The sequence below is a fragment of the Amblyomma mixtum genome, chromosome 1 (genome assembly GCF_055824585.1).
Source record: "Amblyomma mixtum isolate Tamu chromosome 1, ASM5582458v1, whole genome shotgun sequence".
NCBI lineage: Eukaryota > Metazoa > Arthropoda > Arachnida > Ixodida > Ixodidae > Amblyomma > Amblyomma mixtum.
In genome coordinates this window covers 309,293,995-309,351,026 of record NC_143012.1, presented here as the reverse complement: position 1 = coordinate 309,351,026, position 57,032 = coordinate 309,293,995, and the positions used below count along the sequence as shown (strand labels likewise).

The window sequence follows — 57,032 nt, the reverse complement described above, 5'->3', positions numbered from 1 at the left end:
GATCCAAGTATTCAATAGCCACGCGCCCTGTGTAGAACCATACAATCAGCAACTTGATGCAACAAGTGAAGCCAGGACAGACAAGAGGGTCAACCACTGGAAGTACAGTGAGAAGTGCCCTTCCTGTTGTGTTCATTATTCTGACTGCTCTAAGTTCTCTCTCCAGTGGATAGACAACTTGGTCGAAATGAAACAGCCTAATACATCTTGCCACCAGAAAACAAAGTTAGGCAAGTTGATTACTAAGAGGCTTATTATACTTAGCTAGTACAAGCTAAGCGCCCTAATCCAATGTTTACACAAAAACTCAGTGGCTTAGGCACTTAGCTGACGAGCACCACACCACGGTTTCAATGCTCATATGCATTTAGCTAGGGACAAAAACCTGATGGAGCATTTAAGCCCCGCCTTCAGGGTATGATGTGATAGCGTAAATGGTCCCTTCAGTGGCCTAGGGTTTTCTTGGCATATCACTTCACAGCCATGGAAACTATTCGTTCCTTCGCCATCATGTAAAGCTTAACCTACACTTAAGAATTCCTACGCCATCATGTAACGCTTAACCTGAACTTAAGAATTACTTCGCCATCACGTAACGCATAACCCACACTTAAGTGCAATAGCATTACTGATACCTCTCGCACAAGTAGTCCTTCTCTGTCGCCTAGGTTCTACCTACATGCCCAAGTATGCAATATTGGCCATTCCCTACTTTACATTTATTGAACGGAGGAAGTCCTCCTACCGATCCTGGCACAGTGGAGTAGCGGTTAAGTGATGTGCCACTGCCACAGAAGGTGGCTATGTTTGGAACAGCGGCTGTTTCAAACACAGCCACTGGTGGGGTTTCTGAGATCCAGGTTGTGATAACGTCACAAGGTCACGTGACTTAGTGACAGGAGGGCCACCGGAATTTTTTCTCTTAATGCCGACTACACTGACAGCAGCATTTATGCATTTTAACAATATTTTGTTAAAATGCATGAATGCCAGTACACATTACAAAACTGCCGGTGGTCAAAAGTAACCTGGACCCCGCAGCAGGGCATCCTTCAATGTCCTCTGTCTAGCTTTGGAGCATTAATTGGCAAGTATTATGTACTTTCCCACGACTTTTCTTTGAATAACAAATAAGGAGATCTGGTGCAAAGCCCACAGTTTGCATTTGTAACGCCTTGATGGATGCACAGTCTTTCTTTCTACTGTGTCAAGCTACAAATTTGCAAAGGACGTCGCCCGACAGTGAAGCAAGAGCATTACGTTTTGCCCCAAAAAATAATTCATTAGTACAAGAAAATGATAGCAGACTGCCAATAAATTTCGACCACCTGGGGTTCTTTAACGTGCACTGACATCGCACAGTACACGGGCCTCTAGAATTTCGCCTCCATCGAAATTCGACCGCCGTGGCCGGGATCGAATCCGCATCTTTCGGGTCAGCAGCCGAGCGCCATGACCACTGATTCACCGCGGCAGCAAAAAAAAAAAACAAAAAGAGGTGCCGTTTTGGAGCTCTCGGGAATAATTTCGACCACCTGGGGATCTTTAACGTGCTCTGAAATTGCACAGCATATGGGCGCATTTTTGCATTTCGCCTCCATCAAAACGCGGCCGCCGTGCGGCTGGATTTGAACCCGGATACTCGGCTCAGCGCCGAGCACGCTCACCACTCATCCAGTACTTTAATTCTGCTATTCAAATGCGCCTCGTGAGGGCAGTAGTAAACGTTCATCGTGTAGTGAAATTAATTTTAACAACTTTTAATATTACCCTCTCGGGGCACTAATTAACGAGTGTTTCTATTTCGTAGTCGCTGCCGAAGCACCCAGCTCGACTGTAGGAAGCTAGCTCAGCCTGCTTTTCTTTAATGCGTTAGCATTAAAACATGTTATGTTATGTTATGTTAGGTTTAATGGCACATAGGCAGCTAAGGCCATCATGCGCCAAACACAAGGTATAATAATTTCTGTGCGATTTAATAAAAATGTGAAAAGGTGACCAGTGGTGTAAAGGGCCTAAAAATTTACCTATCTACTAATAACAGAGAAAAAGAGATTTAAGAATTGCTAAAGGTAAAAGCTTTAAAAAGGTCAGGTAGCCTCAGCAGCCATCCTTGGCTGGGCGAGGATGTCGAGGAACCCGACCAATCAAATAAAAGCCTCAGCCCCTTCTTCACGAGTGAGGAAATGGCTGAGGGACATCATGTGAAGCTGTGGGTCATGATTTATATTTTGTTGAGAAAACCTGCTTCAGTTAAAAACTTAAAAACACAAGATATGTCCACAATTGCATTATCGCCTATGAGTAGCGCTGGGTGGAAAGGAATGGTTTGCGTGTAAAACAGAGAAAAGCACTTCTTCCTTAGTTCTTCGAGTTTAGAACATGAAAATAAAATGTGGTTAACTGTAAGTTCACCTCCACATGCACAAATTGGTTTATCTTGTTTCGTGAGCAGAAAGTTGTGTGTAAGGTGCGTGTGACCTATACGGAGACGGCAGATAATCACTTCTTTGAAACGTTCTTGGTGTACACATGACTTCCATTCTCCTAAAACAGGTTTTACCAAATGTAGTTTATTGTTTATTTCACTATTCCAAGCAGATTGCCATTTTTGCCTTGCTTTAAGATTTACTAAGTTTATGCAGTCTCGATGCGGCACATTTACATTTTTTGTTTGCTTGTCACGTGCTTGGGCAGCGCATAAATCTGCTCTCTCATTGCCTTCTATTCCTACATGACTCGGGACCCAACATAGTTTTATGTTGTGTCCTTTAGCTGTGGATGTTACTATGTTGTGTATGATGTCACCGAGTAGAGGAGTGATAGCATTTCGAGAGTGGAGAGCTGTAAGCACACTTAAGGAGTCTGTATAAATGATACCGTTCTTGACATTCTCGTTTACTATTTTTTCTATGGCAACATATACGGCGTAACATTCGGCAGTGAAAACAGATGCACACTGCGGAAGTCTTACTGTTTCCTCCCAATTCCCTCGTACTACCGCGCTTCCTACATATTTATCTGTTTTTGAACCATCAGTATAAAATTCTGAAAAGCTACTGTATTTTTCTTTCAGTGCAAGAAATTCTTGTATGATATGCTGTTGTGGAGTTTTCTTTTTACGGAACTGTGTAAGTGTGAAGTCGCAGATTACAGGAAAATTGTACCATGGAGGTAGTGGGTCTCGTCTTCGGGCAACGTCAGGTAGTGTGTCCTGCATATCGAGATTTTGGCACATCTCTTCAAAACGCAAGAGCAGTGGCCTGGTAGCTTGAGGTTTGTTTGCAAATATTATTCTAGAAGGACATTTTGTTACAACCGGATAGCAGATGTGTTTTGGTAGTGACCGTACTTTAAGGACATATGCACACGTTAGAGTGGTTCTTCTAATTTCTAGTGAGGGTTCATTTGTTTCTACATAGAGGCTTACTATGGGGGATGTCCTGTATGCACCGCATGAGAGGCGCAAGCCTGAGTTATGTACTGAATCTAATTTTTTTAGGTAAGATGGTCTTGCTGAGCCGTACACAATGCACCCATAATCCAAGGATGAACGTACCAACGAGCGATATATGTGCAGAAGACATGTTCTATCAGACCCCCAATGTTTCCTTGAGAGTACTTTGAGTATGTTTAAAGATTGCGAGGCTTTCTTTTTTAGTGTGTTTATGTGCGGTAGGAATGTAAGTCTTTTGTCGAATGTTATGCCTAAAAATTTATGTTCTCCTTTTACTGGCAGTATAGTTCTGTTCAAATTTAGGGTAGGGTCATTCTGCAAGCCTCTTTTTAGTGAGAAAAGAATTGCTACTGTTTTCTGTGGGGAAAACTTAAAACCATTTCTATCTGCCCATATCACTAGTCTGTTTAATGTTAGTTGTATTTGCCTCTCACAGGTTGATAAGCTGGAGGATGTACATGCAATCTGAAGGTCATCGACATAGACTGAATACATAATGGACTTTGGAATGAAGTTTGCTAGCGAATTCATTTTTATGACGAAGAGTGTAGTGCTTAGAATGCATCCTTGCGGTACTCCATTTTCTTGAATGAAGTTCCTCGAAAGTGTTGAACCCAGGCGTACCTGAAATGAACGGTCGGACAGAAAATCTTTCAGGCAGTTCAGCATCCTTCCACGGATACCTAGATCTGCTAGGTCGCGGAGAATGCCAAACCTCCAGGTAGTGTCGTAAGCTTTTTCCATATCAAAGAAGACTGCCAAACAGTGTTGTTTATGAATGAAAGCTTCTCGTACTGTGTTTTCAAGGCGGACAAGATGGTCAGTTGTTGAGTGCGCTTTTTTAAATCCACATTGGTGGACGTCCAGAAGTTCACGGGATTCGAGGATGAACATTAATCTAGTATTCAATACGCTTTCAAAACATTTTGCAAGACAACTTGTGAGTGCTATAGGCCTGTAACTATCAGGGGAGGTTGATGGTTTTCCATGTTTCAGGAGAGGGACAATTATTGCTTTTTTCCAGGTGTCCGGTATTTTTCCTGATACCCATATTTTATTAAAAAATCTTAAAAGTGCCTCTATGGCAGGTTCCGAGAGATGAGCTAGCATTTCATAATGTATTTCGTCTGGGCCGGGTGCAGTCATTTTACCGGCGGACAGTACTTTATGGATTTCCTGAAGAGTAATTGGGTTATTGTAAGGCTCCTTGGTACTGCTGTTAGTTGGGAGTCTTTGTTTTTCGGCTGTGTTCTTATACTTTAAGAATGACTGTGTATAATGCGAGGAACTGGAAATTGTAGAGAAATGTTCTCCTAGTATGTCTGCTTGTTCACCGATGCTTGTTTGGGTACCAGGGGGTGTCAGAAAAGGAATTGTGAATGGGGAGAAGCTGCCATTTAGTTTACGAACTTGCTCCCACATTTTTTTGGAAGTGATTGTACTATTTATGGATGATATATAATTCTGCCAGGAAGTTTTCTCAGCAGCGCGACGTACGTGACGTGATTTTGCTCTCGCCTTTTTAAAATTGATAAGGTTTTCTTGTGTTGGGTACCGTCGAAAAATTCCCCAGGCTTTATTTTGTTTCTTTTTAGCTTCTTTACATTCTTTTGTATACCAGAACTTGTGGTTTTGTCTTACCACTCCCGAGGACTGAGGAATCGCTAGGCGCGCAGCAGCTATGATACAGGTTGTGAAGATTTCATTCAGTTCGTCAACGCTAAGGCTATTGGAGTATATATTATCCAGGCTGGCCTTTTCTCGAAAGAGTGACCAGTCGGCTAAGTGTAGTTTCCAACGGCGAGGTTTACTTTGGATGATTAAAGGTGACGATGGTATGCTGATAATTACTGGCAAATGGTCACTTCCATAAGGGTTGTCCAGGACTTCCCATTTAAAAACTGTAAAAACTGATGGTGAACTAAAAGATAAATCTAAGGGGCTAGTTTTTCCAGTACTTGGAGAGCAATAGGTGTGCTTTCCTGTATTGAGTAGGCACACATTGTTGCACAGTATAAAATCTTCTAAAATGCGACCTCTAGTATCAGTTTGATCACTTCCCCAGAAGGAGGAGTGGGCATTAAAATCTCCGACTAAAAGATATGGCTCTGGTAGTTGTTTTAAAAGTTCTTCCATGTCCTCAAGTGTTACTGTTATATGTGGTTCAAGATAGATGGAACATATTGTGATCGTTTTAAAATGAAGAACGGTGACTGCAACAGCTTCATATTTAGTCTGAAGTTTGACTTCGCGAGCTGGAACACCACTCTGAACAACGATAGCAGCACCTCCAGAGAGCCGACATGCTTGCTGTCGGTCGCAACGAAACACTTGATATTTTTTCAGAATGTTTTTGTGTTGCGGGCCTAAATTGGTCTCTTGTAAACAAAAAATGACTGGGGAAAGTGAAATTAAAAGATCTGTTACATCACTGTAGTTTTTTATAAGTCCTCTACAGTTCCATTGGATTAAAAAAGCCATTTTTGTTGTTTTTCTTGTTTTTTTTTTTGGAAAGATTGAGCTGAAACCTAAGTTTCTGGCTTTTCGGGTCCCGTTATTCTGGCCCGTCCTTTGCGACGCTCGAGTGAGCTGTGCCGCCCGAGCGGGACGGACGTGCCAGGGGTGACATCCATCACCTCGGAGGAGGTGCTGGAAGCCCGCGAGGAAACCGTGCGTGTGCGGGTTTCAGGCCTCCCACGGCGGGGAGTAGCCTGGTTGTCCGCCGACTCAAGGGACGGCTGGACCTTTTTGGGAGACGACAGGGCAGCTTTCGCTGTCCCTGCCTGGGGCATTGATGGCGCTGCCTGTGTCCCGGTAAACGAGACTTGGGCAGGCGCCTGATTGCGGTGTGATGCACTGCCCCTGCGCACCACATCCGCGAAGTTTGTCCTAGCTGTGAAGGCGAATGGATTAGACTGTGAAAATCGTTTACGTGCTTCTTTGAATGAAATGTTTTCTTTTGTTTTCAATGTTATGATTTCCTTTTCCATCTTCCATGATGGGCAAGACCTAGAATACGCTGGGTGTTCGCCTTCGCAGTTTGTGCAGTGTGGTGATGCTTGACAGTTCTCGGATTTATGTTCTCTTGATGCACATTTTGCACATGTTTGATGGCCACGGCAACTCTGGGAGCCATGACCAAACCTCTGGCAATTAAAACACCGACGGGGGTTTGGAATGTAGGCACGAACTCGGATTTTTTCATAGCCAACTTGAATAGATTCAGGGAGTGTGCTACAGGCAAAAGTGAGTACTAAGTGTTTGGTTGCTATTTCCTTGTCATCTTTTCTGATTTTTATTCGGTGCACATTTACAACATCTTGGTCACTAAGACCTTCCAACATTTCCTTTTCGGTGAGCAAAAGAAGATCATTTTCAGAAATTACACCTCTGACAGTGTTCAGGGATCGGTGTGCAGTGACAGAGACTGCAACCTCCCCAAAAGACACAATGTTTGGCAGTTTTTCATGTTGCGTGTTATCTTTGATTTCGAGCAATAGGTCACCACTTGCTAGTTTTGTTACCCTGTAGCCGGGGCCCAAGGCATCTGACAGACTCTTAGTAACTATGAATGGGGATATCTTTCTGGCTGGTTGCTCTGTTATTTCGCTATGAATAACATGATACTTTGGGAACGTTTCTTTTCTGGTGAGGAACTGAGCTGTTGCATCGGTCCGCCCTCTTTTGAGAGGGCGATCAGGTTTTGAAAGGGGGGGAGCCATAAAAATTTGATGTTTTTCGGTCATGGTGCCAGCCACCCACCATGGAGTCCAACAAGGGGACGCGACAGGAACTTGAAAGCAAGTCCTGCCTACGCCAGCTGTACACCTTAACTATAACCTAATATGACTCAACCCAGGGTAGTTGGTCACACACGGTTAACCCTCGCCGCCAGGAAAAAGAGGAAAAAACCAAGAAGGGAGGAGGATACAGGAGAGTTGTAAGAAAGGAGATAGGAAAGTGAAAGATGGAGAGGAGAAAAGGAAAAGGCGACTGCCGATTTCCCCCGGTCGGGTCAGGCCGGAGGTGCCGTCTACAGGAAGCTGGGGCCAAAGTGGTGTGTTGCCTCCGCCGAGGGGCCTTAAGGGTCCAAACGCTCGGCATCGGCTCAACCACCAGGATCCCCTTTTCCCCGGACACGGCGATGCCACGCACGGCTAAGCGCGGATGCTCGGGTCCGTGGTGACGCATTGTTCACCATCATCCCCCTGCGGGAATGTCCCTGCGGATGCTCGGGTTAACCCCGTGGTGTCGCCACTCACCAACGTCTGCATGCTGCAGACGCCTCCCTGCGGGGAGCATTAAAACAGTGCTGCGAACAAAAACCTGTCTGTCGGCTTGTGCACGGTGTCAGTGAAAAAGGAGAGTAGGCGGCGCACGCAGCGCGCTGCAATTTAGCTGCAATGCAGCCTCGCATGATGTCGGTCGGCTCACGCGGCTCTTCCGTGGCGTTCGGCGCTCGGGCACCGACGGACACGCGTCGCGCGTTCCAAGAGTCCCGTAGTGTTTTGTGCGCAAAACTAATGCTACTGCGTTACTGTTACACGAATCCCATTGATCGCACTTCGTTCATTTTAATTAGGTGGAATTACAATGAAACATGGGATACATTCCAGTAGTAGTTTGGTTTATGGGGATTTAACGTCCCAAAGCGACTCAGGCTATGAGAGACGCCGTAGTGAAGGGCTCCGGAAATTTCGACCACCGGGGTTCTTTAACGTGCACTGACATCGCACAGTACACGAGTCTCTAGAATTTCTCCCACAAAGAAATTCAACCGCCGCGGCCGGGATCGAACCGGCGTCTTTCGGGGCAGCAGCCGAGCGCCATAACCACTGAGCCACCGCGGCGGCTCGAGTAGTGCAGCAGGGGACACGGGGATCAGTGGAGGAAAAGGGAGAGGGGGCCTAGATGCGCATTAGCCCAGGGCCCCCACTTTTCTTAATCCGGCCCTGCCCGGTGTTCACCAACGAGTATCAAGATCTGACAGCTCTAAGGAGTGCTTGAATTTGCTCTTGACCTACTCCCGCGGGGCTCTAACAGCGCATCGAGAACATGGAGCTTACCAGTCCGCGGGTGCCGATGTATGTAGGAAGCCAGAGGATGAGCACCGTCATGAGGATCTCAATCTACACCTGCAGGGTGGGCGGGCTCGCCGAGAACACCAGCAGGTCCACCGCGGTGGCCACCAGGGCACCGATCACGCCTGCGTCATTCACGGCACCGTGAAGGATAATTTTACCCGGCTCCCCACGAGTAAGCCTGGAGTGTTATTGCGATGGCAATAAAAGTGTCATCGGGGAAAAAAAAATTGTGCCATCGGTCATAAAATTATACCGCTGGCCGCAGGAAAACGACGTCACCAGAGCGAATAATTCCCGTTGGCTGGGGGAAATGACGTCACCAGACCTGGTCATTCTCGTTAGCTGGTGGTAAGAGACCTCACCAGACCGGGTCATTGGCTGAAGGAAGGTGACGTCACCACACCGGATAATTCCCATTGGCTGGAGGGCAGGGACATCACTAGACCGGAAGTGACGTCACATCCCTAAATATATCAACAGCTTGGTTTGGTTTATTGGGGTTTAACGTCCCAAAGCAACTCAGGCTGTGAGGGAGGCCGTAGTGAAGGGCTCCGGAAATTTCGACCACCTGGGGTTCTTTAACGTGCACTGACATCGCACAGCACACGGGCCTCTGGTATTTAGCCTCCATCGAAATTCAATCCCCGCGGCCGGAATCGAACAAGCGTCTTGGGTCAGCAGCCGAACACCATAACCGCTGAGCCACCGCGGCGGCCCTCAACAGCTTCTAATGCTATCGAATTAAAAGTCAATGTAATTAGGTGTTCCTGTGCATTTTTTGCCTTCGTGACAACATCTGACTGTGCGAGTATATAAACGGAAGTGCGGGGTGTCGAGTGCTATCACTTCACCGTAACGGACCACCCACATTACTTTTGCGGCGAATACTGCAAACTTATTATTCTATACCTCAAAGTCTTGCTAATGATTTCGCCGTTAGATTATTTCGCACACACTAAATTTCGCAAACCGAAAATGCAGGTCTCTATAAGGCAGGTCTCTCTATAAGAGGAAGGAGCGCACAGAAGGGCACGTAAACCCCAAGTACATGGACTGTAGTAGGTGCCCGTGGTGTCCATGCGCCCACCTCGCATGGACACCACGGGCTGTGGTGTCCATGCGTTACCGTTTTAATGTAGAGTTGTCAACCGAGTACCGTGATCTAAGGGTATACCTCCATTCTTAATCAACTTAAACGTTGGAATTTATTTCTCAGCAGGCTACAATAGGAAAGAAATGGTCGCAGTACTGTGGCCATCTCCTACGTGCACAACGCTCTCGCCATCTATTTAGAGCTGAGGAATGCCGGTAAGGTTTCTTCGAAGTTGAGCCTTTGGATGATGAGCTTTATAATGTATACTTTCAGCCAACGTTTGGGGATGGAACTAGGCCGTTAATTCTGCCCAGAAATTCTCCCCTACAAAAGTAGGATTTTCATGGGCCTGCCTATGGGTAAGAACTATCCTGCCTATGGGTGAGAACTATTCAGCAGCCTATAAACTTCTCTCTGGAGCACCGGCCAATGGCAATTACCCGTGCATTTACGGAAGAGCTATAACAAACCGCCGTCCTGAAGATCGCTAGCCTAACCACCAGCGTCCATCCTGCACCGCGATTAGAAAGGTTATAAAGCTGGGCAAGTTGGTCAATTCACTGTGATATACAACGAGACAAGTCAGGAATAGAAAGGAAAAAAAAAGGACCTTATGGTACTTCCGCTGTGACGTTTCCTATTCACTGCACCTGTGGTTTATCGCACCGCATCTCATATGAACGGCGGTCCTTGCGCAAGATTTCATCAACGTTGATAAACCCAGCTGCACATTACCCGTCACGGACGGTTTCCCCAAGGCGGGACCGAGAGTTGAAAGCGGTTTGAATGCGTGCGCACTTCGTAGTCCAGCTCCAGATTTAGGTCAATTACGGCCGCTCAGTGCAGATCGACCTGAGTTATACCCCCGTGACGTACAGTGCTTCCAGCCCGAATGCAAATAAGGCAAGAGGTTGAAAACAAGAGCAAGAAGTGGGCTTGGGCAGGGCATGTAATGCGAAGGGAAGACAACCGCTGGTCCTTAAGGGTAACGGAGTGGATTCCAAGAGAAGGCAAACGTAGCAGGGGGCGGCAGAAAGTTAGGTGGGTCGGTGAGATAAAAAAGTTTGCGGGAATATGGTGGCCGTGGCTAGCGCAGGACAGGGTTACTGGAGAGACATGGGAGAGGCCTTTGCCCTGCAGTGGGCGTAGTCAGGCTGATGATGATGATGGTGGTGATGCTGTACACTTAGAGCAACGCCCAGTTAGTCCAGATCCGAGAAAGATGGCTGCTAGGGAAAGCGACCAGTCTTGTAGATGGCGACGTGGACTGCTGGCTCGTGCGGCATGGAACCATGAGTTGGTTGGACGGCCTCAAACAAAATGGCACATACCCACTACGGGGGAGTGGCCAAGGCACAGAAAAAAAATGAGCGCAGCCGCGAGCATGGCTTCTCGTCTTCCTCTTCTTAATGCAGAAGTAGGGGGCCAATCTACAGAAAAACAGCAATCTTTGTTTGTCTCTAACCACCTCTTTAATTTACGACAGTAGAATTTTTTTCCCTCTGCGCAAACATCATTGGGGCCGCATTTGGTCGAGGCATTATGTCGCGACAGAAAACTTATTCCACTGCAGCGAAAACAATCACGGATGCGGCAAGCGCGAGCTTTCGTCTTCACGGTCTGTCCTCCTTGGTGTTCGGTCCACAATCTGGAAGGGGTCGAAGATGCAGGACCGTAACTTGGTGAGCGTGAAAAATTAACGTGCTTTTTAGCCCCTCGCATAGCTGCCGTGATTAAACAGGACAAAAGAAGAGACGCGTTTCGACCCCTTTCCCAAACGTGAACCCCAGAGATATCCGCTCCGCGAACTCCACCGAACGAGCGGGGCTGACTTCTCGACATCTGCAACCATCGAAATACCAGACCCCTTACAGCGGCGCTTAGCTACAACCAGTCGCTGTGCGATCTTATTGCGGAAGTTCCCGCGCATTTTCTTTTCTCAGGAGTCTAACCTTACATTCGATTAGCTATCCCAAAACGAGTGGGGTTCTTTAACGTGCACTGACATTACCGCAGGTGGTCGAAATTTCCGGAGCCCTTCACTACGGCGTCCCTAATAGCCTGAGTCGCTTTGGGACGTTAAACGCCATAAACCAAACCAAACCAAAACGAGTGGTTCCGCAGCGGCTCCAAAAGTGGTCCCTCAAAGAAGCTCCCTGCGGAATACCATACACAGCAGCTACCCTAGAGCGTCAAACGAATTCCCCAGTATCGCTTCAGAGCATCCCACGTGTCCCGTAGTGGGTCCCTAATTTTAACGCGATAGCTTTAAGGCTCCCGTTCCCCAGATAATTCGCCGCCGTCGTCGGCGTTATGAGCGAAGAATCCCAAGAGAAGCAGCCTAGGTGGGCCGACTAGGTCACGTGACCGTGTGTCGTCATCCCAATCTGCCCACCGGATTATGAGCAGGCGGACCACAGTGGCAGGTGGCAGTTAAATTAATGATAGTTTGCGAGAGGTTGCTCGGGAAGAGCAACCTGGGTCGCACAAGACCCACCGGTGGCAGCACATGCCATGGCAGGGCAGTGAAATAAAAGGTAGTGGAAACGTAGTAACGGCTGCTGTTGCAGCCTTTTTTTTAACCCTTACTACCTGTGTACTATGTTCCTAAGACCTTGTTCCTACCTCAAAAGAAAAGTAGTAACAAGGTAGAGACTTCTGCTGTTACTACGTTTTTTGGCAGTCATTACACTTGTACTACCTCATTATAACCCTGGTAGTATCCATTACTACGTTGATCTGGAAATAGATGATAGGAATATGCACACGTATGTACACTAACATTCCTGGTTACATTGCTACTCAGTGCCCCATGTTTTTATATAATGAAAAGGGTTTCCTGAATGGCAGCAAATCTAACAATCTAGCAAATGTTACTGCAGGTAGTTACTGTTGCTACCTCTCCAGAGGTAGTAAATGTTACTACCTTCCAGTTACTACGCACAGTTACTACATAGGTAGTCATATATGTGACGGTTGTTGCTAGCCCAAAATGTAGTAACCTCAACTACCTTTTTTTTTTTAGAGTGTGGCGCATCGCTTAACCGTTGCACCACTGCACCAGGAGTGGTGAAAATCCAGAGTGACCAATTCCGCATATACGGGCATTCACTCATTAACGCTGTCGCATCATACCCTTAAAGGGATACTGAGGCGGTTTTCGAATCGGCTAACCTTCCAGGGTTTTGAAGTAGTGTCATTGCTGATCACGTCTGTGAAATTATTTTTTCGATTTTGGCTAAAACAGTGGCGCAATCACCAATTAAAACGCGATGTTTAAATTTCCCGCGCCCCGCGCGAGCGCAGGAGAGGGGAACAGCGGAGAGGGAAACCTCGTCCATGTCGGCCTGCGTGACGTCATGTTGAGGAGCCGGGGATGCTTCGGCGCACCCGAGCGCGCTTTCAGCGCGCGTTGTTTCTCGTGCTGCATGCGTTGTTCCTCGTACTACGTGCGTTGCGACGTACAAAGCGTGTCAGCCGACCTTGAGAATCAGATTCAACAGGTGCTACTCTGCGTTCGTGTCCACGAACAACTACGACCGCGACTGTGTCGTCTTCCACTGTTTTCCGCAAGACCACAAGCTCGCAGCGCAACCGCTCGCTGCTGTGACGAAGAGTTCAAGCCCACTAAAGCAAGCTTACTCTGCTCGAAACACTTTCGTAAGAGCGGCTACAGGCAGAGCTTGTCCTAGTGTGATCTCTGGAGATTTCTGTCGAAAAGGCGCGGCTGAACCATGACACAGTTCCATCGATTTCCTCGCGCATAAGAGGCGTGTCACCATTCTGAAGAAGCGCCTCTTTTAAAAGTAGAAACCTGCTCACTTAGCCCCTGAAGAAACCTTATAGAGGCTTAAGCATGTGTCGCTCTCCTCAGCTTAGGTGCGGCCAGACCACCTGAGACGTGCTCAGCAAGGCTCGGTTAGTGATTTTATACTCGGTTGGACGTTTCCAAGCAAGCAAGCAAGCAAGCAAGCAAGCAAGCAAGCAAGCAAGAAAGCAAGCAAGCAAGCAAGCAAGAAAGCAGATCAAATCACAATAAAGCAAAGCAAGCAAGCATCGAAGCTCTTCATATGCGGCATCTCGTTTAATCCTAGCTAAGCAATTAAAATGAAAGCGTTCGACGTTGATTTCGGATGCAAATTTATGAGAGAAATGAATGCCAACCGAGTTTTTGCAAAAAAACACCGCAACCTTACTCGGTTTCTTCATCAAGTTGTGGCAGCGGTCGAGTTGCAGCTAGCTTGGCTTTTAAACACACATATAGTTGGCAACTACTTCACTGAACCTAAACTGCAAATCTAGGAAGGGCGAACGTTTCCGAGGCAGCGATTAATATTTTCTGGCATCTGCTGAACGCGCCAGGAGTGAAGCGTATTTGTGCGCGTTTCCAGCGCACCATGATTGCGTCACTATCTTGTGGTCGCATGCCTCGCAGTGCTTGGCCACTGCGCTTCGCTAATTTTGACACGAACTTTGTGCTCCTTCATCGTTCACTTGAAATACTTTCTTGCCCCAACCTGCAACGCCGGGTACTGAGAACAGGATTTACACAGTGCTTTGGGCCTTTTCTTTAGGATGACGCTCTTCCGGGCGAGCCAGGAGGCGTCCGGTGGTGGTAATTGACTTGAGTATTGTTCGCACCCCTTCCTTTCCAAGAGAGAGAGAGAGAGATAACTTTTATTTTTCAGCTCAAGTCCGAGCCTTCTTATCTGCCCGTTTGGTGGGCGTTATTTATCGGCGGTGGCGGAGTGGGGCCACGTGTCCCTTGGATGCGTCGGATGTGGGCGGCGAGGAGCGGCCAGAGGGTGGGCTGCAGAGAGGTTGGTGGAGCGGTCCATCGGGCCCACGTGAGGTGAAAGGGGGGAGGCAAGGTATGCGAGGAAGGTATGGTGGGAGAGTTAGTGGCGCGGGGGCATAACCAATATGTATGAATGTTTGAGGGGTGCTCTCCGCACACGAGACAGGCGGGTTTGCCCGGTTTATGAAGGATGTAGTGGGAATACAGTTCGCAGGGAAGGGAGTTAGTCTGTGCCTGTCGAATTAGAGTGGCGTCAGCACGGCAAAGGAAATGGGAGGGTGACGGAAGGGTTCGTCGCATGTGGCGCAAATTGCGAAGGTGTTCGCGGCGGTCCTGTCGGTGTGTAGCGCGGTCTGCCTTGGGATTATAATGGGCTGGCCAGGCAGTTGGAGGGCCCGGTGGTATTTTTTCACGGGCCAGAGCATGAGCAAGCTCATTCTCCGGTATACCTTGATGACCAGGAATCCAGTCAAGGCGGACATGGAGCGTAGGGTGGGCTGTTAGGTATTGCAGCAAAGTGTCTAGGATATGGGGAGGGAGTTTTTGAGATTCGAATGAGCGTATGGCAGCCTGAGAGTCTGCACGTATGGTGATGGTGGAGGAAAGGTGGTCGTGAAGCGTAATCGCCTCTGCTATGGCCAGCGTTTCTGCGTCGGTTGAGGAGGGCACTCCTGTGTGGAGATGCGTGGAGGTGCTTCGAGGGCCGACTACTGCAGTAACTACTTGGTGCTCGAGGATATGGGCATCGGTATAGTAAGTGTCGTGGCCCAGTGCGGGTAAATGGTTCGCCAGTGCTTCACGCCGCCCGGGATTTATCGTTGGAGACATGTGGCGTGGAATGGGTTTTACAGTAAGACGCGGGAGGCTTTTCCACGGGGGAGCAGATGGTTGAAGCGAGGGTAGTTGGGAAATGGTGTGTCCGAAAAGGCTGAGGAGGTCTCTGCCTTGCTCGGAGGTAGAGAGACGGTGTATCTGGGCTCGGTGGTGTGCTGCTGCGCGTTCTTCGAGGGAGTTGAAAATGGTGGCGTCTGCGATCAGAGCATTTGCGGCGTAGATGGGAACTCCCATGGCTAATCGAGTGAAGCGACGCAGAGACGCTTCCAGTTTGCTTACTTGAGAGGATGTGAGGCGTTGATAGGGGTAGGAGTACATGACCCTCGAATAAACGAGTGCTTCTATAACTCGACGGAGTTCGTGTTCTCTGAGTCCATGCTTTTGACGAGATATACGGGACAGCATGTGGCGAATTTGGTTCAGTGGTTGCAGGAGTTGGCTAAGCCACACGTTGTACTTGCCATCTTGTTGAAAAGTGAAGCCAAGGATCTTGATGTGGCTCCGTCGGGGAATAGGGGTTTGCGCGAGAGAGAGTTGAATGAGTTCGCGGTAGGAAGAAGCGGTTTTTTGAGGAGCGTTAGAAACCACGATGTATTCCGACTTTTCGGCGGAACAACTCATACCTATGCGGCGTGCATGCTCCTGAACGACGTCAAGGCCTTGCTGCAAAGTGGATTCTAGTTCCCCGGCGTTTCCTGTGGTAGACTAGAGAGAGATATCATCCGCATATATAGCGTGGCGTAGGCAGGAATTTCAGCGAGTTTTCGGGGCAGTTCTTTCATTGCCAAGTTGAAAAGCATAGGTGAAAGAATGGATCCCTGTGGTGTACCTGCGGTGAGGGGAAAGGGGGCGGAAGGTGTGCCGTCGGGGCCAATGATTCGGAGGGTCCTGTCTGTAAGAAAGTCTTTGATGTAGTTGAACATGCGGACCCCAGGCCGAGTGTCTGCCAGGTTGGTGAGAATTGCGGAGTGGGCGACATTATCAAAAGCCTTTTTGATATCCACGCCGGTCAAAACTCGAAGCTGTGCGCTGCTTGGGAAGGCGTACAAATCCTCATAGATTTGCCGTCCAATGTCTTGTGTGCATACGTGGGCGCGGAATCCGACCATAGTGGGAGCAAGACAGCGATTGGTATGCAGGTGCCATTCGAGGCGGGTAAGGGCCATCTTCTCCATCAGCTTCCCTAGGCAAGAAGTCATGGATATAGGTCGGAGGTTAGTGATGAGCGCAGAGGATTTTCCTGGTTTCGGAATCATAATTACGTGTGCCTCTTTCCACGCAGCGGGAATTTTCCCGGAGCGCCAAACAGTATTAATGATCTGAATAAGTTCGTCTAGTTTTGAATCGGGGAGGTTACGGAGTATACCATAGGTAATTTTATCTGGGCCGGGTGCTGTGTTTCGCTTAAGGGAGCGTAGAGCAGCCTGAAGTTCGGCGAATGTGAAGTCAGAATTCATTCCTTGCTCGTCTGCTTCTTCTTCGGTGTAAGGGTATGACGGGGAGCTGGCAGGAGAAGTAGAGGATGGGTAAAATTGATTTCGGATTTGCTCAGCCAGCTCTTCTTGTGAGACGGAGAGGGCCAACTGTAGCTTTTGAAGTGTGTTACGAGGTTTACCCTGTCCAAGTAGAGTGCGCATAATGTGCCAGACTTTTGGAGTGTGGAGTCTCTCGACCATGTCATCGCAGAGCTGAAGCCAGTTGTTCGTGGCTAGTTGGTCAGCGTATTCTTGGGCTGCTTGCGTTAGTTCAGCAACTTTTCTTTTCAGTGCGTGGCTAGATCTACAGTTGCGCCAAGCTTTTATGGCCCGGCGACGTTGTTTCCATAGCCCAAGTAGGTGTGTGTCAATGTATGGATAGTCGGGAGATCGGTGGATATGTTTGGTGTGTTGGGAGACGGTCTCCATAATGGCGCTACACCATTTTTCGGGGTCCTCGAGTGAGACTGATAAGGAGTCGAGGGCCGGCCGAGCCTTTGGCCAGTCTACGAGCATAGTGGGAGGTAGATGTGTTCCGGGTGGTCTGGAGGGTCGCTGGGACGTGAGCGTTATCTGAAGAATACAGTGATCACTCCCCATCGTGTCACCCGTATTACTCCAAGAAGCGCGGAGATCGCTGCGAATCCATGCAAGGTCGGGGTTTGTGTCGGATTGCGCTCCACATCCTAGACGTGTAGGCATGAACGTGTCATTCAGGAGGGTGAGGTGATGAATACTGGCGAAGCGGTCGAGTTTTCGTCCGGAGGCTGAAGTACGGTCGTATCCCCATGCAGGGTGTGGGCAGTTGAAGTCACCAAGAAGGACGAAAGTAGTAGGGACATTAGAGGCAGGGAGGGCCGTATGCAAAGGTGGGATGCTGGTTTTAGAGTCGGAGGGAGTCCAGTAGCAGTTTAAAATCGTGATACGGTGACCCTGATAGGTGGAGTGTGTCAGGACATGCTCTTTCGTCCCGGAGTTGAGGTGGGATGTATCTTCCTGAATGGTGGGTATCGTTCGCCGTATGTATGTAACCGTCAAAATCGGCGGAGGAGGGGGCGTTTGATGTCCTTTTCTCTTCATGACTGTACTTGGCTGAGTAAAATGGTCGTAACCTGGAAGAGAAAAGGCACCGTGCGTTTCTTGCAGTGCGATGACGTCTGGGTTAACGCCTGTAATCCGCATGTGTTGCAAGAGGGCATTTTTCTTGCGACGAAAACCGCGGCAGTTCCACTGCCAAATAATTAGAGGGTTTTGGGGTGGAGATGTGTGTCGCATGATATCACTCATCATGCGGGTCTTCCTCCATGGTGTCGAGGTTAGGCACAGGAGGGGCGCTTGCGCGCTTTCGAGGGGGAGCATTGGAGTCTGTGTCGGGAGAGCATGGGGCAGAGGACGCGAGGGAGAGGAGATGGTGCTCTAGTTGCTCGACGCGAGCCGTCAGTTGTTGTAAGGCCAATAGGACGGGAGCAAGGGATTGCTGTATGAGAGCAATAGTGTTGTCGGTAGGGAGGGGTGAAAGTGGAGTAGGTGTGGAGGGACGTGAGTAAAACCGGTGTTGGAAGGACGGGGGAGGGGGTGCGATGGATGTGGGAGATGGACCGCTCACCTGGTGACTTGGTGGAGTCTGTGACTGCATCACGGAAGCTTGCGGTTTAGTAGAGGAGGTGGAGGTGCTGGTTGCCGCACCAGAAGTGGTGGACGGTGGCCGCTTGGCAGAGGGCTTGGTTCGAGATTGACTTCTTTGCGCGGTCTCGTGCCCCGGGCTGTTGCTGCTGCTGTTGCTGCTGCTGTTGCTGCTGCAGGAGAGCTGAAGGGCCTCGTAGCGGTTCGAGGTAGGCAGGGGCGGCCAGATGGTCGCGTCGGCTTTAGGGGGTGGAGGGGCGGCGCGGGCGCGATGGCGTCGTTGGGCGCGGTGCCACTTTAGGACTGCAGCGTCGGCGTCTTTCCTTGCGGGGCACTCAGGATGAGACGGTGTGTGGTCGCCCTTGCAGTTCCAGCAGTGTGGTTCACATTCATGTGGGGTAGTCGTTGGGTCTTGGTCAGGAGGAAACGGTTGGCTGCAAATCGAGCACCGAACAAGGCTAGGCTTGTTAGGACAGACGTCGGCACGGTGCCCTATGGCGTGACAATGCGTGCATTGTTTGCTGTGGGGCTTTTGCGGGTAGACGCGGTACACTCCGCTGTAGAAGACGGCATAGCGTGGTAGACGGGGCCCTTCGACGGTGAGCAGAAGTGTGTTGGTACGACCGAGACGGCGGGCGCTTAGTAGTCGGGTGCCGTCAACACGAAGGTTAGCGGCAAAGTCGTCTTCGGTAAAGTCCATGGTGATGCCGTGTATAACACCACGGGCGTTAAGGGGGTCGTTAGCTACGTACGAGGTGACTTCGTACTGGGTGTTGTTCAGTGAAACTTGCTTGAGTTGGAGCAGCTTGTCAGCAGCGGCTGGGCGGTGGGTATCGATGGCCAGGATGTTTTGCGAGGTGCGGAGTTTGATGTAGGTATTGTCACGTTCAGTCTTGGTTAGGCGGGCGGAATCCATGACGGACCGACAGAGCACAGGGAATAAAGTGTTGCCGAGGTTGAGGTGGTTCGCAAATTTCATGACGATCGTGGCTGCGGTGGCTTGCCGGGGCGCCGCGGGAGCACAGTGCTTGTGATTCAGCGCCTGGGCTGCTGACTGGCTAGGCGAGCTCCCCGCCGTTCCGGCTGCGAGCATGCTGGCGAGCGCGGGGGGCGTTGCCCCGGCGGTGCAGATGTAGGCTTGGCTTAGCGCGCCCGGCGTGGGCGGCCAGCCAGATGCTGATGTGCCAGAAAACGGCGCAGAACGCTTGGAATTTTGATTACCAGGCGTACAGGCGATGAAGTAGCACTCCTATAGACCGGTTGGTGGCGATCCGAGGTCAGGAACCTGGACATAGACGTGATTTTGCTGGAGCTCGGTGTGCGCACAGCCGATCACGGTGGCGCTGGTGGCGCCCTCCCTCCTTTCCGAGAATACGAGCCGATGTTGTGCTGGCACCTTTTACGCATGGTCTGTATCGCGTCTTTGACGCTGGCGTATGCTTGTGCTAGGCATAGAATTTTTTGCTTGTGTCTTTTTTGGTTTCAGGCGATACGTGGAATGAGCAAACTGTAGTAACCTTTTCTTCGGTGGTCAGTAAAAAAAAATAGTCGCCGTATTCGCTGTTACAACGACACGGAAAGCTGCGATCTGCCCCCAACGCAGCGCCAGATCCGCATCGGCAGCTTCTCCAGTCCTCAAAGTGACGTCACGACCCAAGGGCGTCCGCAGAATTTTTTGCAGGGGGGGGGCCATTGGTTGTTGGCGCCGGAGGGGGGGGGGGGTATATTCGTAGCGAAAAGGCACTATTTGCGGAGTAAATTTATTTATTTATATATAAATAAAAAATAAGTAAAATACACACATGAAAGAAAATTACAAGCAGCAAATTAAAGCGCGGATTGTAGAGATACATTGGAGTTTATCAACAAAGAAACAATTAAAATTAATAAAAATGCAAAAAGATACTATCAATACTCGAAGTGCTCAGTCTTACTGCATACGGGTTCTCGACTCACCCGAATTGATGACCAGCACACAGCGCAATATATTCACAAACACGCAACTACAGTCACTCAGTCAGTCTTCCTTGAACAGCAACTGTAGGCGCCTCGGATTTTTCTGGGCGAATTGCGTAGTTACACGGGTGATAAATTCATTTCTGTGCTTCATTACACGCTCTCAGTGCACAGTCATCATATATATTGATTGGAAAAATGGTTGAACGAGTACGTTGAAAACAAAAGATGACTATATATACAACGAAAACTTATTTACAAGATAAATGCACGCTCGCAGCTTCATACACCTCGCTCCATCTTGCTCGCGCATCCGCACAGTCGAGCAACCGCACACACACTGCTCGCCGCTCGTCGTTTTCTCGTCCGCTGTCTTGGTTGTTCTCACCTTCGTTGACAACCCGCCACTAAAAACACCGAAGCACAAACACAGAGGCGCGCACACGTGCAAGGGCTTACTTGCCACAATATCCACGAATGCGCACTTTTGGGGTGTAAGGAACGCCGCGCGACTTCCGAGGGGAAGGGACACCCGCAACTAATTCGGCCGGAAAATTTGTTTTTGTGCTTTTATGGGGTTCAGAGCCCCAAAACGACTCAGGCTATGAGGGACGGAGTAGTACAGAGTTTCGGATAATGTCGACCACCTGGGTCTCTTTACCATGCACTGACACGCACAGTACATGGGCGCTGTTGTGATTTGAGGCGCAGCCAGAGGTGACAGGCGAGCCAGGCAGGCGCCATCGGGCTGCGTTGACCAAAGGCGCTGGTTTTCGGAGAAGACGCAAGGAACGCTGGTGTGGGGGCGCCTCTGGAGACTGCGTCGCCGTGAACAAAAGCAGCTAATCCCCTTTGCCGAAGGTTCTGAAAGCGGCGCTTCTACCGCACCGAGCTCTCCCGTGGATCGGAGGAGACAGCGCGCGGCGGCGGCGCCAACTCGTCGCCCGCTTGCCCCTGAGCAGCCCGACAAAGCGGGGGTGGACACGGCTGATTTGTCCTTCCCCCCTCAAGAATTCATCGGTGGCCGGCGTACGAACGTATCATGATTATAGCGAGCGACCTGTGCCCTGTGCACTGTCTGCCTCCGTGTCGCTATCTCTCTAGAGATCAAAGAAACAGACACCCATCTCAAGACGGCTCGAAGCACATGCTCGCCGGTGCCGCTGCATGTCTGCAACAGGTCGTCCTTCAGCAGAGCTGGCGGTGGCGTGGTTTGAAAACGGCGGAACGACGCGCGCCCGGACGCGGCATTTCGCAGATGTGACCAAGCGTCGAAGCGGGGCTGCTTTTACCCTTTTGGCTGAGCGCACCACCGCCCCTGGCGTGCGGCCATCACTCACGGTTCGAGTGAGTGATTTTCCAGGGGGGTGCAGCCGCCCCCCCTTGCCCCCCCCTCCGGACGCCCATGCAGTCTTCACCAATCACCGGCGGCGGCGCGCCGCGCGGCGTGCCCCGCGGCACAGGCCGCATATTTCGGCTAAAAAAGGCAATTCGCGCTTGTTTTTGCCTTATTTGGATGCGATATTCCAGCATACAGTATGGAAAACTATAGGATGCCGCTGCCAGCCCGATTTTCAGAAAAAGTGCTTCAGTCTCCCTTTAAGGCGGACTTTAAGCGTGTCCCTTCAAATTTTTTAAAACGTTCCGTTTTGTCCATTGCCTTTCCGCGGGTTTCCAACCCACAGAAACGCGGGTACGGCGGAGCGGACGGCGGTGGCCCCAGCGCCGAAAATTCTCCGTGGAACTCCGTAGTCCAGAATTCGGGCACCTCGCTCGTGCAGCAGCGCCAGCAACAGCTGCAGCAGCAACAGCTACAGCAGCAGCAGCAGAAAGGCCCGTCGTCGTCGAGTGGTGTCCAATCGGGCGGCAGCGGTCCGTTGCCGGTGGAGGTGGAAGAGGAACGCCCACAGCAGGTGGTGGAGGGCGTGTCCAGCCGGCTGCTTCCTCTGCTCATGGCTGCTGGCCTGGTAGGCGGAGCAGCACTTGGGTTCGCCATCCGCGCCACAGACAACCCCTGGACCAGCCGACAGATCATGTACGTCGGCTTCCCCGGTGAGCGATAATTCGACGCTATCTAATGTTTACCACCAACTGCACTATCAAATGCTTATCACCAGCAGCACCATCAAGTGCTGCTGGCCAGCCGAATTATTTCATTTCATTTATTTGGACACGCTTGCAACCAAATCGAGGGGGCCCAGGTTATAGCTGCTATTTCGCATTGCAGTGAGGAAACCCTAGACCCTCTTACATATGAAATGCTGTGCTATGGAAAGTGGCATGATCAAGTACCATTGGCAGCGTCATTGTCGAATGCTGTTCACCGCGCAAATGACTGATCCTATTACCACTTTTAAATATTACTGACAGCGACGCCAGAAATCTTTGGCGTTAAATTCCACGTAAGCAGCCCAAATGCTCCCTAGCTAAGGTGTGGTCAGGCTCCGCAATCACACAGCTGAGACAAGATACCAACACTGATTTAATAGAGCGTCAGACAGGCTGCCTACTTCATCACTATTTCAAGACAGAATTTTGGCGTCATTGAAGAATGTCCCTAACTAGCTAAAAACACCACGAAAAACACCACACCGATGATGTTGTTGTTGTTGTTGTGTTGTGTTTAATGGCGCATAAGCGGCTAAGGCTATCATGCGCCAAGAACAAGGTTTAGTAAAATTGGCTCGAGCAAAGTTTGAAGACAAAGTGTATAAAAACGGTGGTGTAAAGGGCCTAAAAGTTATTTTTATTACCTGGCTGATTAAATACAAGCACTTTAGAAATGGCTGTTTGCAGAAGCTTTTAAAAGTTGGTTAACCTCCGTGGACATCCTTGACTTGGCAAGGATCTCGAGGCCCCCAACTACACAGAAAAACCTCAGCCTCCTTCTCAGGACTGAGAAAGCGGCTGAGGTGTACCGTTTTAAGTAGAGAAGCACAGGGTAAGAAATTACAGTTTTTGAAGAACACCGGCTTCCTTTAAAAAGCTAAAAACATCAAGCATACTAACGGGTGCATGTTCAGCTAAAATCAACGCTGGATGAAATGGAATATGTTCTTTGTAAAATGTAGCAAAATATTTTTTCCTTACTGATTCAAGTTTTGTGCATGATAGTAGTATGTGGTTTACGGTAAGTTCATGTCCGCATTGCTCGCAAACAGGTTTGTCTTTCTTTGTTAGCAGAAAGTTGTGTGTGAGATGTGTGTGTCCAATACGGAGACGGCATAAAATAACTTCGATGAATCGTTTTTGGTGTGAGCATGATTTCCATTCGCCTAGGATGGGTTTTACTAAATGTAGCTTATTATTTCTTTCGATGTTCCACTGTGACTGCCATTTATTTCTTAATTTGCATTGCACCAACCTCATACCATCTTTGTAAGGAATGTACACTTTCTTTATTTCTTTGTTCCGAGCTTTTCCAGCACATTCATCTGCCTTCTCATTGCCAGTGATTCCAATGTGACTGGGGACCCAGCAAAATTTTATGTCTTGTCCCTGTATTGTGGCGCTTGTTATGTTGTGTATGATATCACCAATTTGTGGTGTCACTGCATTTCTATGGTGAAGTGAGGTTAGTATGCTCAGAGAATCAGTGTAAATGATACTGTTCTGAATGTTCTCATTTATTATTTTTTCTACAGCTAGCAAGACTGCGTAACACTCGGCGGTAAAAATGGATGCACACTCAGGTAGCCGTACTATTTTTTCCCAATTATTCTGAACTACAGCACTTCCCACGCAGTGCGCCGATTTTGATCCATCGGTGTAAAATGCTTCGTATTCTCCGTATTTTTCGTTTAGTGCTAAATACTCTTGTAATATCTGTTCATGCGGTGTATGTTTCTTCTGAAATTGTGTTAATGTGAAGTCGCACACAGATGGTAGGCAGTACCAAGGAGGGAGTGGATCACGTTTGCGGGCAATATTAGGCAATGTGTCCATTATATCTAGTTCTTGGCATTTCTCTTCAAACCGGAGAAGAAGTGGCCTGATTGCGAGGGGTCTGTTGGTAAATAGTGTTCGGGATGGGCACTTTGTAACGAGTGGGTAACAGATGTGTTTAGGCTGGGAACGGATCTTTAAAATGTATGAGCATGTGAGCGTTGTTCTTCTGTCTGCAAGTGGTGGTTCATTGGTTTCTACGTACAGGCTTTTTATTGGTGACGTCCTGTATGCACCAGTTGAAAGGCGCAATCCCAAATTGTGCACAGGATCCAGTCGCTTCAAGAACGATAGCCTTGCTGATCCATACACTATGCAACCATAATCTAGAATGGAACGTACTACAGAGCGATAAATGTGTAGAAGACATACCCGATCAGAACCCCAGTGTTTGCGTGATAGGACTTTCAGTATGTTCAGTGCTAGCGACGCCTTCTTTTTCAGTGCATTGATGTGAGGCAGGAAAGTAAGTTTTTTGTCGAAGGTGATGCCTAGAAATGTGTGTTCCTTTTTGAAAGGCAGCTCGGTTTGGTTGAGGTGTAATGTTGGATTTGTGTGCAAGCCTCGTTTCAGTGAAAAAAGTAAGGCCACTGTTTTCTGTGGTGAGAACTGGAAACCATTCTTGTCTGCCCATGTTGCCATTTTGTTGATTGTAAGCTGCACTTGTCGTTCGCATGTGGATATATTGGAAGATGTGCACGCTATCTGAAGATCATCAACATACATTGAATACATAATGGACCTTGGGATTATTTTTCTAATAGAATTCATTTTTACAACGAAGAGAGTTGTGCTTAAAATGCACCCTTGAGGAACTCCATTTTCCTGAATGAAGTCCCTCGAAAGGGTCGAGCCTAGGCGGACATTAAATGAGCGGTTAGACAAAAGTCTTTAATGGAGTTCAGCATTCTGCCACGGATGCCGAGCTCAGCTAAGTCCTGGAGGATCCCGAACCTCCAGGTTGTATCATATGCTTTCTCTAAATCAAAAAAGACTCTAAGACAGTGTTGTTTGTGTATAAAAGCTTCTCTGACTGTATTTTCGAGACGGACTAGGTGATCTGTAGTGGAGCATCCTTTTTTAAATCCACATTGATGGATATCAAGCAGTTCACAGGATTGCAGAACAAAGGTTAGTCTTATATTTAGGACACTTTCGAAGGATTTGGCGAGGCAACTGGTTAAGGCTATGGGTCTATAACTGCTAGGAGAGGTTGGGGGTTTACTAGGTTTAAGAAACGGGACAATAATAGCTTTCTTCCAGGCTTCAGGTATTTTCCCTGACATCCAAACTGTGTTAAAGAATCTCAAAAGTGCTTCTATGGCAGGCTCAGAAAGATGTGCAAGCATTTCATAATGTATATGGTCGGGTCCTGGAGCAGTTTTTTTTTCGACAGACAGTACTGTGTTGATTTCTTGGAGGGTAATTAGACTATTGTATTTTTCATTTGCACCTCCAGTTGTTGGGAGCTTCTGTTTTTCAGCTGTATTTTTGTATTTTAAGAAGGCCTGCGTGTAGTGTGATGAACTTGAAACTGCAGTGAAATGTTCCCCCAATATGTCTGCCTGTTCCTGTATGCTTGTTTGTGTTCCGGGTGTTGTTAAAAAAGGAATTGTGAATGGTGAAAAGTTGCCGTTTATTTTTCGAACCTGCTCCCACATTTTTTTAGATGGGATCTGACTGTTGATATTTGAAACATAATTCTGCCATGAAGCTTTTTCGGCACTGCGACGGACATACCGAGCTTTAGCTTTTGCCTTTTTAAAATTTAGGAAATTTTCATGTGTCGGATACCTACGGAATTTACCCCACGCTCTATTTTGCTGTTTTTTTGCTTCTTTACAGTCCTTTGTCCACCATACTTTATGGTTTTGTCGCGCCACTCCTGACGACTGAGGAATAGCTGTGAGTGCGGCAGTTATGATACAATTAGTGAACTTTTCGTTTATCTCGTCAACGGTAAGATTTCCTAAAACTATATCTTCTAAAGTTGCCTTTGCTCTAAAAAGTGACCAGTCGGCGAGGTGAAGCTTCCAGCGCCGTGGCCTTGTGGGGATTATTTCCGGTGGTGATGTTAAAGTGATTAGTATAGGGAGGTGGTCACTGCCATATGGGTTATCAATGATATCCCATTTAAAATCATTAAAAACAGAAGGTGAGCTAAAAGACAAATCTAAAAAGGTCATTTTCCCCGAGGCAGGGTAGCAGTAGGTGGCTTTTCCTGTATTTAAAAGACATACATTGTTTGTGAGGATAAAATCTTCAATTATTTGACCCCTAGAGTCACAGTGCTCGCTTCCCCAAAAAGGGGAGTGAGCGTTAAAATCCCCGACTACTAGATATGGTTCTGGAAGTTCATCAATGAGGCCTTGTAGATCGTGGACTGTTAGTGTGAGATGTGGAGGAATATATACAGAGCAGATTGTAATTGTTTTGTAGCTGACAATGCTGACTGCAACTGCCTCAAGTTTTGTTTTGAGTCTGATCTCTTGAGCAGGGACGCCGCTTTTCACTATGATGGCTACGCCTCCCGATAGTCGGCTCGCCTGTTCCCGATCGCGGCGGAAAACAGTGTAATTCTTAAGAAAGTTATTTTTTTGGGGACCTAAATTTGTTTCTTGTAGACATAAGGCGACAGGAGTGTGTGCTCCTAGTATGTCTTTTATGTCACTGTAATTGTTTAAAAGTCCTCTACAATTCCATTGTATTATGAAAGCCATCTTATTTTTGTGTTTGTATCGGGTGAAAAACTAGATCAAGTTTTTGATGGCCCTGTGACTCGGGGCCTGTCTTTTTTTGATCGATCCAGAGAGCTCCGCCGACCGTCCGACGTGGACGGCGCGGGGCTGCCCGGGGTCGTGTCCATCGCCTCTGCGGAGGCGCTGGACGACCGTGCAGAAGGCACGTTCGCGTTCGAGTTTGACCTCGACCTGTGGGAAGAGGTCTTGAGGCCCGCCGACCCGGGGGTCTGCGTTGCCTCCTTTGGGGTTTGCGGAGTAGCGCCAGCTACTCCACACGGGGGCACGGGTGGCCCCGCCACAGGCTCACTGCGTGTGGCCTGGACAGGTGCCGTAGCCTGGTGTGGTGTGCCGCGCCCACGCACCACATCGGCGAAGTTTGTTTTTGCAGTGAAGGTGAATTTGTTTGTCTGAGCGTATTGCCTTCGTGCTTCTTTGAAAGAAATGTTTTGTGTAGTCTTGAGAGTAATAATTTCTTTTTCTTTTTCCATGAAGGACAAGCTCTGGAGTAGGCAGCATGGTCTCCTTCACAGTTTGCACACCGTGGGTTAGCAACACATTCTTCGGATTGGTGTTCCTTCGAAGAGCATTTTGCGCAAGTTTTGCGGCCGCGACAACTCTGTGAGCCGTGGCCAAATCTCTGGCAGTTGAAACATCTGCGTGGGTTGGGAATATACGGTCTTACATTTATTTTCAGATATCCGACTTCTATGCTTTCAGGCAGTATGCTGGTGTTGAAAGTGAGGATGAGGTGTTTCGTGTCAATTTCTTTGTTGTCCTTCCTGATCTTTATTCGCTGAACATTTATGACATCTTGATCAGTAAGGCCCTCAAGCATTTCTTTTTCAGATAGGTGGACAAAGTCGATTTCAGATATGACGCCTCGGACAGTGTTTAGAGATCGATGTGAAGTAACGGAGATCGGAATCTCCCCTATGGACACGAGGTTTGAGAGTTTAGAGTACTGGACGGTGTCATGCAATTCGAGTAGTAAGTCGCCACTGGCCATTTTTGATACCTTGTACCCAAGGCCCAAGGTATCTGTCAAGCACTTTGCTACCAGGAACGGGGATATCAGTCTTGCTTGTTTTTCTTCTGCATTGCTATGTACAACATGGAATTTCGGGAAAGTTATCTTTCTTTTTTGGAAAAAGTCGCTTGCATCGGTCCGCCCTCTTTTCAGAGAGCGATCAGGTTTTGAAAGGGGGGGAGCCATAAAAAATTGATGTTGGTGCCAGCCACCCACCATGGAGTCCAACAAGGGGACGCGACAGGAACTTGAAAGCAAGTCCTGCCTACGCCAGCTGTACACCTTAACTATAACCTAATATGACTCAACTCAGGGTAGTTGGTCCCACACGGTTAACCCTCGCCGCCAGGAAAAAGAGGAAAAAACGAAGAGAGGAGGATACAGGAAAGTTGTAAGAAAGGGAATAGGAAAGTGAAAGATAGAGGGGAGGACAGGAAAAGGCGACTGCCGATTTCCTCCGGTTGGGTCAGGCCGGAGGTGCCGTCTGCAGGAAGCTGGGGCCAAAGTGGTGTGTTGCCTCCACCGAGGGGCCTTAAGGGTCCAAACGCTCGGCATCGGCTCAACCACCAGGATCCCCTTTTCCCCGGACACGGCGATGCCACGCACGGCTAAGCGCGGATGCTCGGGTCCGTGGTGATGCATTGTTCACCATCATCCCCCTGCGGGGATGTCCCTGCGGATGCTCGGGTTAACCCCGTGGTGTCGCCACTCACCAACGTCTGCATGCTGCAGACGCCTCCCTGACCACACCGATGACAATGAATGAAAACATATTCTCACTTCGACAACACTGAAAAGGTATATCCCGAAAGTTCGTTGTCACCATTAAATTGTCCAAAGCCGAGAGCGGCAGGCATTCTGCTAGACGACCGCTGAGCACGCTTGTTGCTACGCCGCCGCCGAGGAATTCAGTTTTTTGTGGGCGCAAGTCAGCCTAATAAAGAGTCTCGTTTGGAAGCCCTCTTCGCTGTCTTCATGGCTGATTTCTATCCCCACCGCGTGAAAATATCGATAACTCGGCCAACCTGGTCTTAGAAAGAGGCACACACTGCAGTTGAGAAGCGTAAAACGGCACTGTAATGTGCGCTTCTCGCTCTGTCGGGCAATGTTTTAATGCTGAATAAAGTACTTTCGGACGGCATACTCATGACACTTCCTTTAGAAAAATGCACCGGCAGTAAGGAATCCCTACCTTTCAGTCTACGATGCCTGTTTATTTACGCTATATTGATATGACTTTGTCCATGCATATTTTAACACAGCCTATTGCAAAAAAAAAAAAGGGTTGACGACGCAGGTGCGGGTGAAAATATTACTATCACGCCAGCACTCACATTTTGTGGTAAATGTTATCAACAAACTATTCACATGCAAAATCAACATTGCAGCTTTGGTAAGGCAACGATTATATCTACATAAACCTTGTGGCCGAGATATATTTGCAAAGCGAAGCAGTGATGACACATTGTCGCCTCAGCGCATGCGTCTCAAGAGTCCCGGAACTTTTCGCCTTACTAGGCCTATGAAGAACGGCGGGACCTAGAAAAGGCAGAAGCTGACAAAGCGCTGAAATTTGCGAGAATGCGCAGACATATGAAGAGTCTTGGATAAGCCGATGACCGTTCGTTGGCAGCCAACAATATGAGAGCAAAGACGCTAGCCAGTCGAGAATGGCTTCCATACTTGAACGGCATGCTGTATGCGATGAACAATCAAAGCATGCCAGTTTAACCTTCCACAAGCTTGCACAGCTTATGTGGAACGACCTAGAGTAGTTATCAAGACAATTGTTGAAAAATCTAGGAGCATGTAGAAGCTCAGTGCGGTGCCTTCAGTCTGCTAGGCGTGCAAAATACGCTAGACTTGGCATCTCACAAGTGAATCATCTTCAATTGTACACAGTACAAACAAAAATAGCAAATTGCATGCCTGAAACGGCTTTGAGCGGCCGCCGCGCAAAAATGTTAAGCCTCACATCATAATTCGCAACGGCAGAATGAAAGTTACGCACCTAGGATCTCTCCCAATCAGACTTGAAGGCCTAAGGTAGGGGGGGTGGATCCCGCCAGCAGCGATAGGATTTCAGCGAAGGTGGAATGCCAAACCACTCGCTTCCCGTGTGACGCCAGTCCATGGCGCATGAGCTCCGAAATCTTGGCCCTGAAAGCTGAGTCTACATAGCCGCATGAAGGCAGAGTTATAGCACGCTATGCTAAGGTGCCCCTGTCTGTTCAAAGTGTATGCGTACTCAGGCGCAAACCGTCTTGTTCCTGAGGAGCGGCCGGTGCCGCCATAAAGCATGTTCCACTATGCGCTCAAAACTTTATGACGCGATATCGGCTTGCGGCCGCGAGAGCTAATCATAAGCATTCAAGCGCCATAAAGCGGCGTCACGTTACGTGTCATCGCTGCCATCGTTCAAACAAATATCTGGCTACGCTCTTGACACTAGGAAGTGTCAAACTAAGATTGGTCGGAATGTGTAGGCCCGTGAAATGGAGGAGAAATTAGAAATAAAAAACAAAGAAAAAGTAGCTTACAATACAAATCCAAAGTCAAGTTGGTTAGTCCAAAGGTGGTTAGGGCACAGATACCGGAGCTCTTCGACGGCGTGCTTACATAGCTACTGCCCGTCCTATCAATCTCCAGCGCCTCTGGTATTTCTCGTGTGCACTGCGTACGGTGGCTATCAACAACTATATATCTCTCGACATTATAAGTATAGTGGCCACCGCCGTCGAAGTCACAGTCGTGACAGTTAATCGTAAAAGTTTCAAGCATTTTTCGTACATTATTGGCATCAGTCGGTCGCTTACACATCATCCGCTCTGGCCAGCATAGGAGCGGCCGCATGACAGTAGTATCTTGTGGACGATACCAGTTGGAAGTTGGCGCTTGTCTGCGTTTTTTCTCTTGTTCGTCTTCATCGTTTTATCCGCGCTATGCGTCACGAATGGATTACTAACTAGCCCAAACCCACATCTTATTATTCCGGTTACATCGCCCATAAAACAAGTGGCGCTCAGACGCCCACGGCGATCGTCCGCGGTTGCATCATACCAAAGCGGGGCGCAGACCGTTGTTAAGAATGAAGTATACACCCTTAATATATTTTTCAAACTAATTTGCTCTTCAGGCCCCAGAGGCATAGATTACCAGGTATAGACCCATATTGCAGCATGGATGCGTTCAAATCAGAAGGATAGGCAGCCGCCGCGGTGGCTCAGCGGTTATGGTGCTCGGCTGCTGACCCAAAAGACGCGGGTTCGATCCCGGCCGCGGCGGCTAGAATTTCTTTGGAGGAGAAATTCTAGAGGCCCGTGTACTGTGCGATGTCAGTGCACGTTAGAGAACCCCAGGTGGTCGAAATTTCCGGAGCCCTCCACTACGGCGTCTCTCATAGCCTTAGTCGCTTTGGGACGTTAAACCCCATAAACCAAACCAAACCAGAAGGATAGGCACCAATGGAAGACGAACGAAATCAGCGCGACATGCTGAAGCGTACACGCTTCGAAGGCAGGAGAGCTCATGATTGCCTCCGTGCATGCGAACTTGCGCCATAAGTAGCAAAACTTAGTGAGCCTCGCTTTTATTGCATGGGCCCTGTTTTATACAGGTCAAGTACTAAAACTTCTTTGGGCAGATATTTTTGGCGTTGAATGCAGTAATAATTTTCTAACAATGCTGTCGTGCTCATGTATGAGTACCGTTATGAACACAAGCTTGGTAATAACCCTGATAAGCGATAGATTTTTATTATTATTCTTTACTAAACTATCTCAGCTTAAGTATGCTGTGGTAATGAACTTCAAGAATGACCAGCCCACGTGCATTAAATCAAAACATCGTGGAGTGTTAAATGCCGTGTTAGGCACTGTGTTAAATGTAGCACGGCTGAGAATGCTGGGGCATCGGGCCAACATAGTGGCAGTTGCATATGTGCTGTGTAATAGTTTATTTGAGGCTAAAGAAAGTTATATACTAAAGCTTATTTGTAACATTTAAGAAACGCTAGAACGAAAATGGAATACGAACAATGTGATAAGGTTTGATCGATTGATTTTACTTTTGCTTTATTGAACGCATAAATCGTGCATCAAAACAAAACAAAAAAGTAACATTGTTATAACGTTTCGGTGCTGCATAGGCAGGAATGCTAACCCGTTGGCACGCATTTTTGCAGCTAGATTAAACTGCCCGGTCTAGCAATAGCTCATCTTTAAGCATGTTCCGGTTTCTCTCCTCAGCGGCAGACCGAGGATGAAGGGGAAAGCAGCTCATGAATATTTGGGAGAACACGGAAGTGAATATCACCTATCCCGAAGATCCTGTTCTGGATGGAGGAATACCTGTTCCCCATAGTACAAAGAAAGTAAAAAAAAAAGTTTAGTTTATTCGACCACTCTTTTTCAGCCTCATTAAAGGTGGGACTGGTAGTCCCGGCCCACACGTGCCAAAAAGCTGCAAAATCATCATAACCATGTCAGAAAAAATCAAAAAAGAAAAAAGAAGAAAGTAAAATACAATACATGCTAAACAGCGCAATGGGCGTACTCGCGTTCAAGGAGAGACGTTTGTCCTCTTATTAAGCCCTCGCTCATTCGAGCCTTCACAGCTCAACGGAACTCTAGTGAAATGCATAAAAAATACAGCCCCACGTGCCCATGCAGCAACCATTTCTCATGGAAAAAGCGCCACGCATAAAAAAAAACAAAAGAAAACTCCGATAAAAAATTGCCTGCAAAAAAACGGGACTCATGGCCAGGACCTCCACACAACTGCAGCAAACACGCGGTCGGTGATCGTATCAATCATGTCTCGCTTTGCTCGCAGATGCATGTTATTTTCTTCTTTTTTTCATATATGCAGCTCTCGTGTCATCTGCAGCCCCAACAAGTGCGGTTCGCGTCAGTGCGGTAATTAGTTTTACGGGCCCTGGGTCCCTCGTATTAATAACATCCTTTTTTTTTTTTTGTCTTCTTCGGTCGAGCTCGGCTGTCTGCTGTACAACGTGGCGAAGACACCTGACATCTTGGCCGCTGCTTCCCGCTAGGATTGGCGTAGCGATGTACAAAAAGAAACTGTGGTTCGTTATATTTGCCGATCTTCCGCAGCTGAAACCGCGAAGTTAATTGAATTTTGTTTAACCTTCGAAGTGGTTTAGGTGTTGATCTCCATTCGAGTAATTACCGCTCTGTCCAGTATTTGCTTCTTCCAGCGGAATGGCTCTTTCCAGTCTTTTTTTTTTTACGATTTTTTCGCTCGCTCCTTACCTGCGTATCCGGAGCCGGTTCTTTACGCTGTCTTCCGGTGTGTCTGCAGCAGCTGGTTTCGTGCGCACAAGGTAAATACATTGCCATGAATGCGGCTGCGTGTCTTCGTTACCCGGGTGTGCTGTCCTCGGCAGGCACGGAGATGAGACAGCAAGAAGGATTACTGACGCGAACACAGACATAAAGATCGGTTGGGCGTATCGTGAATATACGTATAAAACGTCGCGTACGTGCAAGCGATTACGCGCTTAAGAGCACAATAAAAAGATTAGACTTCGTATAATTTGATGTCTTTTTTTTTATGCGTCGGTCACTGTCTCTTTCTCCCCGTAAAAAAGGGACAGGGGGATGACGGGATGTAGGGAAGAGCGTGGAACTTTTCTTTATTTAATTGTCCTTTCCACAGCCTTGGCTGTTTTTTATTTTTATTTTCTAAGTGTTATTCTGTTACATGTTATCAGTGACTTGTTTCTTTTTCTTGTCTCCGTTTTCAGCAAAGGCCACTTGCTTAAACATGGACCCAGTCCGTTGATTCCAGAACATCATCTTTCTTCCGTGCCTCTTGGTGCATAGTTTCACGCCAGCGTCCTTATGTGCAGTGGAGAAACCTACTCGAGTAACCGCCCTAAGGGGGGATGACAGTGAAGAAATATACTTTCGCTAGCGGACGGCGAGGAGATGGAGCCTTCCAGTCTGCAGTGGCGTGTAAGGTGACGGACAATGCGTCAACGCGCACAACTGTGTTAATCCAATGGTTAGTACTAGCGTCTTACCATGCCTTAATTTATACATGACGGAAGCCAGCAGTCACCGAAACTAGAAGCATATGGGGATCTTAACTTGTGCTGTCAATTAATTTGAAATTAATAGTGTAATTATTTTATCGCTTAAAGTTAATTAGTTAGCAGAAGAAAAAACAACCACATGCTGCCGGTGAGATCCGAACCCACGACCTCCGAATATCGCTTCCACTGCTCTACCAACTGAGCTACGGCCACGGTTGTTCAATATGCTGCTTCCGGGGGGGGGGGGGGGGGGGGGGGGGGGGGTATTTATCTCTAGTGCAACCGAACCTTGAGAGTGTTCACCAGCGCCACCCTCGTCCGTGGCGGCGGACGTGGCACGTCCTGTATTACCGCGAGTGCCGCGTAGAAACGTGATTGAACGATGAGGGCGGAAGCTGTGTGAGAACCTTTTTATGCTATCTAGGGGATCAAGACTGCCAGATTCGAGACTTTCGTTAAACTGTTAAGCAGACTAGTGCCTTACTTAATTGAATTTCTCCTTTGTCTGAGTTTAACTCCTGGTAGGTAGGTGCCTAGCTCAGGCAAGCATGTCAAAGATGGTTGTTTTTTCGGTTAAAACTAAATTTCTAAAATTTAGTTCGGCGGGCTTTTATCGCCTTTTCTCGGTTGATAAAGTCAAATCCATAGTTGGAACATTTGCCGAGAGCTGTCATGTCCATTTCATTCTCCACGACGGCGTCCCGCTACTAGCTTCCTTCTCATTCTCCTGCTCTCGTCGCCCTTTCCCCTTTCCTCTGTTCTTCCTCTGCTCCTTTGAGTTCTTTTTTCTTCTCTCAAGGCCACTTGGCCCTTGGATTGGCTGGGATTGACATGGAGGGTTGCCAAAAACTATAACGAGTTTCAGTCACACGACGGACAGCTCAAAGTGGGCTCCCAACAACGGCTCTTGTCACAAAAAAAAAAAAAAAATAGAGGTGTCGCAAGTTGTGCAGCAGCAAGTGCTATTGCTATGCGCTTTAAACCACGCGGAATAGGTGCACTCTAGACGAACTCAAGCCTCTGATGTCAATCTGGTGTGATGGCGCTATTGTGGGTGCATTTCAGCCCTGAATGCGAAGTTCTTGATAGCGGCTTCCCTGCGTCGAATGATCGGGCAAATACCGAAGTGTTGCTTACGTGCTGTATATCTCTGTAGCCTTGACGTCAGAGAATAAATTGTTTCCAATCAATAGGGTTCTTCCCCAAACCTCCGTATAGATTTCGCCTCGTTTCCCTCAAACAAAACAGTCATTTTGTTCACGTCTGCGTCGCTGTCGAACTTATGTAACTGATATTATATTTCCCACTGTTTCATTTACATTATACCTAACCTTTCGGTCGGGAAGAGAAGTGCAACCTTTAGCCCTTGCTTTCAGCTCTTCTTCCTTCTTTTCCCTTCATAAAGTTTGTATTTCATTGTTTTTCTTTTTTCGGTTTGCTGACTATAAAAAAAAAAGTTTACTGGACAGTTGGCACTATGTAACGCGGAATTCAGCAAAAGCTGTTTGGGAGTTTTCATTTCGAGAGAGCGACATGCATATATGTAGAGTTATAGACCATTCTTTTTATTTTTCAGACATACTCGCTCTTTAAATAACCCTTCTTTCCCATTCCTTGCTAATCATCACGGAAGCTTGTGATCTGAGAAGTGGCAGTGAATGTGTTCGAGATGTTGTTCGAAAACCTGATTCTGAAAGACGAGGTACGTCTATGCATGTGTTCCAGTAGGTTGTCAAAGCAATAGGAAGAGTTAGGGAAAGGAACTACGATGTCGCACGTAACGTCACTGGGTGCGCACCACCCAGCGTCGTGCCTTGCCATGGTTCATTCCAGTAAGGTTAGGAGTGAGTCACTGCAAATCACTCACCTCCTACTAGCATGGTAACCCCTCTTCAGGTGTTTATCATGGTAACTATGGTTGCCACCCTCTGGTTACGCCGACTACTAACACTACAAAACTGGTTTTAGCAGCTATGGCTGTAATACATGCTTCAGCCAGGTGTTGCTTCAGCCAGATTCAGCAGGTGCTAAAATTGGTTTCACAGGGGCGGCTTCTATGCGAGAGCAATTTCAATCCGATGGTCACTCCCGATGCCAAGCCGACCGCGACAAGTCCGCTCCATGCCGCTAAAGCTGGCCGAAATGCAGACGGAGCGCCACAGGTGAAGTTCCGAGCAAGTCTCCCAGATGGCGACTCTGATCGGCGGTTTGGGGCGGTTGATGCGCGCCTGCTGTCGTCCGCCCGACAGCGTAGGGACCGCTGGAGAGGAAAGGACATCGGAGAGCTGGACTCTGCGAAGTCTCTGCCCAAATGAAACGCGACGCCAAGAACCTAATTACGGTTCTGTGTAACATATAAAGCGCAGAGGAGACCGAGCTGTCAGGACGTTTCGTTTCCGTGACCGCAGCAGACGGCGGTTGTCAGCTGAGAATAATTACGGCCGCCCAGCTTCGAAGTGATATATAGGTACCCTCGCGCTCGCGTGGTACGAAGTACGCGCGTGAAGTTAGCTCAGTGCTGACTAACACTCTTGTGATAATGAATTCTGCGGTCCGTAACATTACTGACCACCGAAAAGGCAGGAAATTACGATGCTTTCAGACCATCTCTCCACTCGTAATTAGAGATATAAGGCGTGCACCAGATGACGTTCGTTCCCACCAAACACTTTCCTGTCAGGGAACTTTCTTGGCTCATGTGTTTAGAATTTGCCAGGGTGGAGAAAGTTTCAAACAAGGAAATAATTGCCTTTAACGTCCCCTGAACGGAGCCGTACAGCTGCAAAGGAAATATTTCCATAGTTTTGAAATAACGCTACCGCACTGGTTTATTTATTTAGTTATTCACGTTACCCCTAAATGTCCTCCAGAGGAGGGTAGTGCATGGGGGGGGGGGGGGGGGGGGGTAATAATGTTAATAAACGCGATACATTTTGGCAAGAAGTGCAACAAAAAACAGTAAAACATAAGGAATAACACAAAAAGGAAAAAAGAGCACAAATAAAAACAGCAAAGTTTTACTCATTTCCGTGACAGCAAAGAGGCTCTTGAAATTGTTTACTGTCAGTTTCTGTGGCTATGAAGTTCAGCTGTTAATCCCAAGGCCGATTAATTGAATCCCGGCCACGGCAGCCTTATTTCGGTTTAAAATAATTGTAAACACACCCTTGAGCTGTGCTATATCCGCGCACGTTACACCAGGTGCAATAAATAAATCCGCTGAGTCCTCCATTAGGGCGTCCCTCACAGTCTATGTGTCGCTTTTGGAGTCAACCCGCCCCCCCCCCCCCCCACTCCAATTTAAAAAATAATTTGGAGGGAGAGAAAACAGCATTTCGTGCACAGCAAATCAGGCTTGTGCTCTGTGGATGACCTGAGGAGCCAGGATTCGCTCTAACTCCAATGATGCCGAAAGTAGTCAGGTGCTCAAGGAGTCAGGTGGCGTACAGGGCATTCAGAAGAAGTAAGGGCTGCTTTTTGTAATTGAAGAGGTAATGTTCATTGTCTACGATGAGTGTGGTGCTTTTGGGGCAATCAAAGATTTTGTCCAGCCTTCGTAGCTGACACAAAATTTGTCTTGGTTCCGGGCTCGAACCTGGGACCTCTAGGTACCTTCACCCTGCATTGTCATCCAGGTAAGCCGGTGCTGGTGGGAAGTTGTTTCCCTGCAGCAGTGAATAGATGCAAATGCAACTTCGCTTAATAAACTTTTACATTTTATTTTATTTACCATACAACTTATGACTCACAGTTCGTGCCGAATACTTCCATCCACAAACTTCCATCTACAATTTCCGACCGCGCTACTCAGGAGCCAAGAAAGGCTTAACCCTTAAAAAGCGGTAAATCCGGTTAGCCAAACAGTTCAATACACCGAGAGGATGGGGAAAATATCGCAGCACAAAAAAAAGTTTTCGGATTCCTTGCTAATAAAAGTAAACGTTAATATCTCGCTTCGACCTTACCCTTTAAGTTACGCACTAACTCCGAACCGTTTTGGAAAATGATTTCCTACAAATTGTCCAAAGCATTGACGATACGTGATGACTATAATGTTCTATCCCTGAACAGGAACTCCCGTTTGCCCTTGACACTGCATTATGCTCCGTATTCACCTCAGAACCCAGCAACGAACTACATTGCATTCCTTCCCTTGATTACTTACCTAGGCCTAAAATAGCGTTTTACGCTGGCTGCATTGCCAAACTAATTGAGTCATTACAGGTAACTTCTTCAGCTGTCATAAACGGGATTAATTTTTAAATACTGAAATGTACTAGACATACAGCCTGATCCATTTTACTGGTTATTTTCCATCAGTCGCTCTCATCTGGTGTGGTTCTACTGGACTCAAAACTAGGCAAGATCATTCCAGCCCCCCCCCCCCCCCCCACTCCCCCTAAAGGCAATCCCTTTTTTTTCCCCCGAACTACAGCCCCATATCATTCACAAGCATTTCTTCGGAATTAATGGAGCATGTAATTTATTCACATCCATTGATTCATCTGGCTGTTAAGTTCTTCCATCATAACCAGCACGCCTCTCGGAAGGAGCTTTATGTGACAATAAGCTCACCCTCTTTATCAAGTACCTAATCTCCAGCTTCGATAATAATGCCTCGATCGATGCTTTGTTCCTGGACCTTAAAAAAGTCTTATAAAGAGACTCACAAACATCTTCATTTAAAGCTGTCATCCTTCCACCTCAAGCACCTCGTTCTAGATTGGATACGCGACTTTTTACCAACCGCCATCAATTCGTTTTCGCTAACAACTTTCCTTCCTCTTACGCCCGTTGTCTCAGGCATTCCATAGGACAAACTTCTTGGTCTCCTTCTAGTCTGAATTTATATCAACAATCTTCCCACTAACGTCTCTTCCACTATCCGCTTATTCGTAGATGGATGTATGATTTACTACTCCATTAACAACATGACCGATGTTATTGCTCTTCAGTGTGATGTACACCCCCCGTCAAAAATATAAAGCCCAAGGGGTTTCCTTGTGAGGCCTGCTACATGCCTTGTTATGCATCTTCAGCGACCGTAACCTCTCGAAAGAGGAATGGTCTTGCGTCCTCAACCCTCCCAAGTTTTGGACTGCTAGACATGCTAGGGAGCCGCGCTGAGGAGCTTAGAAGCAAACCCCTTGGGCTGTATACTTTTGACGGGGGCTGTACATCACATAGAAACACGCTGCCAAAAATGGTTCATGTCTTTAAACACTAAGAAATTATCTCTTTTCATCCCGGACTTGTCTTACCCAGTTCAGAAAGACACTCTCTGAAAAGAAAAAAAAAAACAGTCCAAAAAACGAAGGACGTAGGAAGAACAGATACCACAGGGCCCGACTCGTAACTAGAGATGTAAAATTTCAAGAAATTTTGAATGGCATGAAAAAAACCATTTTTTTTTTCATGCCTTATCCCCTCAAAGGCAAAACAGCAGTGAACACAGAGATCAGAAACTAGTAACAAGGAATAATGAAGGCAATAGTTACAAATGTACAATAGATTCAAGTATCTGCACAAAAGAAAAACAAATTTCGGTTAGGAGCAAACACAAAATGCCGTGATAGGCCAAGTCGACAATGTACACAATGAAGAAATTATGGGTACGGAAGGAGCATGAGTAGCACAGCATATTATGACGTGAAGCAATGAAGGCACATAAAAATGTCTAGAACATCATTTAACATAGAAAACAAACAAAAATACGGTTAGGTTCTTATTCGCTGAGCATTGAAAATAGCGATAAGGACACAAAAGTATGGTACAGCTGCACATTGCTTAAGATATAAAACTAATAAGGACATTACAAAAATAGTGTCGTGAATTATCATGAAGGAAAAAAAAAAGTTGTTTTAAATGTTTGAGGTGAATGTTAAGCAGGTCTATATTTTCTTGAAGAAAATTGTTGAGAAGAGTTGGTGTCTGATATTTTAGAGATTGTGTTGCATAATTAGTTCGATAATGCTCTACTTTCCAGTATAAGGGATTTCGCGTATTATAACCCGATGGCTCTTTGATTTCCAACTCACCAAGGTTAATAAGATAACTATTGTGCTGCAGTTTGCCACGAATCAAACATTTACAAAGCTGGTATCTATGTATATCATTAACGCTTAGCAAATTCAGGTTATAGAGCAAGGGTGCAATCGGATGATCGTAGGCAGACCGGGTTATAACACGGATTGCCTTATTTTGGAGCCGGGACAGTTTTAACTTGTTGCTTAGTGTGGTAGTACCCCATACAAGAATGCAATAATTTATGTGCGACATGAACAGAGAATTGTATAGGATTAATGCTATTTTCTGTGCAAGGTAGTCTCTATGGCGATGAAAAATACCTACCATGTTTCCTAACTTGGAAGCTATATGGTCCACATGGGCGTCCCAAGACAAGGTTTCTGTAAATATTACGCCTAGCGTTTTAAAACTAGGTACTATCTCTACTGTGCAGTTATTGAGGGTAAGTGTTGTGTTTTGCGGAACAGATCGAGACTTTGCGAGATAAATGATGGCTTTAGTTTTTGTTTCATTAATTGCTAGACCATTCGCCCTCCAGCGATTATGGTACAACTAAAAAAAATTAAAAACCAGACAATCTATGAAACAGTTCACAAAGCCGAGAGAAGAACAATAGAAGGGAGCAAATATAATCCACTAGTAATTAAGGCCGCAGGCGCTAGTCACCTTTAATCTCCCTTGTTCCCGTGCCGGGCTTAGGCTGCAGAGCTAATAGAAAAGGGTAGAACTTTCTTTTTTTTTTCTTCTACGGCCAAGTTCCCTAAGTGAGCTCTGCTCCATCTCGGTGAGGATTTTTTTCTCTGCTTTATGGTCGCTCGAATTCACTGACAAACGCCCTGGAGATTGTTGCGCAATTAGAGGGGCGCACTCTGTGCTAATAACGCTCTCTTCGTTTCAGGAAGCCTGCGCTAGGAGCCTTTAAGTTGCTTCGTAACAAAGTTCCGAGAAATGAGCTGCCCTAATGAGCAAGTTCAACTTTGCAGCCCCGCGCCTGCATAAGTGGCGGCATTGTAAAGGTTCTCTTGTTACGTAATGACGACCGCAAAGCCCTGTACTCTCCAAAAAAGCGGATATTCACGAACAATTACTTTATCAGGTTTATTGCCGCCTCGAGGCATGACAAAGAGGCTCCGCTTCATCCTCCATTACCCCCCCCCCCCCCTCCTCCCTGTGTATTATAAATCCTTGCTTGTTTCTGCATTGTCTTCACAAAAGCCGCCATTCATGCAGAGAAAGTACGGCTGTAAATTGCAAGGGTGCTCACTGTGATTGCGCACTTGCATGTTCAAGAGCTGTGCAGCAAAAGCGGTGCTCTGAATGCTCTTCTGAGATACTTGCTTTTTCTGCATCAAGATTTTGCTCAGGGCCGCTGAGGTAATGCCAAGTTTCTCACAGTTTGCTGGTATTAAGGGCACTTACTGCTATTTCTAGAACGAACAGATTCCCATATGGTCGCAATTTTTATTCATCGTTTGTACTATACGCCATTAAAGATGAACAAAAGTTGTGATAGAAACGTAGTTAGTTCTCAAAATAAAAAAAAAATCTGCACGCGTTCAGAAACATATGGAGACCTAAAAAAATGTTATGCTATTTTTACTGACAAAGTTTAATGCTGGTCTAGTCTATAAGTTGTATAAGCGGAAGCAGCTTATTAGCAGCAGTGTAGCCTGCAAGCGAGCGATGCTGCGAGCGAGTTCGATCACATAAAATGCTGTGATAACTATGATAGTGATGACTGTGTAATAGAGATGTTGACAGTAATTAGACACTCATCCCCCATCTCCCTCTTCAGTAGTTAGAGCGACGAATGCGGTTAAGTCACAAATATCGTAGTGCGTGCTATGCCCAGAGCAAGGAGCCGGCGTTCTGTAGACAAAAATAATTGGCGGCCAAGGGAAGACAATCGTTTGTAAAGAACGATGAAGCGTCACCATAAAATTTAAGCTTGTTTACATATTGATCACTGTAAACTGTAATAGTTTCTGGTTAGGTGTTAGTTGAGCGGTTATGTTGAGTGCAGCCAGTGCCCGCTGCTTGGGTTACATTGCGCAATGACGTTCGGAACTTCGTACGCGTAGGCAGAGCGCAGGGCACGGCGCTATTCGTGCGAACAAAGGTCATGCAATTTCACTGATGTGAGCGTCATTAAGCTGAAGTTTATTAAGAAAGAAAGCAGTCCCTACAACACGTAATTTGCAATTAAATCTGAGCCGCTACGCTACAGGTCGCTCCAATTTAGAAACTATATTTGAACTCAAATTGTCTTTTTTCCGAGAAGGTAGCGGGAAGTTTTATCGTTTAGCTGTATTATAACCTAATCAGTTTCATGCCTTCACTGGCGATTGAAGCACGCCAAAAAAAAAAGTAACTCACACGCCAAACAGTTCCTTCAGCACTGTGACTAAAACGGATTTCTCATTTGGTAAGTTGGCGAGTGGAAATGTATGGCATGCACTATTAGAGCGTTCCACATCTTAGCAGCATTTAATCTTGCACTTAGCGTTCCGCTGACCGGATAAAACACCTCCAAAGAAAAGTCAACAGCTTCCCCAGCTTCCACGACGGTTAAAGGCAAAAACAAAAACAACACTTTAGTAAAAAATAAAACAAGTCCATGGCTCCAGCACTATAAGAGAGTACTTCGAGACTCTCCCATTCCAATACGTTGATGGTTCCGCCACCTCCCCTCGTCCCGTTAAGCACACAGGGTCCGTTGCGTCAGCAACCTCTGATCAAAGGTTGTGTGAAGAAGACATGAGGGCAATGTCCCGTGCTACGCCGGCAAGCTGCTATAACGTCGATTGAGTAAGCAATAAGAAACAAGCTTTCCCGCACTTAGGACCGCCGCAAGTCTTTCGTTTTTCTTCTGGTCGGCTGCGAGCAATCTGTGTGAGCTTTCCAAGTGTGGACGTTTCTTTATGTGTGTGTTAGTAAGTATGCGTGATCCTGCGAGAATGCGAGAGCAACAAAAAGAAGCGCCACTTCCACAACCCTCCAAATCATCTCTTCTTTTGCATATGCAGTGCGGAGCTCGTCGGCATGTGTATGGTGGTATGTTGGAAATTAGTGCCAGTCACGGTGCGAGCTTTTTTTCTCAGGGAATGCACTCCGTGGCAGGAAGGGAGGTACGCGGAGCCTAACTACATGCAGAGCGGATGTTTTCGTTCGTGGGTTTCTCTCGTACATTGCTGATATTGCGAAGTTACCCCGACGGCCTCTGAGGCAAGCGTCCCTGGCGAGGCGAGAGCTTATTTTCTCAGCTTATGGCGATGGCGGCGGGCGCTGAGAGCCTCACGGAGCGAGGCTGCAATGAAGGGTTCGTTTGCAGCCTTGATTGTATAGCACGGGCAGACATGCACGAATATGCCGTTCACAGAGAGCTTCCAGAGCCAGCTTTGAGCGTAACGCTCGGTATTCTGATATGCCCTGTCTGCCTCGCTAACGAGGCGTTCAGATTTTGAAACATGGTATAAAAAACCAAGCTCTCTCTGTTTTCTTCAATGTCGATTTTTTACATGCACGAAGGCAAGAAGCGAAACACTAAGATTTTAGTTACGAGTTGCGCTTCACCTTTGTGTTCGCTTCGTCCTTTTGTCTTGTCCTGATTTCCTTAGCCAGCGCGGTTCTGATATGACGCAAAAGACGATGCGTTCATGCCGTAAGAGAGTGCTGGTGAATCTACCAGGGCGAAAGACAGGGACGCGAAAGCAGAAGAAACATGCGCTGACTCGCAACTGAAATTTATTGAAGTGAAGAGGGAATACATAGAAAAGCCAAGCAACACCACACAATTACCGGTAAGCATACAGCACAACATGAGTCAACATGAGAGTTCTGGCGCGCTGCCGTCGAGTATATTGGAAAAACTATTGCGCTGGCCGCAGTTGGTAGATGCATGTCGCACCCAAGAAAGCTGAGAAGTCCCTAAAACATTAAAAGAAAGCTGCTAGAAGACAGAGCCAAGTATGCTACCGTAACAGACTGAACGGGTACAAATCATGCCCGTTTGCATGACAAAGGTCATGGAACAGGCGCGTATACGAACACCTTTAGCGAAGCCGACGTTTTGGGCATGAGGAGTTGAAAATAATTTCGTATGCATGTGCCGCTTCGGTGTTGGTGGTGAAAAACGTTATTATTGGGTGAGCCCTTATAACTCAAATTTCAGACGTGCGCTTTCGGGAACCAATTTCATTTTGCACTGGATGGTTAAAAGACGTCCCGAAAAGTCGTAACTGCGTGAACATCATGAAAAATCGTCCAAGATACGCACTGAAAGCAATTTTAAGCTTACGTATTCAAAGAGAATATCAACGAAAATTTTCAATAAGCCAATGCAGAAATTTTGCTAAGAAGTCTACACGTTTACATCATACTCCGAAGCTCCGGCGCCAAGGCAATTGCGACGTTTTATGCAATGACGAAGCGCTGCACCGGCTCTAGTTTTTCCACATTCGCGTCACGCACTTTCCAACGGTGTCTCAAAGGTGCCGACGACTAAGTTGCTTTTGCACCGGCTCTGTCGAATACTTAAGAGAAACCAGCTCCTGTGATGGCGTCTCCATGATGTAAGTGCAGAGCAAACAAGTTTACGGAGGCCACACCAGCTGCTGACACCGCAAGTACTTCTTGTTGCCGCCGACTCTGAGCCTTAAGTTGCTGCATGCGGTATTTTCGTACGCCATCGAAGAAGGACTCTGCTTACCCGAAAAGGCCTTCAGAAGTGGAGCGAAACTTTCGAGGTCACCTTTTAACTTGTCTGAAGCAAATATATTTTCGTCTTACGTCGGCGAATCCCACGGATCGGAAAAGTCTCTCTGGCTTTCTGCAAACTTACTCGCGGTTTTCTTTTGAACTGAGTAACTTCCCCCATGCGTCTTTGAGATTCTCGAGCTGGTATGCTGAGCACCATTTGACCACGGGTACCTCCCAGCATGTACACGTGTCCTGACGACGACAACCTGCCTCTTTCCCGCTTGTTATCCCCCAGTGGCGTGACTTGGGTTTCTGTGAGCTCAGTTTAGATGTTGCCTCACCTCAGTTTCAATCCTTACTCGCGTCGGCGGCTTACCACAAAAGCCGTGAAGTCGCCAATTCTTTCTGCGACTGCGCTCGTCAAAACGACGTTGAGGTATTAAAGTTTAAAATTTTCACGCAACATTGCGTGCGTCTCCCACGCTATTCAATACATTTTTCAGACGCCAAGGCTATCAACCTTAACCGACGTCTTGCTTACAACCTGTTCACAAGTACCTCCTATTGCATATATACTGAGCGTCTGTTAATTTGTAGGCATGGAAGTACGAAGCCATGGGAGTGCAAAACAAGGACTGGGCCTGTGTAGCTTTGCCTCCTCACGGAGTGAGGCATATCGAATAAGAATGAAAGGAGGGCCAAGAAAAGATTCTGCACCCTTTAGAAGAGCTAGAAATTTTCATGTGTGTCTGTATCCAGAGAAGTGGTGATGTCTCAGGCAACTTGAGGTCAAGAATCCGCACTATAATATTTGATAAAGTTCCAGCGCGGGCGATTTGTTCAATCAAATAGCATTAACAATTTTTTTGTTGCCTAAAGTTTGCCGCTACTACTGTTACACTGCAAGCTTTCAGGTCTTATCATGCAACATTCAGAGATAAAATGAAAGAGGTGTTGATAAGAAATCAAACACCACATTAGGATGTTTTAGCTGAAATTAGAAAGAATAAATTGACATAAGTAGACCTTGTAATCCACAGAACTAAGATTCGGCGCTTTATTAGAGTATCGGAGTGGTTACCAAGCGAGCAAACAATCGAAGGATGGTTACGAGTGGATGACGCAAGTGTTTGAGCATTAGCTGTGGTATCATTGCAAAGAATTCTCACGAACATGTTCTGTCTTTACTTCTCGCAATGTCAGGCAGCAGCGATCATCTTCAATGGGTGTTCTAGAAGGAATTCCTAACGTCGGGTGCTATATAGACGACGTCATCATCACCGGCAATAGTACAGAAGATTGCTACAGAACTGCCACAAAAGTTCTGAAAAGACTTCGAGGAAAAATGCAAGTTTTTTCGTGATTCAGTTGTCTACCTAGGGCACAAGGTTTCGAAGGAGGGCATCTATCCCACCGCTGAAAAGATAAAAGCAATACGAGACGCCCCGGAGCCCAGCAACATCACAGAACTCAGGGCCAACTTGGGTCTTCTAAACTTCTATGGCAAGTTTTTGCCGAATTTGGCAACTGTGGTAGCTCGTCTTTATCAACTTCCTCAAAAAGACCACAAGTGGAAATGGACGGGACAGTGCAAAAAGGCATTCGAAACAACTAAGGGAATGATTTTTAACAGTGGCCGCATTTGTTTTTCCAGTCCCGGACTACTTGCTGGCAGGTCTCGGCTTCCGCTCGGACAGGAAAAGCGTCATGGTCACATGACCTACTTGCCATAGGCTGCTTTCGAACTCGCCGCCAGAGCCGGGCTCCCCCTCGGTTACCGTACCAGGAAGCTGTCATCTGCTAGCAGACGATGCAAGCCACGGCCACCACGACGCCGAAGCAACGCCGTGCGCTCGATCATGATACTGAGTCGATTTGAAGACCGTACTGTCAGCTTAGCGTAGGTGCATTACAGAACTCAGCTTCGGAGGTATGCTAGCCGCTACTGCTTGCGGCGAAGTTCGCACAAAGTAGCCCGACTCGTTGCGGATAGCCAGATAGACGAAAGCCTTCGCAAAAATGTTGACAACAAGCTCTATAGCTGCTCGAGAAATACGAGTGGTTCACCTGCGATGCTTTCAGGTAAGCGTACAGACAGCATGTCGCAAAACAAGCGAACGAGAACCTCTTGACGACACGAGCAAACAATACGCGCTCGCAGCTCCGAACGCGCGTCCGTGTGCGGTGGATTTCAAGAAAATAAACGAAGATGCAAGAACAAAAAGTCTTGCGATGGCTCAGAGAGCAGCTACGGAGCTCATGTGAAGGTTTAACGCATGATATCGACCTCCAGGAACACGAAAAGTACTCGAAATGCACACGGAGTCTAACTCAATATGGCTGCCAGCGCGGCGCGCAGCTATCGTCTGCTGCCTTCTCAGCAGCCCCAAGCAGCCCGCGGACTGCCATAGGCTAAAAACGAACGCGTTGCTATGGCGATGCAGGCAGGTGGGCGGAGCTTTCGGGCTGCCCGAGAAAAACAAATACCGGACTCGAGTCCGCAAGTAGTCCCGGACAGTCCGGGACTGAAAAACAAATGCAGCCAGTGAAGTGTTAGCCTTCTACGACGTCACAAAGCCACTCGGGCTTAGTTGCGATTCTTCCGCTTACGGCTTAGGAGCTGTGATTTTCCATGAAATGCCAGACGGAACGGAACGGCCTATCGCATTCGCGTCTCGCACTTTAACAAGCAGCGAGCGGAACTACGCTCAAGGGGAGAAAGAAGCGCTCGCGCTCATATTCGGTTTGCGATGGTTTCATCGTTACGTGTACGGGCGCAAGTTCAACCTGTACACCGACCATCAGTCGCTTATCAGACTTCTTGGGCGTGATAAACCACTGCCATCTTTAGCAGCTGCACGGATGCAGAGATGGGCACTGACGCTAACAGCGTATCAGTACGATCTCAAGTTCAGGAACGGCAAGAAAATGGAAGTCGCTGATGCACTGTCACGTCTACCGCTGCCGACAGCCCCAGGCAACGACGAGCCGGAGTGTTTGGCTGTTTTTGACGCAACGCCGCTGACAGCTAAAGAAGCCGCTCGGGAAACGAAGCGAGACCCCCTTCTGACACGCGTTTTAAGCTACGTTCTTTTGGGATGGCCAGGGCATTACTCTGAAGATCTGCGACCGTTTTTCACACGGAAAGATGAACTGTCTGCTGAACAAGGGTGCGTAACGTGGAGCAATCGAGTGATTGTGCCGAAAACCCTGCAGGGACATGTGCTCTCGTTGCTGCACGAAGGACATCCAGGGATGACTCGTATGAAGATGTTGGCACGGGCATACGTGTGGTGGCCTTTACTCGACAAAGACATAGAAGAAACCGTTCGGAATTATCAAGTTTGTCAAAGCACTCAGCGAGCAGTCGGCCGGGCCTCTGCAACCATGGAGGTATCCAACAAAAGTTTGGGAAAGGATTCACGCTGACTACGCTGTAAAAGACGGCATCAATATGCTAGTAGTAGTCAACACGTATTCTAAATGGATTGAAGTGTTCGGCATGACATCGACGACTACCGCTAGAACATTGGAAAAACTGGACGCTCTCTTCGCGGCCTGCGGCTACCCCGAAGAAGTTGTTACCGACAACGGGCCGCAATTCATTTCGGTTGAATTTGAAGAGTTCATGAGGCACAGGGGTATCAAACACACGAGGACACCTCCGTATCAATGGGTTTCCGTGGTTTTTGAATAAACCTCTTCTCGCAGCCCCGGGGCTGCGGGAAGAGGAATCCTTATCTGTTATTTCTTACATCACCTTGTACATGGTCGAAGCTTTTATGCACAAAGAGAACAATGAAATTCTGGACTTCTTCCTTCAGAAGCCAAAGCCTCCGCTTTCTCGGGAAGTTCTGTCCTTGTTTTGTTCGTAAGCTGTTCATTACGCATTTATGGTACCTTCGCGCGTGGCATTCCGTACACTGCGCGATCATTGTGAGCATAATGCATGCGCCTGATGACGGCTCTTCTATTTGAGTATGTTTCCCAAGTAATCCACTTTCTGCGCCAACATCAAGCGCAGAGAGGCTTGTAGCATGCTATACACACTTTAAGTACTCGGTGTTTTATTCCTAATACCGAACATGCCTGCAATTTATTTGTACCCCATAAAACACAGCAACTAGCGTTGAAAGTAAGAAAACAGAGCCTCCAACGCAGGTGCCTTTATGGTGGAAATGTAGTTTCTTTTAAGTAAAATTGATTTCAGTTTGAGTCAAGTTCGAATTGGGTAATTTTGCACGGCTTGCGCCATTTAACTTTAACTTGTTCTTATCTTCTCCCATCAGTGCAGCCTAACAATCTGCCGCAGTGGTAACGCGCATTTAATACTTTTTCTAGAAAATGGATTCGTAATTTCTTCCAGCAAACAAGCCATGATTAATTAATTTGAGATGTCCAAACTGCAGCCCTTCATCGCACATTAGAAACGCTCTGCCGCGTCGGCAAGCAAGACGACAAAACACTTCCGAAACAATTAAACTCGTTTTTCACCCAAGGCAAAATTCCTATATCCGGTTTAAAGCAAGTCAGAGCTCGACGCATTTGTTTGCCTTCTCAGCACTCGTAAATTGCATGAGGCACCAAGCAAGAACCGAAACAACCGCTTCCCACTGGGCGAGTGGCGACAGTAAATCCAAATGCAGATATTTTCAGGACACCATAAAAAATGCGTTTTTGTGAAGCTCAGGTATTGAAACGTAAAATGCGTTTTAAATATTTTGCTCCTTAACAGCCGACTTCTATGCGATTGAGGTATTGAAGACGCTCCTAATACGAATGAGCTTCTCGGAAACTGTTCCTAAACCATAATCTACTAGACATTACGCAATCCTATTTATTTTCCAAATACTACTGTTTCTTAAGTTACCGCAAAGACAACATCTATTTTCACGCCGAACCGGCACGAAAGTGTGATAACACAGAGGGCAAACACGCCCTAGTCATAAGCTCCCTGCTAGCTGCTTTATATTTTTTTAAAAATCAGCTAACTTTGACGAGACAAGACCAGAGCGAGCATGTCCGCATAGTTTTGAACCATAAGAAAAAAATTATTTTCCTCTGCACTCACTGCAACGGAATCCACTGTACACCGTACAAAGCACAGGCCCAGTAGTTCTCTTGCATTATCCTATCAGGTTTTACCCATAAAAGAAGCTATCAAAGGCCTTTTGGTTCGAAAAGGTTCAATACATTAAAATTCTGGACAGCACATTTGAACCAGTAAGTAATCTTTTCTATATGGGGCAAATTCGTTACAGCGTGTAATCCGAAAGGACTGGCTCGTCCCGCTGTCAGACAAGCATGCAACTCACCGCACTGAGCTTTACAAAACGCACCTGAAGGTGGCGTACGGTTTCTATTTCGTAAGCTCCAGAGTGAACGCTGCCGTTCGTGAGATTGAATGAATAAAACCGAACAATGCTCAGCCTGTGCATCAAGTACATGAACACAAAGGGCTACCCGTCAACCGGTCCACTTCTTCCTTTGTTGGCGAAACATATGTGAAGGGAGTTCTTCGCACGTTTCAAGAAACCACCGTACCGGGCAGTGTTATGTAAGCCTCTCACGTGGCGAGAAACGTGACTGGAACATGAAGCAGGTTACACTTGCAAAACAAGCGCTGCGACCGACGCCAGCAAGCGGGGGAGCCGGTAAACGCTTCCGGAATTCAGCGGAACAACTGGAGTGCAGTTTGCACGTGGGCTGCCTAAACGGAAGGCGTCTGTCCGATGTCTCCCGGGTTCTTCGTTTATCATAAGCGCCCACGAACACTGCCAAGTGGCTAAAACGTAAACAAAACACGTTTTCACTCAACAATAATCCAGAAAATTAACTTTGTATTACCCACTTGAGTCGGTATATAAATGAATTAAAGCAGATTTTATAACGTGACATTCGCGGAATTTCTTCGTCAGTCATCCGGTGAATTCTTGCGTTATGTCAACTCACCGACTGCTAAGAACCCTGCTGAAGCAGAGAACTCCCAGAAGGGTGCTGATGATTTCACTTTGTATTTTTCATCTGTTCAAGTTCGTGATAATGGTGTACTGCCTCCTTTTTAAGAAGGTATTGAAAGGCCTCCTATTCCTGATTTACAAATCGACGAACAAGTCATTGTAAATCTGCTTTTACATATTGACACCAAGAAAAGCCCCGGCCTAGATTGTACATCTAACAATTTCTAGTATAGGTTTGCCGAAAGGGCCTCTAAATACCTGACGAAGTAGCGGATGTTTTCCCTCTGAGTGTAAGAGAATAAAAAAAAAATTTACGGCACATCTAAATCACTTGAACACATCATATCTAATCACCTACTCACCTGTCTTGATCAACATGGTATCCTATATTATCCTCAGCATGGCTTATCCTATACTACTGCCAGCATGGCTTCCGAATGTGACTTTCAATAAAAACCCAACTCACAGAAATAGTTCATCACCCCACAGAAACAATAATTTCCCGTGTTAAAACAGACATTATTTACCTTAACTTTACGAAAGCGTTTCATATACTGTCGCACCATAAATTGTTAAATAAGGTTTATGCGGTCTTTAAAAATGAAACGCTTACAAAATGTTTTTTCTTGTACATATCGACTCCTGAAAAATATGTAATACTTAGAGGTTGTCAGTCTAAAACTTTTTCCCGTCTCTTCTGGGGTGCCGCAAAGTAGTGTCTTAAGTCCGCTTCTATTTTTTTTATTTTCATTAATGATCTATAAAGATTTAATGTTTTATTAATATTTTTTTGCTGACGATTCACGCTGTACAGTAAAATAAATACAAGAGGTGACCAGACTGAATTAATTTCAAGCCTCCAAAGAATGGCAAAATGATGTGACGACTAGCAGATGGAGCTAAACTTGAAAAATTGGGTGTCAATGTCGGTAACTGGACAGAAAATTTTCTAAAATTGATTTATCAAATTAACGGGTGCGTAAACCAACCAGTCTATCAATATAAATACCTAGACGTAACCTTTGCACCAGACTTACGACGGAATAACCACAATGAAAACGTCGTCTCCGAAGCTCCTAAATCAATAAGGTACCTGAGACGCACTATGCACGGATTTAAAGTGACTTGGATACAAAACTCTCGTTAGACCGGTAACTGAATACGCCAAAATAGTATGGGATTCTCACACCGCAACCACTTGTCTCAAATTTGATACAGTATAGAGATTTCGTGCAAGGTTTATCTATAATAAATACCGCCGCAACCATTTTCTAACGAACTTGGTAACAAAGCACGACTAGCGATGCTAGAATCTAGAACCAGGTATGAAAGATTGAAAACCCTTCACCTCATTATTAACACATTATTTTTCTCATCAAACTAAACAAATCTGATTACTTTGAAATCAAAACCAATAAACATCAAGGCATCGCCATACTAAGTTCCCCCAATTATCGACCATACGGAGTGATTGCTTTAAGCTTAGTTACTTTTTGCCTAGCAACAAAGGTTTGAACTCTCTTCCAGACTCTGATGTTTTGTCCACATCATTAGCTGAATAGCTGAATAATTTATATAAGTTTGGTATGGCACAAGCCCAGAGAGGTCCGGTTATTTTGCATATACTACACAGAGCTGTTGTCATGGTTTCTGATGTGGTGCATTCTATTTGGTTCTTGTGTGTGTTTAGAAAGTATTTTCTATTAGCTGTTGTATGCCTAGGTTTTTCAATACGTGTCTTTTTTTGCGCTGCAGATTTTACTGCTGACTTCGATTATTTTCTTTTCTACTCCTGTTGAAGCCCTTTTATGGGATGATAGTATTAATAAATGAAAAATAAAATGAACTCATGGGCTTCCACACCGCTTCTACATTTCTGCTGATTCTTCAAGAAAAACCTGATATATGTAGCGTATGTAGCATCCACATTTCAAAATAAAAAGAGAACTTCGCTCCACATTCTGGAAGCCGCCAAACATATTTCCTAAAAAGCTACCTTCCCTTCTTCCTTACTGCTCAGTTAATGTATTTACAACTCTTCTCGACTCAGGATTGTTAGAATTGTTTTCTCTTACTAGTCTAATCAATCTCCAGGATGACAGCACCAGTTAATTTATCATTGTGTCACCGTCAAGCATTTTTATATGCCGATAGAGAGGAGTTCTCCAGGCTGATTTCGGCGTAGCTAGAACTGAGAACAGTGAATGAACCGTTTCTTGATTTTGCCGGTGGCTCTGGTTACCCACGAGAGGCACTGACGGGCAGTTTCTACGCGAAAAGGTCAGCAAGGGCAATTTATCACGTTCTGAACTTCAACCCGTTTTTGTATCCTTTACTCAGAATAGTTATTTTGGAGCAGTCATACCTGAGAAATTTTACTGTGCCACAAAAAAAAACTATGGCATTAAGTACCTCTTTTGAATGTCTGCCGTCTCACAGGTACCCCGCTAACCATAGTTATTTTGGCTCGGAACTTTTCCGGGGAAGGTATTACAATACATCCCTTCCGCCACATTTTTTCTCTTGAGCCAGGAAGTTCCCCTAGCCTTACAGTCGGGGTCTTAGTGATGACCGCGAAGTGCACATCTGGTTCTATGGCACTTGCAGCAATAAATCCCTTCTGTTTTGACCTCTGGTCATAAAGGATCGCCGCTACGACAGCAACTTACAAAACCAATACTTGGTGGCGACCAAGCCGGAACGACGGGGTTATTGGTCGCGTGAGCGGCTTGCGCAACAGAGGGAGCGCGCTGGAAAGGAACATATTGGAAAGCCGAGGCTCTCACTACGCACTGGAAGCCATGCTCACGTCTTGTGCTTGCCGCGCCTCGATGATTGATGAGTGCATGCGTCATTTTGCTCTCTGGCCATTCTCGCGGAAGTAATGCGTTGTGTTTTCATGCCCTCCTGATCATGCAGAAGCGGTCGTCAGTATTCCGTCTCGCGCAAGGAAGGCGGAATTGATTTTGGCCTAGGAAATGGATTTATGTCCGGTATTACCCTATACAATCTATCCATAATCATCTTAGCCAAAAAAGTAACGGTCCCTCGTAGACTATAACCCTGTCAAACTTGAGCAGGTTGATTTCTTGGGCTAGTATCTCCTTCGAAAGAACCGTTCTGTACAGCGTTCGCGCATCACATTACGGCCTTAATTTCTTTCATTGTACAAACGCATTGCACTTGAGGATTGATTATATGTACACGTTGTCCTCCACTCGAACCTAATGCAATGCAGCGGAAGTGACAGACCGCATAAAATTTAACTAACTAAAATAACTGCGATGACGTTGCGTGTAGAAGTCATTTTGTTCGTTTTTTCAACAACAGAGTTCACCCCGCCTGAAATATTTGCTGTCTTACTGATCTGACAAAGATTTATATCAGGACCCTCGATATGCAGCAAAGCAGTTAATATTTTGGCTGACCCATTGCCCCTCATTTCACCTAATTGTTTCTCACATGTAGGTGCACTACTAGAACGATTCTATCTGAAGGTTGAGCCTTTCGGTAGGTGTTCCTTGCTCACGTGTATTTCAAAGTCTTAACAGTAGAAGATTGCCGAAAATTGAACATGGCAGTTTATGCAGTTCAGGGACTTTAAGTTCCTATCACCCATATCTTCTCAAGATGTTCGTCTTGCATGAACTTCATCAGCATACAAGTTGTGGCATTTAACAAAACGGCGCTAATGAAAAAGTTACGCACGAAAGCCAGTCTATCCCTATAAACTCGCCACACTTCTTTTTGCATAGTTAGTATTTAAACTGATAGTTTCCGTGATATGTAAAAAGGCCTAAGTTTGCCTGGCTATCTTTATCTGGAATTCGACACTACTAAGGCTCTATCTGGAGTATGCAATATTCTGAGAAAAAAAAAAAAACTCCTTATTGAGCGAACCTAAATATTTATTTGTTTTTTTTTAAGGTCAGTGTGCACACTTTTCTCGTAGATGTTCCAGTCTTCTGCCTGCCAGTTAATAAAAAATTCTGCGAATTTTTAACTACTGGGGGCGGATATGGGAAAGCGGAGATAAATGAAGTGGAATATGTGAGTTTCATATTCCAGTCATTTCTTTGCGCAGCGACACCCTGAAAGAAATCGTCATACTTTACATCTCGTCACAGCTATTATTACACACGCAAAATATCTTGCACTTGAAGACGAGAATAATGCAAACCATTATACCGTGTTCTCAACACTTGAAAAAAAATGCGCTCTAAACCTTTTGTTTCAGTTGCTTAACTCCATGCAGCTCGAAAGTGCACAGAGGTTGATTTACAAATCAGATATTGAAATCATCCAGCGAACAATTCTATTTTAAGGACTCTGAGAGTTACGTCATATATTCGGAACGTCCGCAGGCTGCCACAATCCCGCGATTCATAATACGCTCTCTTCAGTAAACCTCGTTGAAACGGCAGCTTCTCCCGCCTCACTGGAGCTGACACATGCGGAGTTTAGAAAATACGTTTCCCAACTCAACAAAGAACGTCGCTATGCAACCCCGTAGTGGCAGTGCGGTACTGTGGAAGCCTTGGCATTACTGGACGAGCAGCGCATGCGCAGTTCCGACACAGTCACGCAGAGTTACCGAAACGAAGCTGTGAGAAGGGATTTCTTTGCGCTGCCTTGCGTGAACCCTAGCCTGCACCGATGAGCGCTGGCAGAAGCCAGCGCTCTGCACAATCTCCTGCAGTGCAATCAACGCTGGAATCCAGCCTATGCGCTTCGGGCCTTGATGGCGAACTAATCTCCACGGAGGGATTACGGTATAATAATGAGCCGTATCGTCTGGGCTAAACTCGGGGTTAACGTTATCCTCCCGGCGCACCCGTCGCGTGATGAATTCGCACTATGGTCGGCGCAAAACCTCTAACCAGCTCAGCTAGACGCGAAGATCGTTCGTAACCCATTTTCATAAAAGTCTTCGCACGTGTGGGTGGTTCTGAGCGACTATAGTCTTCGATACAGCCTTTCTGGTATCCTTATGTGACATCGTGTAGTCATCGGCCAAACACACAGCTAACCGACGTGCAAACATCTTGATGAATCCAACAGATGCTGGCCTGCTTTGGCCTGCATTTCAACTACACTTCGTCATAGATATGTGAGCCCAATTTCTAGCAGAAAGGCAATCGACGAATTTTAAGGCGAAAGCCTTTAATGCCTCATCGTTGTCGACAGAAGGTTGTCAGCAAAAGGTTGTCAGCAGAGGTGTCACGCTTTTCTAGTCAGACCAAAAAAATAAACCTTTGTGCATGATGGGATTCGAATTACCACCCTTCCGATCCGCAGCCGAGCGTGCTAATGGCTCCGCTACTTCCTGCCAACGCGTATGTAGTTCTCCTTGTCTAGGACACTGGAGAGTGTTTGCAGAAAGGCGTCCAATCAGACGGATGCCTCCCAAACGCGCTCCAGTGTCTCCCGCATTTAAGAATTGCAAACAATAGTGTACTTAATTAACATCTTAACCACATATCAGTGACACAAGCAGAAACACCGCGCTTAAGGCTTTCGCCTCACCGCACTTTAGGTCAACAAAGTACCTCCCTGAATTTTTTTTTCTTTCGCCAGATAAAAGCTGTCTTGAAACATGGCGTATGACTGCACCGGTCAATAAACATAGAAATGCGGGTCGAAAAAGCGCTTGCGGAATTTTGTTCTCATCTTCTGCATCCCGCATAGCCCGGCGTCACTTTCGAAGATAGACTATTTACTGGAACTGCATTAGATCCTCTTACTCTTTACAGGCAGAAATAAGTTGTAAGTCAGCGCTCGTCTTTTATTTCTTGAATCCGTCTCCCTATTTCGCGGTGGTAGTTTTCAAGTCAAAAGTCTGTCTCTGATGAGAGCAATGTCCTTCTGATGTCCTTCTCTTGTGTCTCGTCTTTGATTGCGCTGTTTTTCCAATTCGTAAAACATTTACCAACCAGCCCGTATTTGCCCTCTTCTGAAAGACATCTCAGTCTTTTTTTTTTTCAGAGCATGGAATCATGGGACGCTTTAAGCAAAATATCAGGGATCAAATTCCAAAAACTAGGGGTGTTTTGGAACTACGAAATGATGTCTCGCTGTCAACAGCGAGCAGTAGCAACAAAAATGATAAACACGCAGAATTAGCGCGGAAATAAAAGCGCGCACCACATGAAACAGGAAAACAAGCATCGGTGACCCTGGCGCCATAAGTTGATCTCAACTTCAAATAATTTTCTCATATAAACAGGTTTATCGCCTACGAGTGGAAAGGCCACCC

General features: G+C 46.8%; 1 protein-coding gene and 1 pseudogene across 1 annotated transcript; both read right to left on the bottom strand.

Moving 5' to 3' along the window:
• Positions 1–586, bottom strand: part of LOC149372388 (mitotic checkpoint protein BUB3 pseudogene) — a 950-nt pseudogene extending 364 nt beyond the window's left edge.
• Positions 587–8,547: 7,961 nt separating this feature from the next.
• Positions 8,548–19,677, bottom strand: LOC149372387 (uncharacterized). The gene is made up of 2 exons (XM_089586224.1): positions 18,348–19,677; positions 8,548–8,663 (listed from the first exon to the last, which is right to left on the bottom strand). The coding sequence occupies exons 1-2, from the start codon at positions 19,455–19,457 to the stop codon at positions 8,658–8,660; spliced, it is 1,116 nt and encodes a 371-aa protein (XP_089442350.1). The 5' UTR covers positions 19,458–19,677; the 3' UTR covers positions 8,548–8,657.
• Positions 19,678–57,032: the final 37,355 nt, after the last annotated feature.

Excerpts from the sequence above, each read along its gene's own strand:
- LOC149372387 (XM_089586224.1), bottom strand. The coding sequence starts at position 19,457 with ATGCTCGCAGCCGGAACGGCGGGGAGCTCGCCTAGCCAGTCAGCAGCC.